The following is a 72,089-nucleotide window of genomic DNA, read 5'->3' on the forward strand; positions in this document are numbered from 1 at the left end:
CACCGGGTCTTGGTACACACATTAGTAGACTATTCTTTTGGAATGTAATCACTTAATTATGACATCATTTGGTCACTTCAGTTTCAAATTGCCTAAACTATTCATTATTATTGGAATGTTTTAAATTTAATCTAAGTAAATGTTGGAAATATTTTGGTAACATAAATGGAACCCACTAGTTGGTCAAGTTTGGCTTGCCTAACCTCGGTGTTGGGCTCCATTACGACCTAGATTCGAAATTGGGTCTTGACACCTTGTTCTCAAGGATTGAAAGTGGGAAATCTAAGTTGGAAGTCATGTTGATCCTCCCAAGTGTTGTCCTCTGGTACTGCGGTTGGCCATTTGACAAGGATCTGAGTAGTGGCACGCCCATGTTTTAGAGCTAGTCATCTATCCAAATAGCTTTAGGAGCCAGCAGAACATAGCCATGCGCAGTATGAATAGTAGGTAGAACTGGTGAAACAAGTTGGTTGCTAATCTTCCTCTTGAGCTGGGAGATATGGAAGGTTTGGTGAATCTTTGAATGGGCTAGTAAGGCTAGTGTGTAGGTAACAACTCCCGCTTTGTGAGTAATCCGGAAGGGCCCATAGAACTTAGCGGAGAGTTTTTGAAATGAGTGATCCTTCAAGAAAAGCTGCCGGTTGTTGATACCCAATTTTTCCCTATGTATTTTTATATACAAAATACTTTCCAAATAGCATGTACATACATATATAAGCATGCCCAAGAGTTTTGGTATTTTTTCCTAACTTTTTAGGATTTTAAAATCAATTTATTGTCTATTTTTAGCAGTACAAAATCCAATAATTATTCCCAAGATCATCATTTTGGTGAATAACTTATTTTATTCTCATATTTACACCAAAATATAATTAAGGTGATTTTTGTATATTTTTTACAAATCTATTTGGTATTTTTAAGCTAAATTGCATGTAATTACAATTATAGCTTATTTCACGATTAGTAGCATTTTATAATTATAAAATTATTTTCAGTATTTATAAATTAATATTTATATATAGTATTTGTTGGCTCAGTATTTTTAATTTATTTTTAAAATTATTATTACTATTTTTATAAAATAAAAAGGGAAAATATGCTATTTAACACTTAGCCCATTTCTATTTCAATTACAGCCCTTTCACCTTTCAATTTTGGCCCTCAATTTGACCCAATTCCGCCCCCAAATTAAACCAGTCCAATCCCTAAATTACCCGACCCCTGACCCGATTAAAAAAAACCACCCGGCTCCCCTTTGATCCAGGTCGTTGATCATTATGATCAACGGTCGTAATTCACCCTTTCCTTTTATCCCAAACCCCCTTTGACCTAATCCATTTAACCTGAGATGCCTCCTTTGAACCCCTTCATCTCTCAAATCCTCTCGAGCCTCTCCAAAACCCAAATCGTCTCCCACCTTATCTCACCATGTTTCCACCGGAATCCATGGCGTCTCCGGCCATGGATGGTCTGTACTCATCCTTTCTCACCATCAGACCTAAACGATTCAAGGTTTTGAAGCCCGACTTCAATGGTTCTCTTCATATCCTTCTTAGATCTGTAGATCTATGGTTTCTCCGGCCATTACCCCGGCATGTTCAAGCAATATGAGTCTTTTCGATGCAGGATCTGACTTTCCTCAAGACCTTTCTCATTTCTAGGGTTTTCTCTGCAACTCTAAGCCGTCTAAGGTTCTGTACTCACCTATTTTTTCTTAGATCTGTGTTATGTCTAGGCTTTACTTGACATTTTAAAAGGTTTTTCCCGAAATTTCTTTTTTAAAATCGCTCAATTTCAATTTTAGGGTTTCTGAAAAAGTTTCTTCAAATATCTTTCCGATTCTTTCTTTTCTTTCTTCATGTGTGTTTACCTATGTTATACTCGTATGCTTTCTTTTCTACTATGCTTGAGTTTGCTCTCTTGTTTCCTTTCTATTACGCAAGATTCTTCTACTTTTGTTGTTATTCCTGTACTCACATGTTAATTCGTGTTGTTAATCCTTATTCTTTGCTATACGTGTTTATGGTTGAGTTATTTGATTTTGTTCACTTTATTTAGCTCTGTTTGTGTTCTTGCTAAGCATATTTCACCTGCTTTTGTTTAAGCTCGTATCATCTCTTTCTTCTAAACTTGTTTAAACTCCGAGTTTTCTCAAACATGTTCTCATGACCTTGAATCAGTTCATTCTATCATGTATGTTTGTTTCTCATAAAGTCTTTGGAAGAGACTTCTGAGCCTCTTTCAATGACCTGCTTTCTCACCTCTATATCTGACTCAATTCGAAACCCTAGGATTTGGGGGTTTCATTGGCAAGTGATATTAGGGTTCCACTTTGGGACCCTAGGATTTCAGACTCACTATGAGTCTGTAACTGAACTCGATTCCCTTTTGTTTGTGACTCTAAGGCTTTCAATATTAGACTATTTTTTTGAGTAACCTGACGATTCCTTTCGTTTGATTGGTATGCTTTATATATGTGAAATTTCTCTTTCAAAAGGTTTTTACCAACTGATTGATTGATTCTGAAATCCTTTTAATAAGCCTGACGAATTGTCACTGATTTTTCTTCGACTGAACCCTCTTTACCTATTCCTGACTTGGTTCATTCGAACTAAGCCTGTAATGTTAATTTTACTGGTTGTCTGATTGATTCTCTTTCCTTTTTCTTTACAAACCAAGTACCAATGGACTTTTGCCTTAAATAAACTCTATGTATTTATCCTTTTTATGCTACTGTGAAAAGATTTTAATCAAATTTCTTTCCTCAATTGTATTCTACCCATTTGAAATCAATTCCCTTAACTGAAGGGAGATCATATGAGACTGATTTCAAAGTTATTTCCTTACCTTTCTTACTCGTTTTCTGCACTATAAAAAGGACTACCCTTCTGCACTTTTGACACCACTTCGAGTTCAATACACGACACCTTCACACTACCAATCTTTAAACTTTTAATTCAATACTTACAATACTGCTTTGAATTCAATACTTCTTTCAATACTCTGCTTTGCTTGAGATCTTTTGGAACTGCTTTGCTTACAACTTGGCTCTTTCAAGACTACTGTTTTTACTTGTTTTCCCTGAAACTGGTATGTTCTGGTTTAATTTTCTGTCTCACCCATATGTGTTTACTTCATAGCTTCAGCATTCCTGTCTACTTTACTATTGTTTTTCAGTGATTAAACTACGTATGTCCTTTCTTTGCATCTGTTTCTATTGTGAATCCCTACCCCTATTCCCTTCTATGTGTTTGAGTTAAGGTTCTTGGCCTGGCAGTATCCAAATTACTGCCCAGGTCATAACCTGATCCATAATGAATCCTAACTCCTAAGATTTGGCTAACAGGTTGGTCAGGGATGTGCCAGCATTCCCAATTGCTGGGCATGACCACCAGCCTGCCATGGCTTTCCCTGATCCCCCCTATGCACTTACACTTACTCTTAGACTCTTAAGTTCTGCCCCTCTCTTATGAGCCTTGCTTTGGGACCTTGAGTTCCTTCTGAACTTGGACATCTGAGGGCTGGCCCTTCCACCCTGCACTATATCTTAATTCTTCAATGTGCTTGGGGTGTAAGCACTGCCCAGAGCCCCTTTGAGACTCTTAGGAACATTGACACATACCAAGTATGAGAAAGGCTTTCGGAAATCCGATCCTGGAAGTTGGTTTATCTCATATTGTTGGACTTTGAGTCTGAATTAGGCTGTTTGGTTGTAGCTAGAACTTCTGATGTAATTTTTTTTTACCTTTTTGTCTGAGTCATTCGGGTCTGTAATAATTTGTAATAAATATTGGGGATGGCTAGTGGAAAGGGATGGGGTGAATGTATGCAAAGGGGTAGATAACTTGCCTATAGGATTTTCTGATTCCTGCATTCACATAAACAGTGTGCCTATAGGTTACTTATAAATTTCTGAATCTTAGAAATTATGCCTATAAGTTCTGCATTTCTGCATATAGAAATCCTGTATCTAGGTTTCTGCATTTTTGCATATAGAAATCCTGTCTTTAAGTTTCTGCATTTCTGCATATAGAAATCATGATCATAGGTTTTCTGCACTTCTGCATATACATGTCATTAGGCAAATAATCATAGGTTTAATAATAATCAACTTCATTCTAGATATCATGCCTATAGGACTCTTGCATTTTTGCAATCGTTTAAAAACCAATAACGCTTAGAAATCATGCCTATAGGAGTAACCAATTGAATCAGTTTCGCTATTCCATATCTGAGTTTAAAATCAGTAGTAATATCGTTTACAATCTGCAGAATTCTTGTTTATAAAACCAATAATCCTTTCTTTAAAATCAGTATTGTTAGATGTCATGCCTATAGGTCTCACCTAGGCAAACCATTAGGTGATTAATTAACTGTGTCAGTTTTGATAAACTACAATCAGACAAGGCTAATTCGGACTCCTCATCTGAGAAATATGTGATAAATCAGCTTGTCCTAATGCTTTAATTCAGACCATAACCAGTATTTGAAGTCATGCTATATATTTGCTCCTCTAATTGAGGAGGCTTGTTTGAGCCTTAATTGCTATTTGTTTTTCCCCTAATTGCTTATGTGTTTTGTTTGTCGCCTAGACTCTTTATCCTTTTAAAACTCTAAAAAGCCCCAACTCCCTCCCCTTTAGGATTAGTAGTCTCAAATGCCTCCGGGACTGACAGGATTGGGACGGGTAATAGCATGCCATAAGAAACGATACTATTTCGCGCTTTAATACCTTAACGGGGTGGGAAGGGTAGATATGGATATGATAACCGGTGCGCTAATACCACGTGTAGCCCCTCTTTTGAGGAGTGATTACCGGGTATTGCATTGATGTGATCCATATTATTTGTAAACCTAGGAGCCCCTTTCCTTAATTTGTTTATTTTATTCTCAAACTATTTCTTTAAAATTTCTGCTTTCTTTACTTTCGTCAAACTCTCAACTTGCTTGCAATATTATGTGAAAACCCCACTCTACTTGAGACTTCTATTTGCATACTTGTTATTCAAAGTCACAATTGTAACATGGTCGGGAACCACACTAGTGGATCTTGTGGGTGCCTAACACCTTCTCTTCGAGATAATTTCTAACCCTTACCCGAACTCTGGTTTTCCAACTCGAACTCTTCTTTAGTGTCCTAATGCACTTTAATCATTAGGTGGCGACTCTTCAACCCAAAAAACCCAATTCCCAAAAGGGAACGAGTTGTCCTCCCAAATGTCATGAACCCGATTTCGCCTTAGAAAAAGGGGGCGCGACAGCATGGCGACTCTGCTGGGGACTTCTTTAGGCTTTTACCATCTCATGTTACTTGTGACTTCATTGCTTCTTTATTACCTTCATTTAATGTCTTTACCTCTTTTCTGCTATAAAACTGACTTGGATCTTTGTTTCTTTTCTTTAATGCTTTCTTTTACCGCTTTCCTTCAATGTCGTTGTAATTATGAGCAATTATTGTAATCATTACTTTATGAACGTGCAAATACGTGACAACTTGTTTAATTCTTATAATTGCATATTCAACATCATATCCACTCGTGCCAAATAAAATACCATAGCAACGCTTACAATGAGTGGTTATGCCCTTCCAACATTATCACCCTTAAATTTGGTAAAGGCGTATTTGCGGTAAAACAAGTCGAGCGGCGGTGCAGTCGACGGTTCCGTGCCTTTCCCTCTTGAGTTGTCCACTCAAGGGTACCGGTATAATACCCATAGAAACCTTACTCTGTTCAATTGTGCATGCATCACTGTTAAACCTAGTCGAGTCAGTTATGTTGTCCGCATAATGACTCTTTAAGATAGCCTTGTCCAAAGTCCACTGGGTTTCCTTGAAACCCAAATGGACGCTACCATGTCTGTGCATTTATTTGGAGAACTAAATGCTGCTCATGCTAATTGTTGATATTTAATAGCCGAATCTGTCAGAAGTATGGCCTCGCCCTTTTGAGAAATGAATGACAAAGTTCCCGACTTTAGTATGGTCAACATACCCTCACTCTTGCTGACCTGGTGGAGGAACCTCCCATCAAGTAACCAAATCAACGAATGGAAAGAGAGAGTCACCAGGGCTAGTGAGAAGCTGGAATATCTAGAATACAGTCTGCTGGAGTTGGAAGGGAAAGTGAGGAGAAGAGTCATCGACTGTCAAAACGCTGATGAAGGCAAAGGAGAATGCCTGGCGAAGGCATTTTACTAGAAAATCTGTGCGGGCTGGAGGATCTGATCAACGAAAACATTCAACCTGAAGAAGGTCCTTCTGGGACCAAGTAGCTAGGAGTCTTTTCTTTTGCTTTAAGAATGTAATAAGGCCAATGGCCATTAGTGACATTTTATTTTCTGCTATGTTTAGTGTCGTTTTGGGATTCGTCTTATTTTTATCAATAAAATGAGGTGTTTAGCATTATTAGTTCTCCAAATCAATTTGTCGCTAGGCCTACCTCAGGCACAACGAGGCTCCCAAATTAGGACACGAATTATATTCTCGCACTATGTGTTTAAATATCGCAACTTCTATTTCTTACAACCTGCACTAACTAGTTACCTTTGTTTTTATTTTTTTTTGTTTTATTCCCCTCCCCAAAGGTTAGTTCGTGCACTCTAGCATCGTCATCATACTCCACAAGATCTAAGGGCCCTCTGCCTCCTCCTCCTCCGAGTCCTATCAGAAACAAGAACAAGGGAAAAATGGAAGATTTGAGCAACATCAGAAAGGAGAACTCAGTTGAAAGGGTAGACGTTCCTCAGGGTATTCAGGTTTCCAAGGAAAGTTCCTCCCAGCTCGAGCAAAAGTTGTTGAAATTTCAGGAAGAACTGGACCAAGTTCGGAACTTGGCAAGCTTGTCGTTTTCCCTCACCACCCCAGATGTCAACTTTCCCAACACTCAAAACCCCACACCTCCACAAAACATCCCGAAACCACAAAACCAACCTGCTCCCCATCACCACTGCAACACATGCCACACTTCAAACAACACCCCACTGCTCATCCCTAAACCACTAAACTCCACAAATGATCATCTCCACAACACCCCCATCTATGTGGAAACCATACCACACTATACTCAACCTATTTCAAGCACACATGAGTCTGATGACAAAGATTCTATTATCAAGAATCTGGTTGCGGAACTCAAGAAGCTGACTAGCAGAGTTCAGGGTGTTGAATCGAGGGATTGAATTACGAAGACCTTTGCATTCAGCCAGATGTCGAACTACCCAAGGGATACAAACCTCCCAAGTTCGAGATGTTCTGTGGAACCGGGGATCCCAAAGTTCATTTCAAGACATACTGCGACAAGCTGGTCGGAGTAGGAAAGAATGAAAAGATTCGCATGAAGCTCTTTATGAGAAGTCAGAAAGGGGATGCTCTATCTTGGTACATTAGCCAAGACCCGAAGAAGTGGTCGAATTGGGTGGGTATGGTGTCCGATTTCATGGACAGATTCAGATTCAACACGGAGAATGCACCAGATATATTCTACATCCACAATTTAAAGAAGAAACCTACGAAGACATTCCGCGAGTATGCTACTCGTTGGAGATCAGGAGCTACTAAGGTCAGGCCGGCTTTAGAAGAAGAACAAATGAATAGGTTTTTCGTCCAGGCTCAAGACCCATAATATTATGAGAGGTTGATGTTGATTGAAGGCCAGAAATTTTCCGACATCATTAAGCTAGGGGAAAGGATCGAGGAAGGTATTAAAAGTGGTATGGTCACAAACTTTGAAGCATTACAGGCCACCAACAAGGCTCTACAGTCTGGTGGCACGTCCAAGAAAAGGGATGTGAGTGTCGTGATGGTTGCACAGAGAACAAAGTCCCCAATCAAATACCAAACCTACCCATTACATCTACTCACATATCAGCCTACCCCAAATTACCAAGCACCCTGGCCCTCTTACCAAGCTCCACCGTCTACTTACCAATCATCTCCACCTCCCACATATTAGCCCACTTCGCCTAGATACTCTCAACCCGCACCTGTCTACCAAGCCTACAACACCCAACAAGCCCACTATCAATCATCTCCCCCTCGCCAAAATTTTCCTAGACCCCGACCAAACTTCGACCGCAGACCCCCCAAACAGTATACCGCCATTGTTGAACCTATCGACCAGCTGTATGAAAGGCTCAAAGCTGCTGGTTACGTCACCCCTATCCCTACCATAAACCCCGAAAACCCCTCCTAATAGATCAAGCCAAACAAAACCTGTGAATACCATTCCGGCATGAAGGGGCATACCATTGATGAGTGCCGCTCTCTGAAGGATAAGATCCAAGCTTTAATTGACAACAAGATCATTGTGGCAAAGGAGCCTACTCCGATTGTCCGTAACAACCCTCTACCAGACCACAAGGGTAGAGGTGTTCACATGATTGAGATAGAAGACGATTGGGACCCCAAAGGGTCAATTGGATTGATTGCTGAAGGTGACGAGCCAAAGAAACCAACAGTCACACTTAACCCGATTATGGTCCAGATGCAACCTTATGGAGACGCCGAAGTGAACATGTTCATACCACTTGAGTTCGAAGCACCTTCTTCTGCAAAGATGCCAAGGCCTATTGAGGTTGAGTTTGGGTCCCCAAAGGCACCTGTACCATTTGAGGTTGTTATATTACCTCCCAAAGCAAGGGTTCCCATTCCAGTGGCCATGACAACCTTAACACCATTCCACCCAAAGGCCATACCATGGGATTACACCGCCGAGGAAAGAAGGAAAGGGAAAACCAAATCTGGAGAAGCAATTGCAGCACAGGGTATGACAAGAACCGGCAGGGTTTATACTCCAGAACATCTAGCTGAGTCCAGTAAGCAGGACTCTGGATGACCAACCGCCACTGAAACTGGGCCTAATGATCTCTGGAGGAAGATACAAGCCAAAGAGTATTCAGTCATTGATCAGTTGAACAAAACGCCAGCCCAAATCTCTATCTTGGCTCTGCTACAAAGCTCTGACGCACATAAGAATGCCTTATTGAAGGAGCTGAGCGAGGCATATGTGCCCAACAACATAACTGGAGGTGAAATGGAAAACATGGTAGGGCAAGTATTGGAGAGTCACAAAATCACTTTCCACGAAGATGAGCTGCTACTTGAAGGGCTAAGCCACAAGAAGGCATTGCACATCACTGTGCAGTGCGAAGATTATTTCATCACCAGAATCCTGATTGACAGAGGGTCTAGCCTCAACATTTGTCCATTGGTGACTCTTAGAACATTGGAAAAGAGCCTACATGAGATCAAGGATGGAGCCATCACTGTCAAAGCTTTCGATGGATCCCAAAGGTCCACTATTGGGGAAATCCGTTTGTGTCTGAAAATGGGACCGACTTGGTTCGACGTTGATTTTCAAGTGATAGACGTCCCAGCATCTTACAACTTGCTATTGGGACGGCCCTGGATCCATGCCGCTAGGGCTGTAGCATCAACCCTACATCATGCATTGAAATCCGAGTGGAATCACCAAGAGGTAATTATTCACGGTGATGGTAGAAATCCCATATACAGTCGCCAGACCATCCCAGCAATCGGAGGAAGAAGGAAGATAGGCGGAGAAACCTACCATCACATTGAGCGAGTCAACGCTGTGGACAAGGATAAATGGTGGGATAACAAAATTGAAAGTATACTGAATTGGTGTGGATACGAACCTAGCAAGGGACTTGGCAAGAATCTCCAAGGAATCTCTAGCCTATCAAGGTGAAGAAACACGGTACCACTTTCGGTTTGGGGTATGAATACACTTGGGATGAGTTCAACCACTGTTTGCCACCATGGAGCAGTCCCTACTAGCCGCTGGAGCATCCGATACCTCGCTTAGATCAGACCTTCCAGCCAACCGATGTCATATATGGGTCAGAAGAAGAGGAAGCACTGGCGGCAATGAGGAATTTGTTTTTGGAAGATGATAATATGGATTGTTGTGTCATTTTTGAGGAGGAGGGGGAGGAAGGCCCTTCTATACAAGTTGTGAGCCGAGGAGCATGCCTCAACAATTGGTCCATCAGAACCACTAGGGCCTGGAAAGCTTCGGGGTAGCAAGGCTGAACAAAGCACCATGCATTATCTTTATTTTTCGCTAGTTGACTTTCTTTCCGCATTTTTAATATTGAAATAAGAGCTCCAATGTTCAAAACAATTATGAAATTTATCAAAGCATTTCAGTTTCTTATAAATCTTGCTCTTATTACTGTTTATCGTTTACTACACAGCATTACTATTACTTATCTTGATGAACCGATGATTGTGACATGCAACAAGACAATGCAAAAAATGGATATAGACTCAGAAGAAGATGATATACTAGAAGAGGTTGTTAAAGAGGTTAAGGATTTTGGGAACAGACCTAAGTCTAACCTGGACGAAACTGAGATTGTCAACCTGGGAGATGCAGAAAATGTCAAAAAAATGCGCATCAGTGTTCATCTATCACCATCAGAAAAGAAAGAGTACACGGACTTTCTAAAGGAATATGAGGACATATTCGTCTGGTCTTATGATGACATGACTGGTCTCAATACATCTATTGTGGCTCACAAACTGCCAACCGACCCGACATGTCCACCAGTAAAACAGAAGCCAAGGAAGTTCAAACCTGACATGAGTTTGAAAATCAAGGAAGAAGTCACCAAGCAAGTCAAAGCCAAGGTTCTCAGGGTAGTAGAGTATCCAACATGGTTAGCCAATATTGTTCCAGTACCAAAGAAGGACGGGAAGGTTAGAGTCTGTGTCGACTACCGAGATCTCAACCGGGCCAGTCCGAAAGACGACTTCCCCTTGACGAACATACACATTCTAATTGACAAATGCGCCAGCATGGACTACAGTCGTTCGTTGATTGTTTTGCTGGGTATCATCAGATATGGATTGATGAGGAAGACGCGGAGAAAATATCTTTCATTATGCCGTGGGGGATGTATTATTACAAGATGATGTCGTTTGGGTTAAAGAATGCTAGGGCCACCTACATGAGGGACATGACTACTATTTTCCATGACATGATACACAACGAGATCGAGGTGTATGTAAACGACGTCGTCATCAAATCCAAGAGAGCCACTGACCACATGGAAGATCTGAGGAAGTTCTTCAACAGACTAAGAAGGTACAACTTGAAGCTGAATCCTGCCAAGTGTGCATTCGAGGTTCCTGCCGGAAAACTACTTGGGTTCATTGTGAGTCGCCGAGGAATAGAACTGGATCCGTCAAAGGTCAATGCCATCCAAGAATTGCCACCACCGAAGAACAAGAAAGAGGTTATGAGTTTCTTGGGAAGACTTAACTACATCAGCCGGTTCATAGCTCAATCCACTGTTATTTGTGAGCCAATGTTTAAGATGTTGAAGAAGGAAGCCGCTACCAAATGGACTGATGATTGTCAGAAAGCCTTTAACAAAATCAAGGAATACCTGTCAACGCCGCCAGTTTTGGTCCCACCCGAGCTAGGTAGACCTCTATTACTCTACCTTGCAGTATTGGATGGAGCTTTCGGTTGTGTTCTGGGGCAGCATGATGAAACGGGAAGAAAGGAGCAGGCCATCTATTATTTTAGCAAGAAGTTCACCCCGTATGAGTCCCGGTATTCTCTATTGTAATGCACCTGTTGTGCTCTGACTTGGGTAGCTCAGAAGTTGAGGCACTATTTCTGTGCCTATACTACTTATCTCATATCAAGAATGGATCCTTTGAAGTACATCTTTCAGAAGCCCATGCCCACTAGCAAGCTAGCCAAGTGGCAAATCCTGCTGAGTGAATTCGACAATGTTTATGTGACTTAGAAGGCAATCAAAGGACAAGCACTGGCAGATCATCTTGCTGAAAATCCCGTGGATGGAGAATACGAGCCTCTAAAGACGTATTTTCCTGATGAAGAGGTATCTTTCATAGGGGGAAATATTGCAGAATCCTGTGATGGTTGGAGAATGTTTTTCGATGGAGCAGCAAACTTCAAAGGAGTTGGCATAGGAGCGGTCCTAGTATCAGAAACTGGCCAACATTATTCGGTGTCTGCCAAGCTCAGGTTCCCAGTCACCAACAACATGGACGAGTACGAAGCCTGCATCTTAGGGCTCAAGCTGGCCATTGACATAAACATTCAAGAATTTCTAGTAATCGGAGATTCAGACCTGCTTATACATTAGGTTCGAGAAAAATGGGCAACCAAGAACTCTAAGATACTCCCTTATCTGCATCATGTACAGGAGTTGAGGAAGAGGTTCACAAAGACAGAGTTCCAACATGTTCCCATAGTTCAGAATGAGTTTGTCGATGCATTGGCTACCTAATCGTCCATGATACAGCACCCAAACAAGAACTTGATTGATCCTATTCCCCGTAAAGATCTATGATCAGCCAGCTTACTGTGCTCATGTAGAAGAAGAAGCAGACGGAAAACCTTAGTTTCATGATATCAAGGAATATTTGACGAAGGGAGAATATCCAAAACTCGCAAATCCTACTCAGAAGCGCACACTTCGGAGATTATCTAACAACTTCTTTCATAGCGGAGGAATCCTGTATAGGAGGACTCCTAATTTGGGATTACTAAGGTGTGTCGACGCAAAGGAAGCATCCAGACTATTGGAGGAAATTCATGCAGGGACCTGCGGTTCACATATGAATGGCTTTGTCTTAGCCAAGAAAATACTCCGAGCTGGTTATTTTTGGATGACTATGGAAACGGACTGCATCCAGTATGTCCGAAAATGCCATCGCAGTCAGATACATGCAGACATGATAAAGGTGCCTCCAAACGAGCTTACTGCAGCAAGCTCGCCATGGCCGTTCGCAGCTTGGGGAATGGATGTTATCGGACCTATCGAGCCTGCCGCATCAAACGGGCACAGGTTCATTCTAGTGGCAATTGATTATTTTACCAAATGGGTTGAAGAAGCATCGTACAAAGTAGTGACTAAGAAAGTGGTAGCAGATTTTGTCTGCGACCGTATTGTTTGTCGGTTCGGAATTCCGGAGTCAATCATCACTGATAATGGTTCCAATCTCAACAGCGACCTAATGAAAGCCATATGTGAAACCTTCAAGATCAAACACAAGAATTCTATAGCTTACAGACCTCAGATGAACGGAGCTATAGAAGCCGTCAATAAGAATATCAAGAAGATACTAAGGAAAATGATAGAGAAGCATACGCGGTGGCATGAGAAGTTATCATTTGCTTTATTGGGATACCGCACCACAGTTCGCACATCAACCGGGGCAACTCCCTATATGTTGGTTTATGGTACAAAAGCAGTCATTCCTGCCGAGGTAGAAATTCCCTCCTTGAGAATCATACAGGAAGCAGAACTTGACGATGCAGAATGGGTAAGGAGTCGCTACGAGCAGTTAGCTCTTATAGATGGGAAAAGAATGAATACAGTTTGCCATGGTCAACTTTATCAGAACAAAATGTCCAGAGCCTTCAACAAAAGAGTCAAGCCGAGACAGTTTACACCGGGGCAGCTGGTGTTAAAGAAGATTTTCCCGCATCAAGATAAAGCCAAAGGGAAGTTCTCTCCCAACTGGCAGGGTCCATACATGGTTCATCGGGTTCTAACCAGAGGAGCCCTCATACTTGCAGAAATGGATGGTGAAGTTTGGCCGAAGCGGATCAATTCAGATGTAGTGAAGCGATACTATGTGTAACTCTTACGATTTCCTGTATGATGTAATTTGAACTACGCCTAACCTGATTCCCGTTTAAGAGGGGATACGTAGGCATCCCTATGGGTTTGGTCACAATTCAATAAAATTTTCATTCCCTTCCCCCGCTATTGGAAACTAGGGCAGAATTTTGAGGAAGACCCTCAAAATTCCGAAGTTGATTTCAGCCATTTATCGCACGCAGCCGTCAGAAGCACCAGCCCAGTAAACTGGGGCAGACCCTTAAAATTCCGGAGCGAGAGAGGTTGCAATGTCTTGAACCGCGTCGCATTCGTCGATTCATCAAAAAAAAACTATTTTAAATTATGTATTTATGTTACATTTTTTCTAAATCATGCATGTCTGGTATCAAAATTGCTTTGTTTAGCAACGCTACCCCAACGATACACAACGCCAAGCAGTACAACCGAAGCTCATGGGGAAACGAACTAACCTTCCCCCCCTTTACAAAACTCACGATTTTTCTTTGGATGCAGGCGCTCAAGTCGTAAAATCATCAGATATATCTATACACTCATACTTCCCGGGAATACAACTCTCAGAATCATCCGTACACGACATCCACAGCAGCCACAATATAGCAATCAGCTATCAGCTATCATCTATCAACTAAGAGATTTCATTACTATTCGCCTTTTATTTTCTGCGTTGTATAAGGCTACCTTTCTGCCTTCCGAGGTTTAGCTCTACCTCCATCTGCATTTCTCTGCATTGCATAAGGCTACCTTTCTGCCTTTCGAGGTTAAGCTCTACCTCCATCTGCATTTCTCTACATTGCATAAGGCTACATTTCTGCCTTCCGAGGCTAAGCTCTACCTTCATCTGCATCTTCTGCATTGCATAAGGCTACCTTTCTGCCTTCCGAGACTAAGCTCTATCTCCATCTGCATTTTATGCATTGCATAAGGCTACCTTTATGCCTTCCGAGGTTAAGCTCTACCTCAATCTGCATCTCCTGCATTGCATAAGACTACCTTTCTGCCTTCCGAGGTTAAGCTCTACCTCCATCTGCATGGCTGAAATACCGCCACCTTATTTCTCTTGCATGGCTAAAACATCGCCACTCTTTATTTACGTCTTACATCGGCTGAAAGATCGCCACCTTCTGTATTTTCATGGGCTGAAAGATCGCCAAATTGTCCAAAGGCATCATTGTTCGGAGGCACCATTTTCATAGCCCGAGAACGCCATGCCATGGCCTGAGGACCCCATTTTATCTTTTGCATATCATTATTCAAAGGCATCATCCTCATAGCCCGAGAACATCATTTCATAGCCTGCGAATACTTTATCATGCACATCATGGCCCAGGACATCATGGTCCGAGGACGTCATCCTAACCGTCCAAAGACACCATTCACGGTTCAATGGGAACTTGCATCACGTTTAAATTTATGCACAATATATATATATATGCTGGTATTGTTCATTCGCAGGTACACCGGCTAGCAACATCCGTCTCTGCAGGAGCAATCCCACTCCAGTTCTCGCAGCCTATCAGACTCTGACCATCCTTCTTCAACCTGAACATCGCATCCGCTTTTCAAAAATCTCCATCGGCATACTCCGACGATGGATCCCGAACTACATATGGCCTGATTCCTGTAATACCAGGGATATGTAGGCAGCTCAGAAACTATAGCTCGGTCAAAACTCTTCAAAATCATTTCATTCGGTCAAAATTGGTCATCATATCTTTACCCGACAACTCTTTCATCCTTCCGGGGTAAAGAGGGGCAGTTGTTGATACCCAGCTTTTTCCTATGTATATATATATAAAAAATACTTTCAAAATAGCATGTACATACATATATAAGCATGCCCAAAAGTTTTGGTATTTTTTCCTAATTTTTAAGATTTTAAAATCAATTTATTGTCTATTTTTAGTAGTACAAAATTCAATAATTATTCCCAAGATTATCATTTAGGTGAATAACTTATTTTATTCTCATATTTAAACCAAAATATAATTAAGGTGTTTTTTGTATATTTTTTACAAATCTATTTGGTATTTTTAAGCTAAATTGCATGTAATTGCAATTATAGCCTATATCACGATTAGTAGCATTTTATAATTATAAAATTATTTCCAGTATTTTTAAATTAATATTTATATATTATTTGTTGGCTCAGTGTTTTTAATTTATTTTTAAGATTATTATTACTATTTTTATAAAATAAAAAGGGAAAATTGGCTATTTAACACTTAGCCCATTTCTATTTCAATTACAGCCCTTTCACCTTTCAATTTTGGCCCTCAATTTGACCCAATTCTGCCCCCAAATTAAACCAGCCCAATCCCCAAATTACCTGACCCTTGACCCGATTAAAAAAACCCACCCGGCTCCTCTTTGATCCAGGCGGTTGATCATTTTGATCAACGTCCGTAATTCACCCTTTCCATTTTTTTTCCAAACCCCCTTTTGACCTAATCCATTTCATCTAAGACGCCTCCTTTGAACCCCTTCGTCTCTCAAATCCTCTCGAGCCTCTCCGAAACCCTAATCGTCTCCCACCTTATCTCACCATGTTTCCACCGGAATCCACGGTGTCTCCGGCCATGGATGGTCTGTACTCATCCTTTCTCACTATCAGACCTAAACTATTCAAGGTTTTGAAGCCCAACTTCAATGGCTCTCTTCATATACTTCTCAGATCTGTAGATCTATGGCTTCTCCAGCCATTACCCCGGCATGTTCAAGCAATATGAGTCTTTTTGACTCAGGATCTGACTTTCCTCAAGACCTTTCTCATTTCTAGGGTTTTCTCTGCAACTCTAAGCCATCTGAGGTTCTGTACTCGCCTATTTTTTCTTAGATCTGTGATATTTCTGGGCTTTACTTGACATTTTAAAAGGTTTTTCCCCAAATTTCTTTTTCAAAATCGCTCAATTTCAATTTTAGGGTTTCTGAAAAAGTTTCTTCAAATATCTTTCCGATTCTTTCTTCATGTGTGTTTACCTATGTTATACTCGTATGCTTTCTTTTCTACTATGCTTGAGTTTGCTCTCTTGTTTCCTTATTATGCAAGATTCTTCTACTTTTGTTGTTATTCATGTACTCTCATGTTAATCCGTGTTGTTAATCCTTATTCTTTGTTATACGTGTTAATGATTGAGTTCTTTGATTTTTTTTCACTTTATTTAGCTCTGTTTGTGTTCTTGCTAAGCATATTTCACCTGTTTCTGTTTAAGCTCGTATCATCTCTTTCTTTTGAACTTGTTTAAACTCCAAGTTTTCTCAAACATGTTCTCATGACCTTAAATCAGTTCTTTCTATCATTAATGTTTGTTTCTCATAAAGTCTTTGGAAGAGACTTCGGAGCCTCTTTCAATGACCTGCTCTCTCACCTCTATGTCTGACTCAATTCGAAACCCTAGGATTTGGGGGTTTCTTTGGCAAGTGATATTAGGATTCCACTTAGGGACCCTAGGCTTTCAGACTCACTATGAGTCTGTAACTGAACTCGATTCCCTTTTGTTTGTGACTCTAAGGCTTTCAATGTTAGACTCTTTTTTTTAGTAACCTGACGATTCCTTTCGTTTGATTGGTATGCTTTATATATGTGAAATTTCTCTTTCAAAAGGTTTTTACCAACTGATTGATTGATTCTGAAATCCTTTTAATAAGCCTGACGAATTGTCACTGATTTTTCTTCGACTGAACCCTCTTTACCTATTCCTGACTTGGTTCATTCGAACTAAGCCTGTAATGTTAATTTTACTGGTTGTCTGATTGATTCTCTTTCCTTTTTCTTTACAAACCAAGTACTAATGAACTTTTGCCTTAAATAAACTCTATGTATTTATCCTTTTTATGCTACTGTGAAAAGATTTTAATCAAATTTCTTTCCTCAATTGTATTCTACCCATTTGAAATCAATTCCCTTAACTGAAGGGAGATCATATGAGACTGATTTCAAAGTTATTTCCTTACCTTTCTTACTCGTTTTCTGCACTATAAAAAGGACTACCCTTCTGCACTTTTGACACCACTTCGAGTTCAATACACGACACCTTCACACTACCAATCTTTAAACTTTTAATTCAATACTTACAATACTGCTTTGAATTCAATACTTCTTTCAATACTCTGCTTTGCTTGAGATCTTTTGGAACTGCTTTGCTTACAACTTGGCTCTTTCAAGACTACTGTTTTTACTTGTTTTCCCTGAAACTGGTATGTTCTGGTTTAATTTTCTGTCTCACCCCTATGTGTTTACTTCATAGCTTCAGCATTCCTGTCTACTTTACTATTGTTGTTCAGTGATTAAACTACGTATGTCCTTTCTTTGCATCTGTTTCTATTGTGAATCCCTACCCCATATTCCCTTCTATGTGTTTGAGTTAAGGTTCTTGGCCTAGCAGTATCCAAATTATTGCCCAGGTCATAACCTGATCCATAATGAATCCTAACTCCTAAGATTTGGCTAACAGGCTGGTCAGGGATGTGCCAGCATTCCCAATTGCTGGGCATGACCACCAGCCTGCCATGGCTTTCCCTGATCCCCCCTATGCACTTACACTTACTCTTAGACTCTTAAGTTCTGCCCCTCTCTTATGAGCCTTGCTTTGGGACCTTGAGTTCCTTCTGAACTTGGACATCTGAGGGCTGGCCCTTCCACCCTGCACTATATTTTAATTCTTCAATGTGCTTGGGGTGTAAGCACTGCCCAGAGCCCCTTTGAGACTCTTAGGAACTTTGACACATCACAAGTATGTGAAAGGCTTTCGGAAATCTGATACTGGAAGTTGGTTTATCTCATATTGTTGGACTTTGAGTCTGAATTAGGCTGTTTGGTTGTAGCTGGAACTTCTGATGTAATTTTTTTTACCTTTTTGTCTGAGTCATTCGGGTCTGTAATAATTTGTAATAACTATTAGGGTTGGCTAGTGGAAAGTTATGGGGTGAATGTATGCAAAGGAGTAGATAACTTGCCTATAGGATTTTCTGATTCCTACATTCACATAAACAGCGTGTCTATAGGTTACTTATAAATTTCTGCATCTTAGAAATTATGCCTATAAGTTCTGCATTTCTGCATATAGAAATCCTGTATCTAGGTTTCTGCATTTTCGCATATAGAAATCCTGATCATAGGTTTTCTGCACTTCTGCATATACATGTCATTAGGCAAACAATCATAGGTTTAATAATAATCAACTTCATTCTAGATATCATGCCTATAGGACTCTTGCATTTTTGCAATCGTTTAAAAACCAATAACGCTTAGAAATTATGCCTATAACAGTAACCAATTGAATCAGTTTCGCTATTCCATCTCTGAGTTTAAAATCAGTAGTAATATCATTTACAATCTACAGAACTCTTGTTTATAAAATTAGTAATCCTTTCTTTAAAATCAGTATTGTTAGATGTCATGCCTATAGGTCTCACCTAGGCAAACCATTAGGTGATTAACTAACTGTGTCAGTTTTGATAAACTATAATCAGACAAGGCTAATTCGGACTCCTCATCTGAGAAATATATGATAAATCAGCCTGTCCTAATGCTTTAATTCAGACCATAACCAGTATTTGAAGTCATGCTATATATTTGCTCCTCTGAATGAGGAGGCTTGTTTGAGCCTTAACTGCTATTTGTTTTTCCCCTAATTGCTTATGTGTTTTGTTTGTCGCCTAGACTTTTTATCCTTTTAAAACTCTAAAAAGCCCCAACTCCCTCCCCTTTTGGATTAGTAGTCTCAAATGCCTCCGGGACTGATAGAATTGGGACGGGTAATAGCATGCAATAAGAAACGATATTATTCCGTGCTTTAATACCTTAACGGGGTGGGAAGGGTAGATATGGATATGATGACCGGTGCTCTAATACCACGTGTAGCCCCTCTTTTGAGGAGTGATTACCGGGTATTGCATTGATGTGATCCATATTATTTATAAACCTAGGACCCCCTTTCCTTTATTTGTTTATTTTATTCTCAAACTATTTCTTTAAAATTTCTGCTTTCTTTACTTTCGTCAAACTCTCAACTTGCTTGCAATATTATGTGAAAAATCCCCTATACTTGAGACTTCTATTTGCTTACTTGTTATTCAAAGTCACAACTGTAACATGGCCGGGAACCACACTAGTGGATCTTGGGGGGTGCCTAACACCTTCCCCTCGAGATAATTTCTAGCCCTTACCCGAACTCTGGTTTTCCAACTCGAACTCTTCTTTAGTGTCCTAAAGCAATTATTAGGTGGTGACTCTTCAACCCAAAAAACCCAATTCTAAGAGGGAACGAGTTGTCCTCCCAAATGTCATGAACCCGATTTCGCCTTAGAAAAAGGGGGCGCGACACCTGTAAGGTTGTAGTTTAACAGATACCAAATCTCCAACTACATAGGTTCTGTCAATTCTGCCTTTATCTGCATGAACTTTCATTCTATATTGAGCTCTGAGCAGGTAAGCCTTCACAGTTCTCAAAGTAGCCTCCCTTGGTTGCAGGCTTCTATCAACAGTTTCTAACTAAGAGTCGAAGGGTATGTGGGGAAGTAGAGGTGGAGGTGGCTGGCCATACACAATCTCATAAAGAGTCATTTTTGTGGTAAAATGATAGGAGGTATTGTACCACCATTCAACTAGTGATAACCATTGGGCCACTCTTTTAGTTTGTCAAATGCAATGCACCTGAGATAATACTTCAAACATTTGTTGATCACTTCTGTTTGACCATCTGTTTGGGGGTGATAGGCAGTAGAAATGAGTAGGTCAACCTTATGTAACTTGAACAGGTCCATCCAAAACTTAGATGTAAAAACCAAATCCATATCTGATACTATGGACTTGGGCATGCCATGTAATTTAAAGATGTTGTCCATAAAAGCTTGAGCCACTTCTAAGGTTGCGTGTGGGTACTTTAAAGGAATGAAATGTAAAGGCTTACTTAACCTATCCACAACCACATAAATTACATTATTGCCTCTAGCTTTCGGTAGACCTTCAATGAAATCCATAGAGATGTCCTGCCATACTTTTGATGGAATGGGGAGAGGTTGCAGCAGGCCTGGGTAAGCCACATTCTCATGCTTGCACCTCTGACAGGTGTCATATTCCTTGATGAAAGCATAAACAGTCTGCTTCATCTTCTTCTAATAGAAATCTTTCTTCAGCCTATGCAAGGTGGCTGAAATGCCTGAAGGACCACCAATAGAAATGTTATGATAGGAAGCTACTAGTTTCTTTCTCAGTTGTTCATCAGCACCTACCATTATTTTGCCCTTCCTGCTCAAAATGCCACTTTGCCACTTGTAGTGAGCGTTTAACAAGTGAACCAGACTGCAACTTAGCAATGAGAGTTTTTAATGTAGGATCCACCTCCCAAGAATTTTTGACCTCATCCAACAGATCTACCTGGGACCCAAAGATGCTATATAACTCGACTGAATCCTCTCTTCTAGAAAGAGCATCAGCAACAGTATTCTCCTTGCCTTTCTTGTAAGATATGGTATAGTCATATCCAAGTAATTTGACCAACCATTTTTGCTGACTTGGGGTGGTGATTCTCTTCTCTAATAGGTATTTAAGACTGTGATGATCAGTCTTGATAGTAAAGTGTCTTCCTAACAAGTAGGGTCTCCATTTCTGCACTGAGCTCACCAAAGCCAGTAGCTCTCTCTCATAGACAGATAGAGCTTTATTCTTAGAAGATAACCCCTTGCTGTGAAAAGCTATAGGCCTTCCCTCTTGTGTCAATATTGCTCCTATATCATCTGCTGAAGCATCAGTTTTAACTATAAATTCTTTTGTGTAGTCTGGTAGTGCCAAAATAGGTGTTGAAGTAATAAGTTTCTTCAGCTCCTCAATAGCTTGGGTAGCAACCTCATCCCAAATAAAATTCCCCTTTTTTATTAGATAGGTAAATGGCCTAGCAATGGTACCATATCCTTTCATGCGTCAAGGAAGCCTGGCATAGGCCAAGGGAGCACTGCACTCACCTTGTCTGGATCCATAGCAACACCAACTAAGAGATCAAGTGACATAAATAGTCAATTTGAATTTCACCAAATGCATACTTGCTTTTCTTAACAAATAGTGTGTTGGATTTTGCCAAGAGGTACAGTAAATTAAAATATCATCAAAGAATACAAGAATGAATTTCATGTGGTAGGGCTGAAAGACTTTGTTCATTAAACTCTAAAAAGTAGATCGGGAATTGGTAAGCCCAAATGGCATGCCTAAGAAATCAAAATGACCATGATGAGTTCTGAAAGCAGTTTTAGGAATGTCATACCCTGACCTAAGATCCAACATAAAAAAGAACTTAGCACCATGTAGCTCATCAAGTAACTCTTCAATAACTGGAATGAGGAATTTATCCTTAATAGTATGGCTATTAAGTTCCCTGTAATCCACACACATACTCTAGCTCCCATCCTTCTTTTTCACCATGACAATTGGTGAAGAATAAGGATTGGTACTATCCCTTATTATACCTGTAGTCATCATTTTATCAACCATCTTCTCAATTTCTTCCTTTTGAATATTAGGATACCTATATTGCCTAATATTGATATGAGATGTCCCCTCCTTCAATACTATTATGTGGTCATGATCCCTGTGTGGAAGCAAACCTTTGGGAATCTCAAACAAATCATTGTACTCCTCTAGTACCTCCTGTAACTTTATTTTGTCTTCCTCCACAGAGCAGTGTCCTTCTGAACTAGAGCTGGCATTTGGATCGGTTATCCAAAATCCGAACCGATCCGCTCAATTTCGGATTTCGGATATTTGGATCGAATTTGGATTTAGTTTATTAAAATTTTAGATATTCGGATCGAATTCGGATTGGTATAATTTTAACCTGATCTGATCCGAAATCCAAAATTATTAGGGCAAGTATAAATACCAACTTTAATTTTAGGGTTATGTCTATTTCATTTTCTCTTCTCTTTAGTCTTCTACACTTCTCTGTGTTACAACTCCGAGTGACCGAGACTGCTGCTTGCTTCCTCTGTCTTTTCTCTGTGTTCCGACTTTTGACTATCTCTTGATTTATAATTTATTTTCTTGGCGGCTTGGAGATGATTTCTGAATATCATCATCTTTGATGCTGGAAGTTATATATAAGTGCACAATACATTGGTGCCCTACTTCTAGCCCACAGATTCTGAGTTTAGCATTCCTCTCCTCATTTTAAATTCTTTTGAGAAGGAAAATATAAATATTAATTTGCTTGAAAATGCAAAAAAGGATAAAAGAAAAAGTTCTTAATAATACGTACAATCCGATCCGAAAATTCAAAATATTAACCGATCCGATCTGATATTAATTCGGATCGAATTCGAATTGCATTTTGCAGAATCCAAAATCCAAAATTTCAATCCGAAATATGCTAAATCCGATCCGATCCATGCACAGCCCTATTCTAAACCCCATAAGCAAGGCTCAGAATTAGGATCTACTATGAACATATAGATAGACATCATGGACAGTTCAGCAGGCTTAGCCAAGAGCTTATGTATCTTGCCTTTGCTCTACTAATTTCAAAGCTAGTGGTTGGATACCTCTCAAGGACACCTTGTGGCCTTTATGTTTGAACTCCATTCTCAATTTCTAGAAGTTCCAAAGGATATTCCCTAGAGTAGTAAGTCATTGTATTCCTAGGACCATGTTACACCCTCCCAAGGGGAGTGTTAACATGTCAGATATGAATTATACTCCTTGCATCCTCCACTCAAAACCTTTGTACATGGACCCACTGTACATCTTGTTACTATCTGCTACTGATACAGAGAAAGGTTGTATTTGAGTCAAGTAACATCTCATCCTCTTAGCTACCTCAAGGTCTATAAAATTGTGTGTTGCCTGTGTCAATAGGAATCTTAACAGTTTTGCCCTTCACAGACTCTGTGACCCTCATAGTTTTGAACACTGTCCTAAAATTGTACATACCAGTGATGGCAAGCACTGATACATAAGCCAAGTCAGCTCCATTAAAATCCATATGGCCTTTTATTCCTTCCAAACACAAGATGTCAGAAGGGTTAAACCTTATGTCTACTTCCCCATCCCTCGCTTCCTCTATTGTTCCTCTACCTTAACGAAAAATAATTGCTTGCTCTTAGAGCACACATGTCTAGGTGTGTACTTCTCATCACAATGGAAGCAAAGGCCATTAGCTCTCTTTTCCTACATCACTGCAGGACTCAGGAATTTGGGATTTTTATATATGGTTTTGGTTGGGCTTAGGATAGAGTAGGTAAGTTTGGTTACTGTTATGAGGATTATTTAGGAATTTTTGGACAGCTCTGGGTTATGAAAGAATTGGGGTCGTTCTCAGAGTATCTTTTTGGAGAAGTAATATTTATTCCTGGATTTTCGCAAGGCTACTGGCTTTTTGTAAGGATCTGGAATAAACATTTTCACTGATAGTCCAATTTCCTATTTAAGACCCATTAAGAAATAGCTAACAATATACTCCTCACTCAACTCTACTTGAGTTAGCAATTCATCAAACACATCTATGTAATCTTGCACACTGGAGGTTTGTTTCAAAACCTTCAAGTCCCCCATTGGATCATCAAAAAGTTCATATTCAAACCTAGAATATAGACTACACATATTCCCCCCAACTAGCCATTCTCTAGTAATTCTAGTCTTCATATAAGCTTGATGCCATTGAAGAGCCTCACCTTCAAGCCGACAAGAAGCCATCTTCACTCTTTGAGGATGTTGAAGTTTCAGTTACTCCAAAGTACTGCTCACATTGATACAGCCAATCACGCAAGCCTACTCCATCAAACCTAGGAAATAGCAGTCGATGCCCTCTGATAGGCAGCTAATTTCCATCATCCCTTCGAGCCCTAGCAACTTCAGGAGCAGCTTCATCTTCAACTCCTCTTGCCCTAGGTCGATTAGGAACAACTTCGTCTGTTGGTCTCTAATTACCAACAATTGTCACTAAGATACTCTTGAATTCCTCCATAAACGCTGCCAATTTCTCATCAACAGTGTTCCTCAACTCATCACTGATGCCATCAAAGGACCCACGAAGTCCATAGAGATCCCTTCGTAATTCCTGAATTTGTGTATTGTGCTCACCCAATTCCATTCACAAATCCAAGGAAAGGAAAGCTGTGATACCAATCATACAATCTCCAAAATCAAAGATTGAATCGAGAGATCTAAAGAACAAATTTGGAAGAAGTTCTCTTGAACAATCACTCGAATAACTAGGAAAGAATTGAGATAGATAGAGAGATATTATTGATAACAAAAGTAAAAATCACGTGTACAATTAAGGACAATTCTAACTGATATAGACGAGGGAATCTGGGGAGGGAAATTTAGTTATAACTAACTTTGGGAAGCCATGTGCCCCTCACGTGCCTGCGTCTAACTACTCAAACTAACTTCAGTTGTGACTGCTGCAATTTCAAGTGCGAAATGAAAATTACAAGGAAATGTAATCCTAATACAAATAAATCATAACATCCTCTGGTGCAAGACTTTAGTTGCACCTACAATTCATACGTGTAGATCACAAATAACTTCTTCCAATTAGCCTCGTGCCATAGCCGTACATAAAAAGGGAGAAAACTCATGGCATTGCTTTCATCCACACAGTGAGGTGCTCCTAAGAAACGTAAAGCTAGAATATTGGAATACAAGGATCTAAAACATTAAACACACAGACCATTATTCATCCTCCCACAAACATCAGATGCCAATATCCAATGCTTCAATGGAGCAAAGATCTGTAAATTCTCAATTATTTGCGGCACTTCGAACTCAACAAACACCTTTAAGGATGTTTTTCAATTTTTCATTAGCTGCAACAAGTTCTGCTGCAATTCCTGGTTCATTTGCAGAATGACCTGCATCCGGGACGACCTATAATTACACAGAGAAACTGTCAGTTACCAATAACTTAGAAGTCTACATAGATCAACAATCGAGATTCTTATGTCAATTACACATAAAAAGAAAATGTAACCACAAACCCCTAATGTACACCGACATCCCCCCTCCCCCCACCCCCACACTAAAAAAAGAGCATGTACACAAATTTAAGTAAAACATTAGCTCATTTGCGAAGAGTACAAAACTTCTTCCTTTTTTTCAATTTAGTTTTCATGTGGTAAAGAAGGCCTTGTTTCTTCGGCTATTATATTTCCTGGGCAAAGGCAGCCTTGTTTCTTCAGCTATTACTTTTCCTAGGTAAATATCGTGCTGACTAAGTCATCCAAGTTCCCAGGGGTTGGAGGATTCAAACCACTGCATCAGCTCATTACATATCTTGATTTTAGTGAGTTTTCATTTCCCACACCCAAATACACATCAGATTCGAGGTTTTTTTTAAATATGAAATTAATATTTATTTGGTCTCAACCACATCCCAACTCTTCATAGAAATCTCAAATCAATGACTATTGGTAAATCTACCATGTTTGTACTAGGGGGGTCCCTTCGCTATTTCTGGTCCCAATCGCCAGTTTAACACTACCTTTGGTTTTTCTCGTCTCAAGATCTCTTCCCTCCAGTTCCTCTTTAAGAAAAACAAAAAATATTTTTTTTAAAAGAACTACTCTTCCCTCCAGATTAGTTGTAGGCATTTCTTTGTCCTCCTCTCTCCATATCAAATGGTGGAAGGCCCTCTTTTATTTAAGTCAGACGCCCAAGGGTGCAACTTTAAGATATTGCACCGGAAACTATGCATCTAAATATATATTTCAAGTCTATAAGACTAAATATGAGCACTCGGATAAATTCCCTAAAGAATATCTAGACAAATGTACTTTCATACAAAACATTCAAGTACGAAAACAAACTATCATTCAAGGGGTAATAGCCCAAAAAGAGGCAAATTGAGAAACAGATGGACCAGCTTAGGTTTGATCAACTTGAGAAGATGTAAGATGTGATTCATAACCCCCTTCACATATGTTGAATTTCCGCAACTACTTAACTTAACAAATCACATATTACTTACTATGAACTCTGCCTCTGGCCAAGCTTTATGAAGATCCCATGCTGACATCATTGGACAGCAAACATCGTATCTTCCCTGAAAGTGCATTTAGAAAATATTTCTTGCCTTCAGATTGTCCAGGAATTCAATTCACCTCAGATGCATGCAGAATATATAAGATTCAAGTTTAGTGTAGGGTTTTAAAGGGACACATATATACATCTTAGATTGACAATACATAATGACAAGAAAACAGTCAAACATAGTGACACTGACAGCTTAAATATGCATGTTCAATGATTAATTTAAGCCAATATCTGGTGGACCATACAGTTGTCAACTACACTAAGTGGATGTTTTAGGTAAACTCACATGATTACATCAAGAAGCACTATGGAAAATTAATGCACTCCCATTTTGGCAACATACATTCGAAACTCGGCCAGCTCTTTACTCGTATCATTATTTAAACTGTATTGGCAAGTTATAGAAAAAATATGGCAATGGAAAATATACTTTCAAAGAAATATCGTAATACATATAAAATCGCATAACTAAACTCCAGAAATCTGTTGAAAGAAAAACCTCATCCAATATTTTATCCAGCAATCTCATTTCTATCATAATCTTGTACTTCTTGCCGCTGTTGGCATTGTCTTCATATCACAGAGCTACTCACCATCCTGATCCTCATTACAAATACATAAACTCCCATCCCATCCCCCTTTCCCCCAATCAATGCAGGAACCAATCATATTTTGCAATCACAGCAATAATGTTCAGTAGCAAGCAATAGCAGATTTCAGTAACTAAGTCTTCATGCATTAGACGGATGACTAATGACCAAATTTAAGGTGGTGATTTTGTGGTTCGAAACACTCATTCTTAAGGAATAAAGTTAATGCTGGTGGATGGAAGTCATAATGGTACTTTAGGTGTATCCGACAATTACAGGGGCTAGCTCCGGATCTCATTGGGACAACTGCAGCCACTATATTAATTGAATCGCTTAGGCTGTGATACTCAATAGCAGGTAGCAGAAAAAGTGGTCACTCAAGGAGCTGCAAGTTGTTAATCATCCACAACAATTCTAACTGTGAGAGTAATAGAAAGAGTCCAGTTAAAACACCTCACAGATATATTCATAGAGCTATTATACCCACTTGGAGATGGCAGTCAGTTAATAGAGAGCAGCATAATATACCTCAAGCTAATTGTGTTGCAGCTTTCAAGTATGAGATCTTTATAGGTGTTCAACAGTCAAGAAACAGACTTATGATATGAAGTACAGGAATATCTCTTTTTTTTTCTTTTTTTTTTTTTTTTTTTTGCAGCACATAGTCCTGGAAAAAGGATTTTTTCATGCAGGTAACCCAGCAGGATCCTGTAGGGCCATAAAATTCGATAAGCCCTCTTAGGAGTTTGCTTGAATTGTGGCCACTGCCAAAGCAACAATTGCACAGGAAATCAACAAATGGGCAACCACTAAAAAGAAAAAGACAGTGGATAAACACTTGAGTATTTATGATGGTAGCGGAGACCAAAAATTCTAATTGCCAGTAAAGGCATGCCAAGGAATCGAGTGGGTTAAGAATGGATGCAAAATTGATTGTTGATATATGGTGTCTCCTCGGTTATGAACACTCCCATGGAACCATAATAGCACAATTATTTCGGAGCACATGAAGCCATGAATGCAAAAGTAAAGACACCAGACCAAGAAATTTCCTTCAAAATTTATTTGGAAAATTCAGGTCTCAAAAGTATCCAAAAGCATCACTGGGAGAAAAGTAAACACCCCTGTGTCCCATTCAACAAGGCAGTCACCAACAACCAGAATTAACAACATTGGCAGCCATTGATCCCCTACCGGCTACCACTACGTCCTGTATGTATGTCCTTAATTCACATTTCTTTCCCAATATCATTCTTTCCATGGAAAATCTCATCCAAATATGGAAAGAAAGTACATCGTCGGGATGTTTTGTGTTTCCAGATTGGCCTTCACATAACAGGGGAGTTTTGAACTATGAGAAAGCAATGCAAAGCAGAAGGTAGAAATGAAAGCAGAATTTACCTGAACAATTGTTGTCTTTATATGCTTTATCTTTTCAACATTATCTAGAAGGAAAGAATCCGAAGAAAAGAAGCCCTTATTGGTAAAGTAGTGGTTCTCAATCCTTGCAAATGCCTGAACAACACATGATATATTGATATTATAATAAAGAATGATAAAAATCTCTGTGATTGAAAATAATTGTTCACATTGCATATTCTAGAATATCATAATTCTAGAATATCATAATTTCAAAGTTAAGAGTAGAAAGAGTTCAAGAATATAGATGCAAAAGAAAAATGCTTTAACGGGAAGGTCAACGGAATACCGAACACACTTCATAAACGTACTCACCAAGGAGAAATCATCAACATCTCCTCTCTTTATGTTCTCTTCATCTGGGAGAAGGTGAGCAGTCATCATTTCCCATTTAGTCCATGCCCTAGCTGCTGCATACTAAAACAAATTAAGAACTTGAGACGAGCAAATTAGTATGTTTACAGTCTTTAATAGTGCTCTAGAATTATGTGGAGTTGATGTCATAATGTGGAGGCAATAGGAAAAACTGCCGCTTACAATGTCTGCAGCAGACAAAATTGGTATGCCATATCATCTTTGCTTCCAATCGTATTCAAATCCTTTGTGCTTCCAATTTTCTCTTATATCTTTTCATGACAAACTGAAAAATGGTCTCTTGACTTCTTTAGTTCTTTTTGATAAGGTAATGTAGATTTTGAGAAGAAAAAAAGGCTTCTTATATTTCTGTGTGTGTTTACATCCCATCAGCAAGGGAATTTATATAAAACTCCTAATGCTAATTAAGGAAATAAAATAAATCTATACCATCAATCCAGCTATCAAATCAAATCAAATCTCCTAAATATAATCAAATCTCCTTGATTCAATCAACACTACCCCTCAAGCTGGTGCAAAAATATCACACATGCCCAACTTGCAACTCAAACTATGAAAAGCTCGCTTGTTGAGACCTTTGGTAAACACATCAGCTAGTTGTTTTTCAGATGGCACATGAAACAAACTCAAAACACCAGTTGTAACTTTTTCTTTGATGAGTATCGATCAATTTCCACATGCTTTGTTCAGTCATGTTGGACTGGATTATGAGCTATACTGATGGCAGCCTTATTGTCACAGTACAAGTAAAGTTTTCCTTTTTCAGAAAGTCTCAATTTTCCTCTAGTAGCTTTTGTAGCCAAAGCAGTTCGCAAACACCCTGGGCCATAGCTCTATATTCTGCCTTCGCACTTGATCTAGCAACTACACTTTGCTTCTTGCTTCTCCAAGTAACCACGTTTCCACCCACGAATGTACAATAACCCGATGTAGATCTTCTGTCATCTAGAGATCCAGCCCAATTTGCGTCCATAAAGGCTTCTATTTGGAGGTGATCATGTTCGGAGAAAAGTAGACCTTTCCCTGGAGCTGACTTCAAATACCGCAAAATGTGAAAGACGGATTGCATATGAGGATCTTGGGGATCATGCATGAACTGACTCACCAGGCTGACTAAATAGGACATGTCCGGCCTAGTGTGGGAGAAATAAATGAGTCTTCCAACCAACCTCTGATATCTCTCCTAATCAACCGACTCTCCAACTCCGCTTTGTAACTTGTGATTGCTTTTGGTGGGCGATTATGCGGGTCAACAACTGTCATACCATCTTCTTTCAAGAGATACAGAATATACTTCCTTTGAGAGATAAAGATTCCTCTTTTGGATCTAGCAACCTCAATTCTCAAGAAGTATTGCAATTTTCCTAGATCCTTGATCTCAAATTCATGTGCCAACAACTTCTTCAATCGGGTCATCTCCTCTTTGTCATCTCATGTTATTACTATGTCATCAACATAAACTATGACAAGAGTGAGTTTACCCGTTTGATGTCTTATGAAAAGGGAGTGATCGGCATTGCTTTGTTGGTAACCCAGAGAACACTACTTTGCTGAATCTACCAAACAAAGCTCTGGGGAATTGCTTCAGTCCATACAAGGCTTTTCTTCAATCTGCATATCTTTCCTTGATTCTGTGCAGTATCAAATCCAGGAGAAATCTTCATATACACCTCTTCTTCTAAGTCTCCATGAAGAAATGCATTCTTCACATCAAACTGTTGCAAATTCCAATCAAGATAAACTGCACAAGATAAAAGAATTCTAATAGTGTTCATCTAAGCAACAGAGGCAAATGTCTCTTGATAATCCACTCCATAAGTCTGAGTGAATCCTTCAGCCACAAATCTTGCTTTGAATCTTTCAATTGAGCCATCAGCTTTGTGCTTCACAATGAAGACCCATTTGCAGCCATCCAACTTCTTGTCTTGTGGTGAAGTGACAAGTTCCCAAGTCTCATTTTTTGACAAGGCCTTCATTTCTTCAATCATAGCTTGCTTCCACGTAGGATCTGCAAAAGCTTCCCTCCAATTCTGGGAAATAGACACAGAAGAAATAGACAATGCAAAAACTCTATAGGAGGGAGACAAAGAATTATAGGAGACAAAATTAGATAAAGGGTACTTGGTGGTGCAAAATCTGACTCCTTTTTTGTGAGCAATAGGCACATCTAACTCATTAGAAAATGTACATAACTCACTAGTAGAAGAAAGTTCAATTTCGGTAGATTGCATGATGGTTTCCTCTGCTCTATTTCTCCTTGAGTAAGTTTTCAAATCAGGCCTATCCAAACGCTCAATAGTCTCCCCCTGAATTCTTTCTCCAATTTCACTTTTCCCTGTGACAACGTCATCAAGAGGTCAAGTAACGGAACTAGGTAGAATCACTTCTTCCTCCTTACCGCTATCCCTCGAAAGAGGTGATGAGGTAATACTGAAATAGGGATTAGATTCTCGAAAAGTAACATCCATGATAACAAAAGATCTCCTAGAGGGAGGATGATAACATTTGTAACATTTCAGTGTCGAGGAATACCCAATGAAAATATACTTTATAGCTCTAGGATCAAGTTTTCCAAAATAGTGTGGACAAAGCACGCACACTCAAACACCTTTGGAAGAACAGTATATTCATTCTTATCCTTTAAAGCTTCCAGAGGACTTTGAAACTTGAGGAGTTTATAAGTGGCATTCTGTTGATAAGATAGGCAGCCGCTAGAATAGCATCCCCCAGTAAGGTTTTGGTAGATGCACGGTGAACATAAGAGACCTTGCTACTTCTAACATATGCCTATTTTTTCTTTCAGCGACCTCATTTTGTGCACTAGTGTAAGGACAACTAGTCTGACAGACTATCCCATTGGACTCCAAATAAGAACCAAATCTTTTATCCACGTATTCGATGTAGTTGTCAGTTCTCAAGATTTTTATTTTCGCATCAAATTGAGTACAAATCATCTTATGAAATGACTGAAAACAAGAGAAAACTTAACTTTTGTCCTTTAACAAATATACCAAAGTCATCCTAGTGCAGTAATGAATAGTCATAAACGGAGTTGTGCTTCTATTATCACTCATAGGATAAGAGTTTTTAGTATGCTTGGCATATCACACGCATCACAGAACAAAGATTCAAATCGAGTCCTTGAAAACAAATCGGGATATAACTTCTTCAAAACAAAGAATGATGGTTTTCCTAACCGTCTATGCTGTTGTATTATTTCTTTGTTGACATCCTTACTTTCCCCAAAAAAAGGCTTGACCAGAATTTTGAATTCCATCTAATATATAATACCACTGCCAATCTTTTTTCCTGTTTGAAGATCCTCAAAAATACAATGATCGGAAAAGAACTCGAATTTACAGTTTAGAGCTTTGGTGATGGCACTATCAGATAAAAGATTGACAGGGAACCCAGGGACATGAAGCACGGATGATAGTTTAATATTAGGAGTACAAACAACAGAACTTGTTCCAGAGATAGGTGTTAAAGAACCATTGGCTATTTTAACATTACCTCCTTTGAGACATAGAGAATAGTTTTGAATGCCTTTAGAAGAGCCTATCATGTGTCTATTGCACCAGAATCAACAATCCAAGAATTAAGGTAAGAAGCAAAGACAGTACCTGATTGCACATAATTGGATATGGCAACATTAACGGAGTCAAGTTTGGCTAGGAGACGATGGAGAAGCTGAATTTCATCCAAAGACAAGATTTCTCCATAAACCGCCTCCTTGAATGTCTCCATATTTTCTGCCCAATCAAAAGGAAATCTAAATAAAATTGCTAAAAAATAATCTGTCTCGCCGGAAACCAAATCCAGCTCGACGGAACTAGAAGAAGTTTGTATTGCGAACGGCCACCAAGAGAGAGAAAACTCGACCTCTTTGATAAAAACGAAACCCTAGTGATGCGAGGGAGATCACTCACCTCAAAAAGGGGGCAATGACTCTGATACCAAATTGAAATGTGTAACCATCTCATCTAAAAGCTTAAGCTGTTAGAGAGAACACATTGTTATTTACTTAATTATGTTGTCAACATGCCCCTGCACGTGCGGACTTGATTCTTTTTGATGAGTCAAGCACGTGAAAATTCTTTTTGATATTGGGTGGCGGTGAGACTCGAACCCAAGATCTGAGCCTGCTCTGATGCCATGTAGATTTTGAGAAGAAAAGAAAGGGCTTCTTGTATTTTTGTGTGTGTTTACATCCCATGAGCAAGAAAATTTATACAAAGCTCCTAATGTTAATTAAGGAAATAAAATAAATATATACAATTAGTCCAGGTATCAAATCAAATCAAATCTCCTTGAATCATACTAATCAACTGGTAAAAGTTTCATTAATAAGGTACCAAGATGGTACAAAAAGTGACAAAGAGCACCTTCAAAAACAACCATCTCCTGCTAGCCTCCTAGTAAATCCAGAAAATCAATAAATTGTTGTTGTTCCATTGGTACACTGCTTTTACACCAATAAAACAACTTGTGAATATATTTTTTTCTAATTCTAAAATGCGATCCTTGTGTCCTTCAAAACAAGCAGGGTTCCTTTACGGCCATAAAGTCAAGAATATGCACAGAGGAATGCTTTTCCATATTTGCTCGAGTCTTCTAGGTACTCTCTAATTTTGCCCTCTTCCAACAGAGTCTGTGGCATTACCTGAGAGATACCACAAATGTTTAAGAATAAATCTCAGCACTGTCTAGCAATTCTACAATGGAGAAGAATATGATTCGCTGATTCTTGATCTCTTCACACATATAGCATCTATTACTTAGATTAAACCCCCTGTTTTGCAAATTATCTTGTGTCAAACATGCTTCCCAAGTTGCTATCCAACCAAAGCATGCCAACTTGACCGGAGCTTTTGTCTTCCAAATCATCTTCCAAGGCCAATTGTTAACCCTGTGACTTAACTTCTTAATCAGCATATTATAACAGCTTCTGACTGCCCAGATCAGTGCATCCACCTTACTATGATTAATTGAGACTAAGTCAAGCTACTGAAGTAAAAGACAATAATCATCTACCTCCCGTTAAATCTGCAAGGTTCATGCAAATACATAGGCCCCTTCCCTTCTCTTTTGGATAAATGTGGTGGTTTAGAAGGCGTTTTCCAATCTCCGGTCCCTATGAGCGAAGGGTTAGGCAGGTAGTATGGGCCCCCGGTTGTTCAAGTTTCTTTGAGCTCCACCTGCCATCCTGCCTCTGTGTGAAAATCACCAATCATACCATCCTTATTAACAGAGTACTTGAATAGAATAGGATACTTAGATTTCAAGCATCTTCCCCTATCCATAAATCTGTCCAAAATTTAATTCTTTGCCCATTCCTAACTTCCAATTTAGTAAATTTCCAAAATTCTTCCTAAAGTTTACTAATACACTTACAAATACACTTACAGATGCCTCCTTTTGCATTCAAGTGTAAAGAGGAAGGTCTCCACTCAACCTTGTTACCAGAAATAGCATTGATCAGCTTCTTCCATACATAATCCCCGTCATGTGTGTATCTCCATAACCATTGGAAAAGTAGGCTCTTATTGTGAACTTTTAGAGTTCTTATACCCAAGCCACCCCCTTCTTAATCGTTCAACACCACTTGTCATTTGACTAAATGCATCTTCTTCTTTAGTAGCACTGTCATCCCGTAGAAACTTATTTCTCATGGTATTCATCTTTTTCTCGATTACAAAGGCACAGCAAAGAGGGACAGCAAGTAGTAGGTTGGCATTCCATCTAACACACTACTTATTAATGTAAGTCTGCCTCTCATAGAAAAAATATTGTTTCTTCGAGGGAACCAACTTATTAGCACATCTATCAAAGACCCGTTGCCAAATATTCTGATCATTTTTCTTTGCACCCGGAGGAAGCCCCTAGATATATTGTTGGAAATTTCTTAACCTTACAACCCAAAATAGCAGCCAACTCCTCAACTGTGTTATCAGCATCAATGCTAAATATGCTACTTTTGGCCATATTAGTTCTTAATCCAGTGACTACTTCAAAAATTACCAGAACTCCTTTGAGGTATAGTATTTGCGCTTTCTAAGCTTCACAAAAAAGGAGGGTGTCATCAGCACATAAGATATGAGAAATTATGACTCTATTATCACCAGTTCTGCCAAAGTGCATTCCCTTAATCCATCCCAACTTCTCTACCTTTATTAACATCCTACTAAGAACTTCCATCACTAGAGTAAACAATATGGGGACAGATTGTCCCCTTGTCTCAAACTCCTTTGAGATCTAAAACAGTCTTGGGGATTTCCATTTATCAATACAAAAAGCTGACAGTAGATATACAGCACTTGATCCACTTAATCCATCTGTCACAAAAATTCATTTGCTTTAGAATACTTAGCAAACAAGACCAATTTACATGATCATAAAATTTCTCAAGATCCAGTTTGCAAGCAACACCTCTTTTCTTCATTCTCAATAGATTGTCAACACTCTCATTGGCAACCGTAGCAGCATCAATTATTTGTCTACCCTTTAATTTAAGTCTTTCTGCCAGCAACTTTGCAATGATCTAATAAACACTTCCCAATAGACTTATATGTTTGAAATTTTTCACCTCTGCAACTCTTTTTTTCTTGGGGATCAATGCAATGAAAGAATTCATACTCCTGACAAAGGAACCTTTTTTATAAAATGCCTCCACAATTTGCCACATCATCTTTAACTGTATTCCAGCATTTTTGGAAAAAATAAAGGTTGAAGCCATCAGGTCCTAGTGCCTTATCACTTCTGAATGATTTAGTAACATTTTCAAACTCTTCCATGGAGAAAGGTCTCTGCAGCCATTCCTTATCCTCATCAGAAAGTGTCATCAAATTATCATCTTCCCAACTTGGCCTCCAGTCTTCAGTTTCACTAAACAACTTCTCATAGAAATCCTAAATATGTATTTTGATTATGTCATCATCCCCCAACTCTCCATTAATTTCTATCTTGTCAATACAATTGAATCTCTTATGGGCATCGGCTTGCCTATGAAAATATTTTGTGTTTCTATGCCCCTGCTCAAGTCAAATGCATCTGGACTTTTGTCTCCATGAGATCTCCTCAACTTTTGCCACTCCTCCGGCTCCATCATGATAGAGTTTCTTTTAGAGTCTAAATGTTCTTCATCCTGATTAAGTACCATACCATGATCAGTTTCTTCCAGCCTGGCCAAGGCCTTACTCTTCTTGTCCTCTAGCTTACCAAAAACCACTTTATTCCCTAATTTAAATCACCTTTCAAATGTATAAGTTTCTTTGGAAAAACAGCATCGGGATCACCTGGTAGATCATAGGATTTCCACCAATTGTCAATTAGTTCTAAGAAAGCCTTATGCTCCAACCACATATTTACAAACTTAAAGTACCTTTTTCCTACGCTGCAATCTCCACAATCTAATAGGATTGCACAATGATCTGAAGTAGTTCTAGGAAGGACCCTCTATTTCAAGAATTTAAATTGTTCATCCCAATCTTCTGATAAAAAAAACTATCTATGTTGGATGCACTTTGACTATTTCTCCCCCTAAACCAAGTATAAGAGCCTCCATGAAAAGGAAGATCAAACAAAGATTGTTCATGCATAAATTTTGATAACTCTCTCATAGCTCTAGTATTCTTGGCTCTTCCCCTCTTCTCCTCTTCAAACCTAAATACATTAAAATCTCCCCACACTACCCATGGTTGTGACATAATTCCGTTGATTGCTGCAAGTTCCTTCCATAAACCTTTTCTTTATTTTCCATCACAAGGACCATAAACTCTAGTGAAAGCATGTTGATATCCAGAATTTTCTCCTTCTAGCACGATCGTAGCTGAATGTTGACCCATAATGTTCTCCGAACAATTCCATCTTCTTTTATGCTAGAATATAATAATCTTACCACTACTACCCTGAGCTTCCAATTCAACTCACTCAGTCCACTAAAACCACCCAAGCTGTCTGATGATACAATCTAAATTCATCTTTTTTGTTTTTGTTTCTGTTAAGTGTGTCAGCCTTCCATTTACATAAAACTAATTTAACCAACTCCCTTTTGTCTGCCTTGTTAACACCCCTCACATTCGAACATATAATTTTCAACTTCATTGATCAACTGGCAATGCTGTCCTTCCCTTGCCTCTACCCCATTTACTTGCATCACCTTCGAAGCATATCCTAAACTCCAGTAATTTCAATTCTCTCACATTTTTTGCTTGGAGAAACAGTACTCGGTGAACCAGATGTAGAAGAGTTTTCGGATCTTTCACTATCAATCTGCATAAGTAACTCCATAAGTTATTCCCCAATATCTTCTGTCTTTTTCCCCAACTGCATGCTAATTTTTGTCATGTTTCATTTTACCCAAACTGAAGCTTGCAAGTGAATTAACTTCTGCTCGATATTGAGCGCTTGATTCTCATACCACGAAAGCATCAAAATACCCTAGGCTTCATCAACTTCTAGTCTTTCTTCAACTTCTAGTCTCTATTCATAGCTAAACAGTAACTATTCATCTTCTTGTTTGCTATTGGAATAGTTATTCATCGGATTCCCCACACCCTCTCCATTCATGCCTGGGTTATCTTCCTCAGGTAGAAGATTCTCCAACTCTTCTTATCTTCCCTCTTTGTGTTTCTTACCATTCAACTGCCCAAAATCTCTCATTTGGTTTTCTTGTTGTTGTATATCTTCCATGTCCTTCTCCTCCAAAGAAAAGGTTTTCGCTTTTATCGCCTCAACTTCAACAGCTAAAGGATCGAAAAGAGTTGGATAATTCTAGATCTCCAGTAGTAAAAGAAGACTTCTAGATATATGGGTCGACCACTTTTACTCTATAACAAACTTTCTGGCCCATCTTTCTCCGATTAAAACTCTCTTTTGGGCCTGTCTTCTGTTTTGGATTATTAATGCCCTTCAGCCCAGTATATTTACCTGTCTTGTTTGCGTTAGAGGTATTAAAGAGCCCAGATTTATTAAAGGACGCCTTTACTCTATAACGAACTTTCTGGCCCATGTTTCTCCGATTAAAACTCTCTTTTAGGCCTGCCTTCTGTTTTGGATTATTAGTGCCCTTCACCCGAGTATATTTACCCGTCTTGTTTGCGTTAGAGTTATTAAAGAGCCCAGATTTATTAAAGGACACCTGATCCTTTCCTTTAACCGACGCGTGTCCCATTCCCAAACGCAATTTTAAGTTTTTAAAAACTCGTGGCATGTGTCTCCGTTCCTTGTACTTCGGTTGTCTTGGAACTCGAGGGCGCCGACTGTCTCTCATTAATGCGACGCTTAGAGTTCTGAGATACTCTCTTATAATCATCCTCTCTTTTTCGGTCACCTTCTCGAAAAGCAATGATCGTCGAAAGCGAAAGCTATCGGAAAAGATGGTTAGGGAGAGAATTAGGAAAGGTTACACATCTCCCAAGAGAGGGCATTTTTTCCCATTACTAATCCATGCATAACTTATTTCTTGACTTCTTTAGTTAAGAGAATATAGTGGTTTATGTGCAGTAAGTATCATGAATACTTCAAACTTTTCTATCTCAATAACATTACCCGTAAGCCACTAACACATGAACAAAAAGAGCTTCAACCATTGTTGATTATTAAAAATTAAATCAAGTTATACAGAAAAGAAAAAAACACCTAGATTTATTCAAAAGTTTCTGATCTCAGGGGATATGTATGTTGTATTTCACCAATAGGCAAAAGTGAAACATCAAAGGATATCACAGGAAATAAGAAGACAGTTGCATCATTTTTATTTTTATTTATTTACTTTTTGTCTACCTTAAAAAGGCAGGAAACTTTTAAATACCTAGAATGTAACGACCCGATCGGTCGTTTTGAGAATTAGCATCCCGTTCGGCAGCTTAAGGTCTCGAGCAGCTTTGTATTATGTGTTATGACTTGCGTGTGTGGTCGAGTTCAGTTCACGGTTTTAGAAGCTTAAGCGGTAAGAGTTGACCGGAGTTTGATTTTTGTGTAAACGACTCCGAAATGGCATTTTGATGGTTCCAATAGCTTCGTATGGTGATTCTGGACTTGGGTGTGTGTCCGGATTTGGATTTGGAGGTCCGTAGGATAATTTGAAGCATTTTGGTGAAAATTGAAAAGTTGAAGTTTTGAATGGTTAAGAGGTTTGACCGAGAGTTGACTTTGTTAATATCGGGCTCGGATTGCGATTCTGAGAGTTGGATTAGATCCATTATGTCATTTGCAACTTGCATGCAAAATTTGACACCATTCCGGGCTGATTTGATATGATTCGGCCAGTTGTAGAAGTTGAAAGTTCATAAGTTCATTAAGTTCGATTTGAGGTGCGATTCATAGTTTTGATGTTGTTCGATATGATTTGAGGCCTCGAGCAGGTCCGCGTTATGCTATGGAATTTGTTGGTATGTTCGGACGGGGTCCCGGGGACCCTGGTTATCGGATGGGCTTCGAGCCATTCCGTCATGTTTTAGAGTTGCTGGTTTTCTGATGCTTTAGGTACTCTATGCGATCACGTATTCACTGTCGCGATCGCGATGTGTTGTGGGAGCTGGCCATGATTCCTCTTCGCGTTCGCATAGCTCTTTCCGCATTCGCGATGCTTGACTTGGTTGTAAGTCGCGTTCGTGTTTCTTCTTTTGCGATCGCGTAGTGCATTTTTGGGGACGTCATTGTTTCTTCTTCGCAATCGCATATGTATTTCTGCGATCTATATCTGGGCAGAATATAAAAGTACTCAATTTCAAGGGTTAGCCATTTTTATCATATTTTGAGTTGTAGACTTCGGATTTGGGCGATTTTTGAAGGTCTCTTCGCGTGTTGGTTTGGGATAAGTGTTCTCTACCCGGATTTGATTTTATTTCATGATTCCATCTTTATTTTTATCATTAAATTAGTGAATTGAATGGAAGAAAATGGGAAATTTTGTAAAAATCTTTCAAAATGTAAAATGAGAATTTGAAGGGCGAGTCGTTATCGGAATTTGATAATTTTGGTATGGTTGGACTCGTATCGGAATGGCTGTTCAGATTTTATGAATTTTGTCAAGTTCCGAGGTGTGGACCCGGGGTTGACTTTTTGGGTTGAATTTTTAGTTTTAATTAAAGATTGAAGCTTTATTATCCGGAATTGTTTCCTATGAGTTTTATTTATGATTTGAAGTTATTTTGGCTAGATTTGAGCCGTCCAGAGGTTGTTTCACTCGAGAAGGTTATTTTAGAGTATTGGTCTAGCTTCTTTGAGATAAGTATCTTGCCTAACTTCGTATGGGAGAACTACCCCTTAGGATTTGAGTCATTTGTGCTAATTGTGTCATGTGAAGGCCGTGTACGCGAGGTGACGAGTACGTACTCGGGCTTAATCGTGGAAATTTGACTGTTTAGAGCCCTTAGGTTCTTATGTTCATTAGATATGAAGTTGTTTTATCATGTTAAATCCTCCATTTATTAAATTTACCCTATCGTGTCTTATTTGGAATTAATTGATTCATGTTTTACCCTTGTTGCCAATTGAACTCTTATGTCTTAATTGAAGTTGTTGCCTCTTTTATTGTCATGCTATCTTTTCCGAAATTGCTTATCCTTAATTGAAGTTATTATTATCTTTTCCGTAACTGTTTATCCTTAATTGAAATTATTATCTTTTCTGTATCTGCTTGTCCTTAATTGAAATTGTTGTTATCTCTTCCGTAATTGCTCAACCTTAAATGAAGTTTTGTTATCCCTTTTCATTGTTGATTTATCCTTATTTGGAATCATTGATTCATGATATCTCTTTTATCGTCGAATTGTACTTTTGTGGAATCATTGTTACACATTATCTCTCCCTTGTTGAGCTATTCTTGTTGAGACCATTATTCCCTGTTGTGTCTTTCGTTGTGAGCTCGTTCTTCCGTTTCTTTGTGTTCTGAAGTTCTTGTGTTGATTTAATTGCCGTATTCTCGTGTTATTATTGGTGTTGCTGTTGTACTTAGTGTTGTTGAGCCGAGGGCTATGCATGGTTGTGGTATTGAAACTGTTTTGAGGAAATGTTGTGGCATATGGGCACATGTTGTGAAATTCATTTTATTGTGTTGTTATGTTTTGGCACACATGGTATTGTTGAGAAGATTGTCGGGGTGTTCGCACGTGAGTTGTCCGTGCTGATGTTATTATTAATATTTGCACATGCGGCATGACAAGGCGGCTATATATGTGGGTTTGCGCATGTGGCGAGACAAGGTGGGAATATTATTATACGCGTGCGTCAAGACAAAGCGAGCATTTACTTTATTATAGCGCACGTGGCGAGACAAGGTAGGTTATGCCGAGGAATGATTTGTGATGACTTGTGATGGCATGGGGGCTTTGTTGTTGCTGATATTTGTGTAGTGGCGTGCCCACCTTGTGCGAGTTATACCTTGTACATTTTGGGGTGATCGTTTCTTATGTGCCATTCATTGTCTCTACTCTTACTTGTTGACTTGAATTGTGATAGAATACTGGCACAAGCATACGAGTAATTAATCACCCATATCGGTTTAAGAAGATGAATCATGATGTTATTGACCATTTACATGTACTCTCGTTTACTTGCCTTCTGTGGGAGAGTTGTTTTATTGGCACATGAGCTGTCTATGCGGTCATGAGTCATTGTTATTGTTGGCACGTGAGTAGTCCGTGCGGATATTAGATATTGTCACTCTCTTGACACGTGAGTCATCCGTACGGTTATGAAGTGTAATGTGGCCACAAAATGCCAAGTGATTAGGGTTCATGAATCGGGACCCATGATTTGTGATTATGAGGTTTGGTACCTCGTGGAAATTCTTGAATAAATCTGGTGTGAAAACGGTTGTTCTTATAGGGTTGTTACTTGTTTTCCTTTATTTTGTTTCGTCGGGCTTAAACTGTGCTCAGCTTACTCGATAGCGTTGTTGCATGTTTGTTCCCTGTTGCTAATTGTTGCTCTTAGTTTCCTATTACAAGCATTGTTTTGTTATTGTTATCATGCTTAGCTCTATATTGATATTGTCCCCTGATAGTCCACATTTATACTTGTTCAGGTTGCTTAGTCCAGTAGGTATCTCGACTATTCCTCGTCACTAATCTATCGAGGTTAGTCTTGATACTTACTGGGTACCGCTGTGGTGTACACATGCTATGCTTTCTGCACATTTTTGTGCAGATCCAGGTACCTCGGATGTTGTTGATCATTAGCTAGTTGGTCGAGCATTGCTGTGGAGACTCAAGGTAAACCTGCTGTTGCGTTCACATGCCTTGGAGTCACCTTCTGAAATTTTACTTCGTACTGTTTATTGCTATTCCGGAACAGTTGTAATTAGGGATTTTCTAGTAAACTCGTTAGAGCTTATGACTTGTACTACCGGTTTTGGGATATTATTTCATGTTGGAAATGTTGGTTTCATTTAGAAATATTTGGTTTCTGCTTATTAGATTTTGTTGGTTAATTTCTATTAATTAATTCAGTAAGTGTTAGGCTTACCTAGTCGTAGAGACTAGGTGCCGTCACGACATACTACAGAGGAAAATTGGGGTCGTGACATAGAAGTTCCCAGGTGCATAAGAGGAATTGCTAAAACATATTCAAAATTCAAAAATCCGGAATGGTAAAGAAACAGGCCGTACACAACGAAACATCATCTTCTTACCTGTGTTTCTAGGTCATCAGAATTTAATCTCTTGTGGTAGGCCTCAACAAAACACTTCCTTTCATTCTCTGGAATCATATCTCTGAATGGCTCCCAAGCTGCAACAGATCACAAAATAAAGAGGCATTAACTTCCAAAGCTACATCTTCAGTCCCCTTATACATTATCCCAAATGAAAACAACACCTTAATGATCAGACCTATAAACGTCATCCCAAATGAAAACAACACCTTAATGATGATTAGACCTAGACACTTGTCAATTTCCCAGTTTTGAGTAAGCAATTACTACTTAATACAATGTGCTTGTAAGCAGCTTTAGTAAGACAACTGCTTAGTTAAAATTTGAAAAGATTCATTAAAAGGAGTGACTCGCATAGACCTATCACAAGCTCGTCAGAGTTCACAAAATTAGAAATACACTCTGGAGAATGCATTTCATTCATGGACTAGAGATAAAGAACTACTTAAAACTTTGGCTTAGAAGTGAGTTTTCAAAGATCCACAAGTGAATGGAAAAGTTGTTCCTTATCTTCATACGGAAAAATCACATAGGAACTCCCACGCCAAATTAGTGTACATTTATACCCTACATATAATTCAAGTTCATCCACAACAAAACTAATACATTCAAGTATCGGATGAAATAGTTTACAGATTCTAGAACATCTCGATACAGCTGCTCACTAGTTACAGTTAGTTGATTTTTCTTCAGCCATTATGTACTCAATCAAATGAACGCATGATATTCAGAAGCTTACCATCAGGGAATATTGCAGCAGCTCCACCCTCATAAAACCAATCAATTTCTTTCTTCCGCAACAAAAATATTCCTCTGAGAATGATACCAGTAACCTTAACAGAAAGGAAATTTAAAATATTTAGCAATAACATCGATTTAACATGATTTTGAAAACAGAATCTATAATTTCCCCCTAATAAGTTCTAAAAACCCTGAACTTAAAGAATAATTAGTCATGTATTAAACCTTGTCAGGATGTGATATGCTGTATGCAAGAGCGAGAGTGCTTCCCCATGAGCCACCAAATACCTGCACAAAAATCACGCTTATGAGAGGCTTATGAAGTACCATCCACCAAGCAGTCACAAATGGAGAGCTTATTTGCACCTGCCATTCTGGAATCTCTAAGTGCTCTCTTAATCTTTCAATATCCCCAACAAGATCCCATGTTGTATTCTCCTCCAAGCAAGCATGAGGCTTGCTTTTACCTGCACCTCTCTGGAAGATAGCAATGTCTTCATTAGAAAAAGCAGAGTGCATGGACTAGCTCTTAAATAAGAATATCTACCTGATCTAACAGAATGATTCGGTAGAAGCCAGGATCAAAGAACCTCCTGTTATTTGGTGAAGTCCCACCTCCAGGGCCTCCATGGAGAAAAACTACTGGCTGCAAATATGGAACTAATTTTCAAAATGACTATATACACCAACACATCATTGCTAAAAGCAGATTTCACCATCTTGGAAGGTGACAGAACCAACAACAACAACCCAGTAGAATCCTACTAGTGGGGTCTGCAACAATTATTTCAACAACCCAGTGACAGAACCATTATTTCAAAATCCAAAAAGCGTAAAAAAGCAACAAGGTCCTTGGGGCTTGAAGTGAACCGACAAGTGAAGCGCACAATTTAGGAAAATAAAAAGAGTACCATATGATTATGAATTTAGTACTACAATAATCAATTTCAAACTAATTTCAACATCAACGTACAATAAAGCCGATATCAATCCAACTCCTCAAAGATGAGAATCAAAGATTCGATTGTTTCTCGACAGATCATTTGCGAGAGCATGCATGAATGGCTTCACCCATGAAGCGATGGCCCCTCACTTTGCATCACTTCATCGCTTTAATTGTCGAAGCGATGGCTCTAATAAAATTGGACAGAACAACTCTACTTCTGCATCATGTGAAGACATCAGAGAGTAGGAACATGAGAACATGTGGCCTAACTTGGAATAGGCATATATATCACTTTCCGATAAAATAATGTTGTCCGCCAAAAAGAGGGAAACTGATCAATCACTTATGGAGTCACAAGAAAAATGCACTCTTCATATGCTTGCTCCCTCACCTTCCACAATTTCTCCTAGTAAGGAAAAGAGAGTTGGGACTCCTTTGAGAAAGTGGAACACATGTAAGGTTGAAATCTGATACTGCCTTTGCAATTTGCAAAAGGTTATCGTAAGGTAGGCAAGCAAACTTAGAACTTTAAGTGGCCACGTACTAGGAATACTTGGATCTTTCCAAAAACGTTGTAAAACTCAAACTTGTTTAATTTTCTGACTCAGGATGCCAAATTAACATTTATTACCAATCAAGCCTGGATTTCAGAAGAAATAAAACAAGGATAAATTACCAAAGAACAGAAAATGGAAGGGGCCATACTTGATTAAATTCAACACTACCTTCCTAGAGGTACCAAATAGCTCTTCATTTCAGCAACTTTTCTAAGCCCCTTATCTGCCCCATTTTCCTTTCTAGAAGTAGTAAAATCAGTGTCCCCTTTCCCAAAGTAGATCTTGTATTCCAAAAAAAGTCCTTCATTATAACATGATTGAGTTTGATACAAGGGAAAAGGGTCAAATTTACCCCTTTACTCTGGGATAATATCAACATTTAACCTTCGTTATACTATCCAGCCGAATTTACCCCTACTATTATACTATCCGGCAAAATTTACCCCTAATGTTAGTAAACTTTTAAAACTTACCCCAACCCTAAAGGCAATCCACAATCTCCTAAAAATTACTCACAATCTTGTAACCCCTCTATAGAGCTAGCACCCTCTTGGTGCTATCAGGGAGTTATACAGGCTTTTTTTCCCCTTTCCTGACTGCAACCATAAGATCAAGATCAAAAGTTACAGGGTTAGTTTCACTCTCTTCATCTTGAGATCTGCCTACTAAGGTTTCCTTCGCTGTTGTTGCTTAGGTAAGTTTGGTATAACTGTCTAAGCCATAAAAGGGACGGAAGATAAGAAGAAGAGTGTGAATCATCAAAAATAAAGTCAAATTAAATCCACCAAGAAATATGTGATTCATTTTGACAAGTAAAAGAATTTCATTAGATTGACATCAAGAGTGTGCTAGCTCTACAAAAGGATTACAAGATTGTGGGTAATTTTAAGGAGATTTTGGGTTGCCTTTAGGGTTGGGGGTAATTTTTAAAAGTTTGCTAACGATAGGGGTAAATTTTCGCCAGTAGGGGTAAATTTGGCCGAATAGTATAACGAAGGTTAAATACAGACAACATTTGAAAGTAAAAAGGTAAATTTGGCCCTTTTCCCATGATAAATCGGGCAGCAGAGAAACAATAGAGCACTTTCAGGAAGAGGCGGAAGTAATCGCATATAATGACTTCTAGAGTTGATTTGTGAAGTTTGAGAAGCTTGTCCCAAAATATCTAAGAGAATAAAGCGGGCGTTTGTGCAACGAAAATGTCACACTGAAATAAAAACATAGAGTAATATTAGTTCACATTAAAGTGATTGTTTTTGAAGAACAGTTTCAATTATGGAAATTGATCAAACCATCAAGGTAATAGAATAGACGCCAACAACTACGCCTCCACGTAACTGAACAGACTAAAAAGAAAAACTGAGTCGAGCAATAACAGACAAAGAGCATCTTAGCTCTTAACTCACCTTATCTTCAAGGGAAGATTTAAATAAATAAAGATCCATTATGTATATTTAACAGCAATTCTCAGATTTTTAAGTAATTGCTTTCTCTTTTAATCTTTCTCCTCGACACTGGCATAAAAATCAGTTTGATTTGTTCAAGAAGCATGAATAGATTCTGTTCCAATGCCAACATAACAAGAGAGTGGAAAGAGAAAATAGGGGGAAAAAAACTCACATGGCCATTAGGATTTCCTGACTGCTCCCAGTATATAGTATGAAGGTCTGAAACTTTCAAAAACCCAGTACTATATGGCTCTATAGAAGGGTATAGATTCTTGTTCAATTCAGGAAATTCTTTCTTCAAATCCATTTGATCCACTATTAATTGTTCCTCACTTTCACAATCAAGATTCTGAGCTCGTAACAATAACTTCTTCCTCCCTGCAAAGTTAGCACCAACCACGAAACACATGATCCATCTCAGATATACCAAAGCAGATTAAGTGACAAAACTAAATGAAAAAAATCTATTTTAAAAACACTCATTTAAGCAAAATCCAAAGAAAAACAAACAGAATGAAATATATGATATGCTCATCTTGTCATTCTCCAGTAGTTTCACAGTTAAATCAAGTGATAAGAAAATGAAAAACACTGTCTTTGACACCGATATGAGCAAATTCCAGAGCAAACACAAATGGAACAAAAAAGTACGAAAATACCCATCTAATCATTTTCCTCAATTGTCATCTAAAGGCAACAAGAAAAAAAACCACCCAACTTTAACATCTGGATTATAATTCTGCAAGAAATACTTTGATTTTGACGGGTCAATCAAGCAGAAAATTCACCTATAACAAAAAAGTATTGCTAATACCAAACCAATAATTTTCCTTTACTTTCACATTTCAGTCACTTATAGTTGTCATCTAAAGATGAAAAAAGCCTCAGCTTTACCCTCAGAATTGTATTTCTGCAAAAATCTTGGCAAATAAATTTTGATATTTAAGGGTCCATCAAGCAGTACTTTTGCACACAAACAAATAGAGAGAAAGAGATAGAAACCTGAGATGGGGGTGATGGGAAGCGAAAAGATGCAAGTAGTTGGGGGTGGTGAAGTAGAAGAGACCGGCAAATATGCCAAAGTACTACTCCTAGTAGTAGTGTAGGGAGGAAATAACGAGGGAGTCCCAATTGTTGTTGTTGATGCTGCTGCTGCTGCTGCTAGCCTCATTGGTGATGTCGAATATCACATTCACTGTGCTACTACAACCGAGGATATCAGCATTATGAGAGCTATTGACATAAAACACATTAATTCCAACTTATGTGTTACTATTAACTATTAATACTAATATCAGTTGAACAATTACTTTAAACGATTATAAATGCTTAGAAATGACAAAAGGTGAAGTATATAATAGTATGCTTAAAAATGACAAAATGTATAGTATATAATAGTATGCTTAAAAATGACAAAAATTACCCTCCTCGTTTTAATTTATGTGAATCTATTTCATTTTAAATCCGTGCCAAAAAAAATGTCCACTTTTCGTATTTGAAATAATTTAATGCCCACTTTTCGTATTTAAAACAATTTACTTTTATGCAATATTTATGGTCACACAAAATATATGTGTCTCATTTTACACCACAAGTTTAAAAGTCATTCTTTTTTTCTCAAACTCCATGTCCGGTCAAATAGGTTCATATAAATTGAAACGGATGAAGTATATGTTATTGGTTTGGCCTAATATTATATTTGGTATTAACTAACAAAACTCATAGCCATATTACCCAACTTACCCAATAAAAAACTCTTTAATTGAAAATCAATAAATGGCATGACCCCAAAATCCCACATTAAGAATCGTGGTTGCACCTAGTCTCTAATGCTATGTCAGAATAGCACATGATGAGAATAACAGATTAAATCCAATTAACTAAAAAGCGTAAACGGATAAGTGACATAGCATCGACAAAATGACCAAACAGTAACACACCCCAAAACCGGTAGTACATAGTCTTAAGCTGTCATATTAGCAAGTTATGCAATAGAATGTGAGAAAGCATGGGAGAAAATATTATTATTCACATGTCTTAACAATGATACAATGAGCCCTATATATATATATATAATACATGTCTTACTCCTAATACATATGAGATTAAGGTTATTTAATACTATTTAACTACCAAACTCTAACATTTTCCCCTCAAACTGGTGCATATAAATCATATGTACCGAGCTTGTTACATATGTAGTTAATACAAGGACCAGTGAGGGACTTGGTGAAAATATCTACAAGCTAATCATTCGACTTCACAAACTTTGTAGCAATATCTCCCGAGAGTATCTTTTCTCTAACAAAGTGACAGTCAATCTCAATGTGTTTAGTTCTCTCATGGAACAGTGGATTTGAGACAATATGAAAAGCAACTTGATTATCACACACAAGTCTCATCTGACTAATATCACAAAATTTCAACTCCTTGAGCAACTGTTTGATCCAAATTAGCTAACATGTCGCCATAGCCATTGCTCGATATTCTGCTTCTGCACTAGATCGAGCAACCACATTCTGTTTTTTGCTCTTCCAAGACACCAAATTTCCTCCTACTAAGACACAATATCTAGATGTAGAACGTCTATCAGAAGGTGATCTTGCCTAATCAGTATCTGAGTATCAAACGATCTGCTCATGGCCTCGATCCTCAAATAATAAACTTTTGTCTGGAGCTGATTTTATATACCGAAGAATGCGGACAACTGCATCCCAATGACTATCACACGGAGAATCCACAAACTGACTCACAACACTCACCGGAAAGGAAATGTCAGGTCTTGTCACTGTAACGTAATTTAATTTACCAACGAACCGCCTATATCTTGCAGGATCGTCAAGAGGCTCCCCATGTCCTGGAAGAAGATTAGAATTCGGATCCATCAGAGTGTCAACAGGTCTACAACCTGTCATTCTTGTCTCCTCAAGAATATCTAAGGCATACTTCCGTTGTGAGATCACAATACCTGAGCTAGACTGAGCAACCTTAATACCCAGACAATACTTTAGTTTGCCCAGATCCTTAGTCTGAAAGCGTTGAAAGAGATGTTGCTTCAATTCAATAATACCATCCTGGTCATTGCCGGTAATAACAATGTCGTCAACATAGACCACCAGATAAATACAGAGACTCGAAGCAGAATGCCGATAAAACATAGAGTGTTTAGTTTCACTCTGAGTCATGCCAAACTCCTGGATAACTGTGCTGAACTTACCAAACCAGACTCGAGGAGACTGCTTTAGACCATAAAGTGACCGGTGCAAGCGACATACAAGGCCACGAGACTCCTTCTGAGCAACAACTCAGGTGGTTGCTCCATATAAACTTCATCCTCAAGGTCACCGTATAAAAAAACATTCTTAATATCCAGCTGATAGAGAGGCCAATGGCGAACAACAACCATGGATAGAAAAAGGCGGACTAATGTTATCTTAGCTACGGGGGAGAAGGTATCACTGTAATCGAGCCCAAATATCTGAGTATATCTCTTGGCAATAAGAGGGCCTTAAGATGATCAACCTTGCATCTGGACCAACCTTGACTGCATACACCCAACGACCTCCAACAGTAGATTTACCTGAAGGAAGAGGAATGAGCTCCCAAGTACCACTCGTATGTAAAGACATCTCGTCAATTATAGCATGTAGCCATCCTGGATGAGATAATGCTTTACCTGTAGACTTAGGGATGGAAACAGAGGACAAAGAAGATATAAAAGCATAATAGGGTGATGACAGGCGATGATAACTTAAACCGACATAATGGGAATTAGGATTAAGTGTGGTCTGTATATCTTTTCAAAGTGCAATGGGTGTGCTAGGAAGAGACAAGTCCGCAGTAGGAGCAAGGTCAGGTGCAGGACGTGAATCAGCTGGGCCTGATGCTGGGCACGGACGACGATGATAAGTCAAGAGTGGTGTTCATGTGGATGGGGATCTAGGAGGAGCCACATTAGACTCCGCAACGGTTGGAATGGGTATGACTTTTATGGCGGAAGGTGAAGGAGGAGCTATAGTGAACTCTTCAAAGGTCGATATAGGTAACACCTCAAATATATCGAGGTGGTCAAAATAGGTAAAGAAAGGTTTAGACTCAAAAAATATGACGTCAGCTGACATAAAGTACCTATGAAGATCAGGTGAGCAACAACGATATCCCTTATGAATATGAGAATAACCAAGGAAGATACACTTGAGAACACGATGAGCTAACTTATCTTTCCCAGGGGCTAACTTATGAACGAAACAAGTGCTCCCAAAAACACGAGGGAGAAGAAAGTATAAGGGTGACTGGGGAAACAATACTGAATACGGAATCTGATTCTGGATGGGAGATGAAGGCATTTGATTAACCAAATAACAAGCTGCAAGAATTGCATCACTCCAAAAACGCAACGGAACATGAGATTCAATGAGAAGGGTGCGATCAGTCTCAATGAGGTGCCTATTCTTTCTCTCTGCAACCCCATTTTGCTGAGGGGTATAAGGACAAGAGGTCTGATGAATAATTCCTTGAGAATTCATAAACTGCTGAAATTGAGAGGATAAATATTCTAAGGCATTATCACTGCAAAAAGTGCGAATAAAAACACCAAATTGATTTTTGATTTCAGAACAAAAATTCTGAAATATAGAAAACAACTCAGAATGATCTTTCATTAAGAAAAGCCAAGTACATCTTGAATAATCATCAATGAAATTAACAAAATAACGAAATCCCAAGGTTGAACTGACTCTACTAGGACCTCATATATCAGAATGAACTAAAGAAAAAATAGACTCTGCATGACTCTCAATACTACGAGGAAAGGAGGCGCATGTATGGTTCCCTCGCTGACGCGACTCACAATCTAAAGTAGATAAACTAGACAAACTAGGCACCATCTTCTGAAGCTTGGATAAACTTGGATGTCCTAAAAGTCTGTGAATTAGGTCTGGAGGATCTGTAATTAGACATGCCTTGGAGGAATTGAGTGAGTTAAGGTAGTAAAGGCCTTCTGATTCAAGCCTCATTACAATCGTTTGTCCCGTACTGCAGTCCTTCATAATAAAAGAATCATCAATAAAATATATACCACAATGGAGGGCACGAGTCAAATGGCTAACAGATGCAAGACTAAAAGGACAGCCAGAGACATAAAGAACGGAATCTAGATTGACAAAGAGTAGGGGATTAGCTTGTCCAACTCCTTTTGCTTTAGTTTGAAACCCATTGGCTAAAGTAACAGTGGGAAGAGATTGTGAATACACAATATTTGACAAAAGGGATTTATTACCAGAAATATGATCAGAAGCGCCTGAGTCCACAACCCATGGTCCAAGAGTACTAGACTGGGCAATACAAGCAAAAGAATTACTAGCAACAGAAGTATCAGTTTGAGAAACAGAGGCTACTTGTGGAGATGTCTGCTCACTTGCTCGATACTAAAGGAACTCATTATATTCCCCTTCAGACAAAGAAAATCCATAGTTACCTATAGTCTCGATCTGAGCAACTTAAGCATTTTTTGGTGGACGACCATGTAAAGAATAGTACATGTCACGAGTGTGTCCAAGTTTATGACAATAAGAGCACTTGGGTCTAGATCTTCCAAAACAACCTCTTCCTCATCTATTCTCCATAGTATGAGATGCCCGATTGTCCACTATCTGGGATGCGAGAACAGACGAGTCAAGTGTTTGTGATGAGATCACTGGGTGACTTGGTGTTGCAGCAAGGCAAAGTAATCGAGGGAATAATTCATCAATTGTGGGGACAGTCGGACTAGCCAAAATCTGATCGCGTACTGAGTCAAGATAATTAGGAAGTCCAGCAAGAGTAAGAACTAGAAACATTTTTTGTTGCTGCTCTTGTTGCTTTTCAACACTAGCAGAAACTAGCATCAACTTCTCAAATTCCTCCATGATTGCATGTACTTGTCCCAAGTAAGTTGACATATCTAATTCATGTTTCTTTAAATTTGCCATTTGCGATATCACATCATAGAAACGAGATATCTCATTAGTGTATAAAGTGCGAGCCTTTTCCCAAACCAAATAACATGTCTAGAATGGACGAAACAAAGGCATCAACTTGGAATCAATAGATCGCCACAAAATACTACATAATTGAGCATCGATCTTCTCCCAAAGTACTTTGGCCTTTTCATCTCCTTCGCTAGATTTCGTGATTAAATGATCTTGAACACCTTGACTTTTACACAACTCAATAGACGAAGCCCAGGCTAAGTATTGAACTTCCCATTAAAGGTTCTGAGGTAATCATAACACCGGAACTGCCAAAGCCCGGGTTTTTAGACCCGAAAGTATCGACTCCCGAAGACATCGTTGGATTGAAGAGAGATCAATAGAATTATCACAAAATAATATAATCAATTGAAAATTGCTAAAACGGACGAAAGAGACATTGTTTTGCCGAAAAATTACTGTAGTTACCGAAAAAATCAGTGTAGTCGCCAAAAAAACTCAAAGTGATCAGAATCAACTGAAAAAAGTATGGGTGGGGTCGTAATTGGTAGACGACCCAACTGTTCTGAAGAAACTTTTCCAAAAAATGGCTGGAAGTGGTTGTACATGCCAGCGAGTGAGCTCACGCGTGTGAGCTTCTGAGTGGTGCGTGAGGGCAAGTAGGGAGGCTATTGCCAGAGATTTTTACTGGGGTTTGGTCACCGGACAGTACTCTTGTGGTATTGTTGGATTTTGCACAATATTGACAGAGATAACGTAGATGCAAACAACCTTGAAAAAGTCGCCGGAAAAAGGCTTTCGGTGACTGATTTCTCTTCCCAGAATCGCTGGAGTTTATGCACAGCGATAAATCTCTCACGATTTCTCTAATTCTATGCGAGAATGCAGAGGGGAAAATATGATATTATTCACATATGTTGATACATGATACAATGAGCCATATATATATATATATATATATATATATATATATATATATATATATATATATATAATACATGTCTTACTCCTAATACATATGGGATTAGGGTTATTTACTACTATTTACATGAGTATTCTAACAACAATAATGTTCGGAAACAAAAGAAATAGTAGCATTTGATCACTAGAAGGTGACTCCGAGGCATGCGAGCATCAAACAGGTATACCTTGAAGTCTCTGTGATATCTGAATCAACTCACTAGTATCTGGCGCGGGAGTACCTGATCTGCACAAAAGTATGCAGAAGCATAGTATGAGTACACCACAACTGTCACGACCCTAACCCCGAATCCGGTCGTGATGGCGCCTCTCGTGAAGACAAGGCCAGTCAGTCTAACCCAAATCATCTTTTAAAGCAGTTAATTAATATAAATATAGTCTAAACATGGTTTAATAATACTAAATAGCGGAAAATATAGAAAAAAATATGCAGAAATCCAGCCCGACACAGCCCTAACCGGGGTGTCACAAGTCATGAGCATCTATGAGTCATAATACAAGTCTGCTAATCCAATAACTAGTACTATGTCCGTAAGGAATATAAAAGACGAGATAATAGAGACACAGCGCTGCAGACGTCAACAACTACCTCGTAATCCCTGAAAGCCGCTTGAAATTGGAGGAATCAGCACTCAGGAGCGGAACTAGCAACGCTTGAATTTGCACACATGGTGCAGGGAGTAATGTGAGTACTCTGACCCAGTGAGTAATAAATATAAATAATGACTGAAGATAAGAAATCACGTAAAAATACAAGGCATTCCATACTGAAGCAGAAAAATCACTATAAATAGTAAAACAGTGAAAAGTCAAGTAAAAATCCTTTTTCCAACAAGTAAAACAAGTAGTTTACAAGTGAGTAACAAAATGGAAATTCGCCCCTCGGGCATGGTATCAACAAATCCGCCCCTCGAGCAACATCTCAGAACAGTACCAGCCCCTCGGGCTCAATATCAGAACAATAACAGCCCCTCGGGCTCAATATCAGAATAGCGCCAGCCCCTCGGGCTCAATATCAGAACGTAACAGCCCCTCGGGCTCAATATCAGAACAGTAACAGTCCCTCGGGCTCAATATCAGATCACAATGGGTACCCGCGCTCACTGGGGGTGTACAGACTCCGGGAGGGGCCCCTTACGACCCAAGCGCAATATCAAGCCATCTCGTGGCATCAAATCTAGGCCCTCGGCCTCATATCAATCAAGCCACCTCATGGCGTATATAAGTATCTTAGGCCCTTTGCCTCATATCAGTACTAGTGTATCCTCACAACTAGGCCCTCGGCCTTTAATCAGTCCAAAATCATCACAAGCCCCTCGGGCAACAGTAAAACAATATTTCTCCGCCCAAAACATCATTTAGAATAACATTTAAATCTCAAAACTAAGTAAAATGGTTGAGTAGTAAAACAGTGGAAAAATAACAGGACTGAGTTCAAGCAATAAGTCAAAACAGTGAGGAAATGGTAGTAAAAAACCCCGAAGGATTCAAATAGTTGGCACGAAGCCCAAATATGGCAATTAGCCCAAAGCATAATGAAAACAAAAAAGTCTCAGTCAAATACGCGGTAAAATCATCAATGCGGGATGGACCAAGTCACAATCCGCAATAGTATACGACCACACGCTCGTCATCAAACGTGTGTCTCACATCAATATAGCACTATGATGTGCAATCCGGGGTTTCAAACCCTCAGAGTATCATTTACAATCATTACTCACCTCGAACCGGCTAATTCTTTAGCTCGCGACGCCTTTGCCCCTCGAATTGGCCTCCACGCGCGTCGAATCTATCCAAAATCAGAACGAATACGTCACAATATGCTAAGGGAATAAAGCCCAAGAAAAAACAATCGAAAAACATCAAAAATCCCAAAATTAGCAAAACCCGAGCCCCGGGCCCACTTCTCAAAATTCTGAAATTTTTACATCAACGGGTTCCTTATCTCCCCACGAGTTCATACATACCAAAAGTTCTCAAATCCAACCCCAAATGGTCCTCCAAATCCCCAATTAGAATCTCAAAATCCCAAGCCCTATTTCTTCCATTTTTAGCAAGAATTCAATGATTTTATAGGTGGATTTCACAATATAAACGAGTTTTAGGTCCAAATTTCTTACCTCCAAACGTTTCTCCTTGAATCCCTCTTCAATCTCCTTCAAAAAGCTCTCAAAATGATCAACTATGGCTGAAAATGAACCCAAATCGCGGACAAGAGGACTTAAAAACAATCTGCCCAAGCTTCATCGAGTGGTACCTTGCGTTGTGCAGGTTGTACATCCTCTTACCATTTCCCCTGCTATACACCTTCTGTTAAAACGCCTATAAATCCTTGAGGAAATATCCAAATGACAAACGGTTTGAATATTTAAAAACTAGACTCGAAGATATTTTATTTGATAGGTTGTACACTATATAACTCTTTATATATTCCGAGATATGAGCTTCTAAAGTGCATCAGAAAATTCTGTCAAAACTGATCCACCAGCCATATTCGATCAATCATAACTTTCTGATAGAATATCCAAATCCTTAATGGTTTAACATTCTGAAAACTAAAATGCAAGGGCTACAACTTTTATGTTTTCCAATTTTTCTTATTCCTTATAGATTTCAAGATATGAGCTTCCAAACTGGACTCCTCGCACCAGAAATTTTCTGGTGCACAGCTGAAGCTCAAAAAAATCTGCAACTTTTCCAAAGATGAAATAGTCCGTTTAACCACCCGAAACTCACCCGAGGCCACTGGGACCTCAACCAAACATGCCAACATATCCCATAACATCATTCAAACTTGTTCCAACCTTCGGAACGCTCAAAACAACATCACAACACCAAATTCGCATCAGATTCAAGCCTAATAATTTCAAAATCTTCTAAATCACTCTTTTGATCAAAAACTCAACCAAACCACGTCTGAATGACATGAAATTTTGCACACACATCCCAAATGACACAACAGAACTACTGTAACTCTTGAAATTCCATTCCGACCCCTATATCAAAATCTCACCTATCAACCGGAAAACGCCAAAATATCAACTTCCCCAACTCAAGCCTAAATCTACTATAAACCTCCAAAACTCCTTTCACTCACGCTCCTAAGTCATAAATCACCTCCCGGAGTTAACCGGACCATCGTAACTCACATCCGAGCCCTCTAACACATAAGTCAACATCCGATTGACTTTTCCAACTTAAGCTACCTTAAAAGAGACTAATTGTCTCAAACCTTACCAAAATCATTCTGGAATGACTTCAAATTTTGCACACAAGTCACATTCGATATTACGTACCTACTCCAACTTCCTGAATCGGAATCCGACCCCGATATCAAAAAGTCAACTCTCGGTCAAACTTCTCAAAAACCTTCAGATTTCTAACTTTCGCCAAAATGCGTCAAATTGTCCTACGGACATCCAAATCCAAATCCGAACATGCTCCTAAGTCCAAAACACCATACGAAACTATTGAAATCATCAAAATTTCATTCCGGGTCATTTGCTCAAAAGTCAAATCTCCGATCAAACTTAAGAAATCTTTAGCCTTAGATTTCTAGATTTCGTTAAATGGAGATAATTTGAGCTAGGGACCTTCGAATTTGATTTCGGGCGTATGAACAAGTCCCAAATCACGATAAGGAACTACCGGAATTGTCATAACTTGGATCCGGGTTCGTTTACTCAAAATGTTGACCGAAGTCAACTCAGTTAAGTTTTAAAGCTATAATTCACAATTTAATCCATTTTTTCATAACAACCTTCCGGAAAATTATATGGACTGCGCACGCAAGTCGAGAAATTATTGATACCGCTTTTCAAGATCTTAAAATACCGAGATAGTTATTTAATTTAAAGGTGACATTTTGGGTCATCACAACAACGGTACTCAGTAAGTATCAAGACTAACCTCGGTGGAGTAGTGACGAGGTCAAGTCAAGATACTTATTAGACATAGAAACATGTGCAGAATATTAATATAATCTAACAATGGGAAGTAAAAGCAATAAATGACAATAAAGCAGAATTTTATTATAAGGCTAACAACGGAAGTAAAAGCAATAAATGACAATAAAGAGTGAACATATGGTAAAAACAACAAATAATCATATATAGTTGAAATACAAGTGAAATGAATTAAGAAAAAACAATAGCCGTTCAACACAACAAGTCGTTCCCACATAGAATGTACAACAAGAATCATCCCAAGGTACCATACCTCATATTCACATTTCACAAGTCGCAATCACAATCTTCCTTATATCGCTGCATGAGCCTTGCATTTATTTTAAAAATATTTTAGCCGAAATAGCTTCACGCGCTTTAAGCCCCTTATCTCGCCACGTGTGCTGCAAATAAAGTAATTTTTCTTACTAGCAACACGCGCATAAATGCCCCTTATCTCGCAAGTGGAGTGCACCAACACCTTCCGCTGAGCTAATAGCCTACTAATAGGACTATCAACCTGTCTATCGGGACCTGCAGACATGAAATGCAACGTCCCTAGGAAAAAGGGACAGTAATATAAGTAAAGTACCGAGTATGTAAGACATGAAAAGTAGTTTATAAAAACATGAAAGAAACATGGAGTAAAGGACTCAACATGTATATCACGACCCAAAACTTAGCCTGTCGTGATGGCGCCTAACATGGTACTAGGCAAGCCGACATTTCGAAATGATTCCAACACTTTTAAATGAAAAGTAAAAAACACAGGTTTAAATTCATCAAACTCTCAAAAATTGGATAGAAAGTCAAAACCAATACAGAAATTCCTAACATCAGGGTGACACTGAGTACATGAGCGTCTATACATCACAAATCTGCGAGTATTGTCTATAATAGTCTGAAACTAAATACATAAAGTGGAAAGATAGGGAAGGAGAGACAAGGTCTGCGAAACGCCAGGCATCTACCTTGAAATCTCCAAACGATCAACTGTGCAAATGAATCAACACTCGTCGTGTTCGGAAACACCTAGATTTGCACTCGAAGTGCAGGGTGTAGCGTGAGTACAACCAACTCAGTAAGTAACAAGACTAAATAAAGGACTGAAAGTAGTGACGAGCCTCACAGTTATAGTTCAATTACAGTAATTTCAACATAGGAAGGTAGGCATGCTTTCAAGTTCGACAATTTAGGCCAAAGTAGTTAATTCATGTCAAGTTCAAGCGAAAAAGAATATAATATCTCTCAGAAATTACAAGTCGGTGATATATGATAGCTGAAGTGCAACAGTAATGAAGTCAATTGCATCCTCTCAAAGCAACAGTCACTCAGTCTTCCCATTCACTCAAACCTCACAATCACTCATTCCTCACAGTCACTCATTCCTCTCAGTCACTCAGCACTCGGCACTCGGCACCGCACTCAGTAGGTACCGGCACTCACTGGGGTGTGTATAAACTCCGGAGGGGCTCTTTCAGCCCAAGTGCTATAACAAGCCAATCCTGGCATAAATCATTGAAACATGTTGCGGCGTGCAGCCCGATCCCATAAATATCCTCACAATCAGGCCCTCGGCATCAGTCAGTCATCAATCTCTCCAGTCTCTCGGGCTCTCAGCAATCATGAAAATCATCCCAAACATAAATGATATGATGTATCAACAAAGAACAATAGAGACTGAGATATGATATGTAAGTAAAACTATGACTGAGTACAAAACAACAATTTAGTAGATAATTCAACATGTAACACGACCACTGCGGTCCCCACAGCACCAACATATGGCCTAAACATGATTTCTAACATGGTTTGCAGCTTAATTTCTATATCATATGAAGAATTTACGGATAACAATAGATTATTCATCTATAAAATTCCATGGAATGGGCCAAGTCACAATTCCTACAGTGCACGCCCACATGTCCGTCACCTAGAATATGTTTCACCTCAACACCAATCACAATACACATAGTACAAGGTCTCATACCCTCAGAACCAAATTTAGAACTGTTACTTACCTCAAGCCGTGCAAATCTCTACTCCAACACACCCTTGCCTCGCGAAACGTCCTCTATATGCCTCGAATCTAGACACAAACAGTTCGATATAATCAACATGTATGCCTCGAATATAGACACCAATATTTTGATACAATCAACATGAGCTAAAGGAATTATTAAACTCTTAATTAAAAGTCAAAAAGTCAACTCAAAAGTTGGCCCCTGGGCCCACATCTTGAAATCCGAACATCAGAAAAACAAAAGATCATTCAACCACGAGTTTAACTATACCAAATTTACCAAAATCTGACACCAAATCATCACTCAAATCCCCAAATCAAACTCTCCAAATCCCTAACCTCAAACTCCCAATTTACACTTCAAAACCACACAATCTAGGTGGGAAGATCAATGGGGAAACAAGATTATTAAATAAAAATGAGCACAAGTGACTTACCTCAAGGAACCCCTCAAAAATCCTCCCAAAATTTGCCCAATCCCGAGTTTGAAATGTAGCAAATGAAACAAAATCGCTAAACCTTGAATTTAAATGTTCTGCCTAGGGGTTTCGCACATGCACTCCATTTGACAGCATCTGCGATCTCGCTTCTATGGATAATCCTCCGTTTCTATGGAAATCACTAAAGTCCCCAAGGCTCGCACCTGTGCTCTAGGTTGCGCACCTGCGGATGCGCTTCTGCGGCCCCTGATCTGCCTCTGCGGAACCAGCCTACGCCTCTCCAGTTCGTATCTACGGAGCCTTGCTCATACCTGCAGGCTCGCAGATGCGGTTACCCCTTCGCACCTGCGTCCGGCCCTAAGCCAGGCCAGGTCCGCACCTACGCAATCCCAGTCACACCTACGGTCAATCCCTCGTAGATGCGATCACACCAGAAGAGTCCCAGCTTTAGCAATGCACTAAGTCCCATTTTCGATCCGCTAATCATCCGAAATTAACCTGAGGCCTCCAGGACCTCAACCAAACATACCAACAAGTACTAAAACATGATACGAACTTAGTCGAGCCCTCAAATCACCTCAAACAACATCAAAAACATGACTCGCACCTTGATTCAAGCCTATCAAAACTAAGAAATTCCAACTTTTACAAACGACTCTGAAACCTATCAAATCCCGTCCGATTGACCCCAAATTTTGCACACAAGTCACAAATGACACCACAGACCTAGTCCAATTCCCGAAACTCCAATACGATCCTATCCACAAAGTCCACTCTGGGTCAAACTTCCACATTTCACCATTCTAAGCCTAATTTTACTACAGACCTCCAAATCACAATCTGGACATGCTCATAAGTCCAAAATCACCCAACGGAGCCAACAAAACCATCAAAACTCCATTCCATAGTCGTTTGCACACAAGTCAACATCCAGTCAACTATCTCAACTTAAGCTTTCAATCTTGAGACTAAGTGTCTCAATTCATTCTGAAATTCCTCCGGACCCGAACCGACTAACCCGGCAAGTCACATTAAAGCTATAAAGCAAAAAATGAGCAGGACATGAAAGAAACATGGAGTAAAGAACTCAACCTGTAATTCTGAATAGCTTTGTGAATCATGAAAAATTTATAATGTCATGCATGTGCTTATAAATTCCATACCATGCATAGGTATATGCGTACATAACATCATCAAGCCTCTAAGGGCATCCCATCATATCATATCAGCCACTGTGGGCAAAATCATTAACGTATTCTAGCTGATTATATGGTGGTGCGTATATAATATCGTAACCTTTCCCCATACCCCATATACATATAATATATGCGTATAGAATGTCATCTAGCTATAGGTAAATGTACATGTATAAATGAATGCAATGCATAAGGAAGTAAGTCGATAACATCTCTCAGAATGTCATAAGATCAATATGCCTTCGGTTAATATCATGAAATAAACTTTATCAACTTACGTATTTTCTGAGACCCATGAACAAACGATATAATAATAGGACACATGGGGAATCATAAACATAGGCACCCCCAGTACTTCTAAGAATATAGTTATTTGTGAAAGTTACGTGTTTGTTCGTTTCGTTTGTATCATATAGATCATGCCAAAAAGAAAGAAAAGATAGCCTTAACATACCTTAACCCCATTGATTCCTTAATACCTTCCAAAAAACTCTTCAAACAACTCAACTCAATCTACCATAGCAGAAGGAGATTCAAAATCAGTACTGAGTAAAGGCTAAGTCCGTAATTTAAGCTAGTAGTTCATTGACGTAAATTCGGCAGCATCTCCCTTGTAACAAGGGCCTCCTCCAATACCATATACCAACAACAACAACCAGATCAATCCACTAACATATAAATATCAATAACAAGACACCATATAACAACAACAAGTCGCAGCTACTTCACAAAGAATGGCAAGCTCCGATTGGAACCCACATACCCCATATTACCCCTTATAGACTTCTTGCTTTAACTTAAACAGTATCATTAACATGATAATGAAGTCATTTATCAATGGTTCCAGCCTTATACTATATATCTATAACAAAGAAGACAATCCACAATTCCAACTATCCTTAGTTAGCAACTTTATTCACTAGTTCATGTCTAGTCCATCCATTTAACTTAGTCAACATCAAGATAACCTTAAGCACATGCAAAAACACAATATAACTACCTCCTACAGTATCTTCAAGTCCAAAACCAAGCTATATTTAGCTTACAACATCCCTCAATGGCAATACAACCCCATAAAAGTGACTTAAGCTAATCTTCACTTCCAATCTCAAGTTTCATATGTTTCTTTCATCAATTCACGTGATAGCATATAGACATGCATAACAACAAAAACCATATCATAATCAAGATATTTGTCCCCAATTTCCAGCCATAACAACATCCCTTCCCCTTTCAAGTGCTATCTTGTAATCTTTCACTCCAACATTACAACCAACAAGTAATTAACCTTAAAAACCATCAAAAAGATGTTAAACATACCTTAGGCAGTAGATAAAATTCTAAAACTAAGCTTAACTTAGCTCACCATCATCCTTATTCACATCACAATACCATAGATGGGTTATTCTTCACCTTTGGCTAACTTTGATATCGGATTATGGTGTATTTTTTTGAAATTTGTTTGGAGCCTTGGGGGAACTGTTTGGGAGGGTCTTTGGAGAGTGTGAGGATGGAAGGAGGTCGAAAAATGAGCAAAGCTCATCCCAAACATGAGATAAGAATAGGTGAGGGTCGGCCATCGACCAAGTGGGTCCCATATATGCTACTTGCACGGTCTTGCGAAGATGCAAATATCTCTCTACTTCGATATCATATTGACAAACGGTTTAATGCGTTAGAAACTAGACTCATAAATCTTCCATTAGGTAGGTAGATCATCACGTAATTTTAATTATATTTGTAGAAAAACTCAGCTACATTTGACCTAATTTTCAGCATATTATGAATGTGACTTGTGATGACCTTTGCCAACTTTTGTTCTACAACTCGCTTGACTTCACAACGTAACATATGACTATTATACGACTAAAATAACTCATAACATAACCTTCTTATCATGTTAAGCACACTAGTCTCACCCCAAAAATACATGTGATAACATTTCCAACTTTCGACGAGACTTATTTTCTTCAATTCATTTAGCTTCTAAGCCTTCCAACCCTCTTAGTACTTGTTATCCATGATCGTAAATATTTGTAACCTTCAAGGTAACTTGATTAACTTACTTTGTGAACTTTCATAGATGATCTCATTTATGAGATTATATCAATTGACTTACGATGTACTCACGTACTAAAACTTGGGGTCTAACAGAATCAAAGAAGTGGAATTTCCTAATAGTTCTGTAGCCTCTTGAAGATAAGTACAGATGTCTATATACCAATCCGCAAGAATCTACTAAACTTGCTTATGACTCGTAGCACCTATGAACCTAGAGCTCTAATACCAACTTGTCACGACCACAAAATCCCACCTTAGGAATCATGATTGCACCTAGTCTCGAAGACTAGGTAAGCCTAGCACATGATGAGAATAATAGGTTAAATCCAATTAACTAAAAAAAACATAAATAGATAAGTGACATAGCACCGACAAAATGACAAAATAGTAATACATCCCCAAAATCGGTAGTACAGACTCTTAAACTTTAATAAAATACACTAGGAATCTCTATTACAATACTGTTCAGAAACAAAAGAAATAGTAGCATGTGATCACTATAAGGTGACTCCGAGGCCTGCGAGTTTCAAGCAAGTATACCTTAAAGTCTCTCCGATGTCTGAATCAACTCACTAGTGTTCGACACGAGCAAAAGTACCTGGATCTGAATAAAAATATGCAGAAGCGTAGTATGAGTACACCACAACGGTACCCAATAATTATCAAGACTAACCTCAGTAGAATATTGACGTGGTCAAGCCAAGACACTTACTAGACATATAAATATGTGCAGAATATTAATATAATCTAACAATAAGAAGTAAAAGCAATAAATTACAACAAATCAGTATTTTATTATAAAGCTAACAACGGAAGTAAAAGCAATAAATGACAACAAAGAGCGAACATATGGTAAAAACAAAAAATAATCAAATACAATTGAAATACAAGTGAAATGAATTAAGGAAAAAACAATAATCATTCAAAACAACGAGGCGTTCCCACATAGAATGTACAACAAGAATCACCTCGAGGTACCATACCTCATATTCACATTTCACAAGTCACAATTACAATATTTCTTATATCGTTGCGTGAGCCTTGCATTTATTTTAAAAATATTTTTTCCGAAATAGCTTCACGCGCTTTAGCCCCTTATCTCACTGCGTGTGCTTCAAATGAAATAATTTTTCCTACTATCAATACGCACATAAATCCCCCTTATCTCGCATCATGCATTTCAATATCACAACCCTTATACTGCCGCATGAGCTTCTCATTACAATACAATAATCAACTTGTATCACACTTGTGCCCATATACCACGATATTGCCAACACAACAATATCAATTTTATAACGGCGCATAGCCCACGACTCAACAATAATGTATACAAGAGTCTCAACAACAACATAATGAAATGAGAGGTTAAACTCAACAATGAAAGATGTGATAATAACTTCAATTAAAAGCATAAAATAAATCAACAATAAAAAAGATAGCATGTGATGCCAACTACGACTAAATACATAAGGATAACTCTATAATAAAAGAGGTAACATGTAATATCAGCTACAAGTAAATGCCTAAGAGTGAACTTCAACAATGAAAGAGGTAACATGTAATATCAACTATAATCGAATGCTTGTAAGTAACCTAAGAGTCTAAACGGGTCAATTATCATATATAAGCCTGTGTACACGTTCGTCACCTCATGTACATGACTTTCACATAATTCAAATAATGCAATTAAGCTCAATCCTACAGGGTAATTCTCTCACACGAAGTTATGCAAGATACTTACCTAAACTAGGCCAAATCAACAATCAAAAATAGCTTTTCCTTTAAAACTCGCCTCCGCACGCCTCAAATCTAACCAAAAATGACTTAATATCATCACATAATGCAAGAGAAACCAATTTCGATTAATAAAGTTAAGATCTTTACACAATTTTCAAAAGTCAACCCCGGGCTTGCCCGGTCAAAATACGAGTCCAAGGGTAGATTTCGACTACGTATAATCCTACGAGTCCATATATGTGTTTTGTTTTCAAATTCGAGTCCATTTCAACTCTCAGATCTCAAATTTTTATTTTTTCAAAATATAGACAAACTTTTCCAAATATTCTCTTCAAATTCCATGGATTAGAGGTTAAATCTCATAAATAATTATGTAATATAATTGAAATTAATCAAAATTACTTACTCAACAGTTGTATCTGAAAATCACTTCTCAAAATCGCCTCCTAACGAGTCTAGGGTTCAAAATATAATAAAATAAAGGTAAGTCCCATTTTCCAACCCTTTCACTCAGGTGCAGAAGTCACAAATGCGACCATAGGTTTCCAATTGCAAACCCTCACAAATGCGGATAGCACCTCGCAAATACGGCGCCTGACAACCCAAGAAAATGTCACAAATGCGACACTGACTTCGCAAATGTGAAGTTTGTCCCTTTTACAAATGCGACCAAATGGTTGCAATTGCGACATGCCCAGCCCAAGACTAATCTTTGCAATTGCGAGTAAGGCATAGTATTTGCTATACCCGAGCCATCCATGCCTACTTTACGATTGCGATAACCGAAGCAGCAACACACCAGCAACTTGGAATGAGTTCAAACCAATCCAAAACTCACCTGAACCCTCGGGGCTCCACACCAAACATCCACATAAATCTAAAAATATCATACGAACTCGTTCGTGTGATCAAATTACCAAAATAACATCCGGAACCATGAATTATACATCAAAACACATGAAATTTCATAATGAACTCAAGAATCACTAGAATCACATCCAAGCGTCTGATTCCTATCAAACCAACTCGGAATGAAACCAAGTTTTGCAGACAAGTTTCAAATAGAAAAACGACCCTCCAAATCTCAAAACCAAAATCCGAACTCGATAGCATAAAGTCGACCTATGGCCAAACCTAAAGAATTTCTAAACCTTCAAATTGCCAACTTTCGGCAAAATAAGCTAAATCAATCTAGGGACCTCCGAATTCAATTCTGGGGATAATCCCAAGTACAAAATCACAATACAAACCTATTGTAACCCTCAAAAGTACTATTTCAGGATCGTTTTCACAAAAGTCAAACCTCGGTCAACATTTCCAACATAAGTTTTTAAACCAAGAACCAATAGATCCAAATCATTTCAAAACCTCTCCGAAACTAAACCAACCATCCCCATAAGTTATAAATCCATAACTACACATACGGAAAGCATTAAAAGGGGAAACGGGGCTTAAATACACAAAAAGGTCGGTCTGGTTGTTACAATAAAGTACCACGTATAAGGCAAATGTACATATCATAAACGGATGTCGTAAAAGATAAATTATTTGTGAAGAGTGATCTCTATAATTTTAAAAATTATGGATTGATAAGCTTAATCTATTTTGTTTGTGAGAAACTTTGGAACGAAAAGAGAATGTGTAAATATTGTTCATCACCAAATAGCTCAAAAAACAAAACAAAGAAATGTGAGCTTCTAATTAGTGTAACAAAAGATTTTTGTAAGCCACGAATAGGAGTGGCAAACAGATGAGTAGGATCGGATATGGTTCGGGTCGAAAACGGGTAATGAAAAAAATGGATAAATTATCCGACCCGACCTATATTTAATACGAATAATAAATGGGTTAGCCGGTGGGTAATATGGGTAACATGACTTCTTGAATATGATCATTTTTGGGAGAATTCCTAATCTCCCAAACTTGAGGAACCCCCAATTTGAGACTTTACAAATATAAAAGTTAAACTCATTAGTTATCCATTTTCTAAATGGATAATATGGTTCTTATCCATAGTTGACCCGTTTTTAAAAAGTTCATTATCCAACCCATTTTTAGTGGATAATATGAATGATTAACTGTTTTATTTTAACCATTTGTCACCACTAGCCACGAATAAAAGACTCACAAAAGAATGAGAAAAGCAACCCCACACTTCCAATATATTTCATCATTCACCTTATAGTATCCACATAAATAATCTTTCAAATTTGTAGCAGAGCAGGCCCTCATTTGCAAAAGGGTAAGAGGATACAACCATCAACATCAAGTGCAGATGTTCATCACCATTTTATTACTAGTATATCAACTCATCTCTAACATACAAACCTTCAGGTGGTATTTAACCTAAAATTTGAAAGGATAAAATAAGTAAATTTATAAAAAGCAGACTGCAAGCAATTGATTCAATCCAAAGAATATTAACTCTTGTTAATATAAAATAGTTGAGAAAAGGAAATGAATTCAATAACAGAAAATATAATGAAAAGAAATCAGAAAAGAAATAATTCTTATTCAACAATTCTTGATCGAACCGAGAGCAAGAGCTAAATGCAGCTGATGAACATGGCTGATGAAAGCAAGAAAGCAATTTTCTAAGAATAATCATTTAAGTACTGTTTAACTTAAAATTTAGTTATTAGGATAAATCAATAAAATTTATAAAAGCAGGCCACAAGTAATTGATTCAATCTGAAAATGGATAAACGATTGAGATAAATATAAGATAGAACAATAAATTGACAATGAAAAGGGAAAGAGATGTGTTGTATAAAATAATCCGTGAATAAGTTGATGACAGCAGCTTGATTGCTCAAAGCTTTAATTATGCAATTATTGGAGAGAAAGGGAGTATGACGCTTAGAATAATATATATTTCTTAAGTTGACAATCAATTGAATACAGTCCTATTGGTAGTACATATAGCTTCATTGAACTGTATTCTTGGCACATATGTATAGGTTTCTATTGGCAGAATACAGGCCCTTATAGGAACTTCATACTTAGGGAGTACAATACTTCAGTTTCATATAGTGTTCTGAAGGATCATAACTGGTATTCAGAGTTACTTGTAGGTGCAATTTATCAAATTAGTATGATCTGCAGTGTCATCACACTATCCAATGGTATTGACATAGATACATGTCCAATCTGGAGGTGTTGTGGCAGTGCAAGCATAAGGCTTATGTTGCAGGATATGGCAGCTATTACAGGTTATATAGATGCTTCCTGGACTGGATTTCTTTCAAGATATGCAGGGAGCACAGAATTGATGACTACATTGATCATGCAATTGGAAACCTTCGTGGAGATTTGCTCATTCCTAATAGATGGTATTAGTTGGAGATTCATACTTGCCTTGTCCGTTGGAATGCAAAACTTGCGCCTGGTGAGAGCATTGGCGGTGCTACATTGAGGTTTTGCACTTGACTTGTGGATACACACACCATCTCAGTGGGGAGTCGACTGAGACACTTGTTGTAATAGTTAGCATGTCTTATTTCATTAGATTTAGCTATAGTTTAGCAAATTTGAGATTTTATTTGTCAATTTGTGAACATTGGATCTTTGCTTTTGATTATTTATACATTAACCACTAGGCAGCCTGCCTAGTGGTATATTTGCTTAAAAAAATAAAAATTGAACACGCTCCCTAAGTTACCAAAAATGTGAATTTATAGTGTCTAGTCATAGTAGTGTTTCCTTGAATCACGTTGTCACTACGCTTATTTATTCTGGCTATTTGAATTGTTGGTAACAGGTTACTTAATATTGGATCATATAACTGCCGAGCAAATTCTAAATCCCAGATATTCTGGAACTTCATGATTTGCTATTCTCCTTGTCCGTATATTTATGAGCTATTCGGATGCTTGTAAGCTTACCAGACATGTGTTCTCCTTTCTAAGTACTTGAGATGAACTTCCAAAGAGTCTTTTGTTCGTACACGATTTTAAACTACTCAAGGAGTATTGTTCGGACTTCCCGTTTTACATACCTGAAATGCACTAGCTTACGTGAAATCTGACTAAGCAACACTTGCCACATGTCTTATGCTGAATGGTTCATATGTTAAGTCTGTTTTTACCAATACAAATAGTTTCACGATCCAAACCGATGGGCCGCCAGTGTCATACAGGCTGCATGACAGGAGGTAGTAGTAGTTGCGAGATTAGAAAGATTTCGACCACAAGTCATGATATGAGCAAAAAGACTAAAGGGGGAATACCCTAGACTTTGGATTTATTCACAGAGCAACTACTTAAATGGCAAGGAGAGTATTAAGGTATTCACAAGAGCTATAAGTTATGAAAACGATAAGAGCATCAGTCAACATTCGAGGACGAATGTTCCAAAGGGGGGAATGATGTTACACCCCGCAATATTACGATGTTGTTACGCTTCACAGTATTAAGTTACGACAATATTGCACCCTGCAGTATTACATTACGGTGATGTTATGCTTCGCAGTATTAAGTTACGATGATGTTGCACCCTGTAGTATTGTACGTTGAATTTGTCGTAAGGTAATTGACACCAATCCAAGTAAAAGATTATTTGAAGATTATAAGGATTATGCTATTTCACAAATGATAAGTAAATTCGTGAGAGTGAAAGGGTAAGCAAATCAAAGAAAATGAATTTCGTCGAAGTTTGACATTTTGGGATAAAATATGGCCTGAGCTAAAATACTCGGTATTTATGGACTAGTACAATACAAGGTACCACATGGACATGATAGTAAGGTGTATAGGGTATGTGAAAAGTGAGTAGTATTTTAAGTAAGTGGAAATAATTTTTAATTATGCGGGTAATTGGTTAATTACCGGGTAACGAAACATTACCTAATTAACTAATAAGTGGATAAAAATTAATAATATCTCACCCCCTAAAAATGTGGCAACTAGCCACATTATAAAGAAATGAATAAGGGTCACTCGTTGATTAGGTATCATAAAGTTACATATTTTTTTCAATTCCAAGAATTTTCATTAACCCTTCACCTTTATGATTTCATTTCTTAAGAACATTAGCCATTTTCACTAAAGCTTTCAACAGAATTTCATTTTCATGTCTTGAATACAAAGACACTTCACTTTCTTTATACTTTGTAAACAATCAAGACAGTTAGCCACTCCTACAAATCTGCCATTCTCACAAATTAGAAACATTAGCCATAAGTTGATAGTTAAGAAGAAGTACAGAACGTTAGCCATTCTTATGATTTTCAACAAAAACGTGAATCATTGCAACTAAAGGAGTACAGTACAACCTTTTCCAAGAACATCATACGGATTTTTTCCTACTCCACATGCAAGAAGTTGTGTTGAGCTTGGTTGAGTAATAAGGAAGAGATCATATAGGTATGTTAAGGCTAAGTCCCTTCCTTCATTTTGGCATGATCTCGTAATTACACAAGTTTGATAATGAGTCATAAAGAGAAATTCATATTCCTAAATTTATGTACATTTTTCTAGTCTCATAAGTTACAACATTCTCCCTTATTATATTCAATTGAGTGTTGTCTTCTTCCAGTCAAGAGAGCAGAGAGCCTATATATACAATATTACATTATTTTCATTACCATCGAGCTATAATCGATGGGCAGGCCTCTATTGAGCAACCTCTGATCAGATAGTAAGTTATATGTCGAGCCTACTGTGGCCGAGAGCCTATGAGAGAGCCCAGCATGGCCGAGATACAGAGCCTAGTATGGCCGAGCGCCTATGAGCGAGCCTACTACGCTTAAAATATTGGAACTGCTGGTTTTTGTGAGCGGGAAGCTTTGGGGATGACCTGGGGATGGTTGTGGTCTTCATCGCGAACACAAATATGGGGATGCAAACGCAAAGGCAGACTGGAGAATAAGCCTTCCCAAACGCGATGCAGACCTCACGAACGTGTCAGGTGCTTCACGAATGCGAAGAACACTTGATGCCCAGTTATTTAAAGTGTTGAAAGCTTGAGCTCGGACTAGAGAGGATTTTGAGGAGATTTGCATCCCAACTTCATTGGTTAGTAAATTTTAATTAGTTTGATGTATTTCCATAATCACCCATTGATTTTTAACATTAATCTATGAATTTCATGGCAGAAATTAGGGATTTTGTAAAATTGAGATTACTGAGGTCGTATTTCGAAACAATCATATAACTAGGTTAGGGGGTGAATGGGTAATTGGATTTTGGTCCGAATCTCGGATTTTGACCTAGCGGTCCCGGAGTTGACTTTTTTTTTTAATTTCATTAAAGATTGAATCTTTTTCACTTGTGGGTAGTTTCTAAAGCATATTTTGAATTGTTTGAACTATATTTGGTTAGATTTGATTGGTTTGGAGGCTAATTCTAAAGGAAATATTGTGATTGAGCATTGATTTGGTTGCAGGAAGAGGTAAGCGTTATGGTTAACTTTGACTTGAGGGTATTAAGACTTGAATGGATTATTTTCTATTTGATTTGTATGTGAGAACGACGTATATACAAGGTGAAGAGTGTATATACGTAGTCACGAGTTAAGCATGCGGGTTGGGATATTTATTTATTTATTTATTCAATTATTTCATGCCTTCATTTAATTCATGTTATTACTTATTAAATGCTTTAACTGTTACTTGCCGTTACTTGTTAAATTCATGCCTTTATTCGTTACCTTCCCTCATCCGTTTCTTTATTTATTGACTGTCATTACTTGCCCTTTTTCTTTGTATTTTATTAGATAGCTATTTTTACCCATTTTATGTCTTTAATTATGTAATACCTTTATTGTGTTTTAGTTGAATTACGCCGTAGTTGGTTGTGTATGTTCATTTATATTATTTATATGTGAGATCAGATTGCAAGCTGCAACGATTATTGGTATTATTATGTGGGATCAGGTTGCACGCTGTAATGGTATTTATATATACATTTGTGGATTGGGTTGCGTGCCGCAAAGGAGAAGACTTGTTATATATATATATGGATCGAATTGCACGTTGCAATGGAGAAGACATATTTTACTGTGTTTAACTGTTGTTACCGTATCCGTGTTGGATTGAGAAGTTGAGCATAAGTGTTATTCTTGGGCCCTCTATTATGTGTTTTAAGTTCCGGTTTATGTCAAATTCTTGTTTTTCTCTATATCTGCTATTATTTGTTTACACTCGCACATGTTTATACTAAATGCCTTGTTATAGCCTCGTCACTACTTCGTCGAGGTTAGACTCGGTACAATAGAGTACATGAGGTTGGTTATACTCATGCACCACATCTGCATTTCTTGTGTAGATTTTGGTGTTGGTCCCAATAACAGCTAGCGAAGGATTGCTCGGATTAGCTTATCACGGAGAC

At 38.5% G+C, this 72,089-nt stretch overlaps 1 protein-coding gene across 1 annotated transcript; it reads right to left on the reverse strand.

Annotated features, from left to right (window-relative positions):
• Positions 1-25,030: 25,030 nt before the first annotated feature.
• LOC107817684 (proline iminopeptidase) lies at positions 25,031-47,656 on the reverse strand. The gene is made up of 11 exons (XM_016643548.2): positions 47,410-47,656; positions 46,580-46,785; positions 44,004-44,102; positions 43,823-43,933; positions 43,682-43,744; positions 43,455-43,548; positions 42,695-42,792; positions 28,999-29,100; positions 28,666-28,779; positions 26,610-26,684; positions 25,031-25,510 (listed from the first exon to the last, which is right to left on the reverse strand). Exons 1-11 carry the CDS (start codon positions 47,576-47,578, stop codon positions 25,409-25,411), a joined length of 1,233 nt encoding a protein of 410 aa, XP_016499034.1. The 5' UTR covers positions 47,579-47,656; the 3' UTR covers positions 25,031-25,408.
• Between the last annotated feature and the right edge of the window lie 24,433 nt (positions 47,657-72,089).

Source organism: Nicotiana tabacum, chromosome 6 (assembly GCF_000715075.1).
Source record: "Nicotiana tabacum cultivar K326 chromosome 6, ASM71507v2, whole genome shotgun sequence".
Lineage (NCBI taxonomy): Eukaryota > Viridiplantae > Streptophyta > Magnoliopsida > Solanales > Solanaceae > Nicotiana > Nicotiana tabacum.

Bases quoted from the DNA above. Each gene is read 5' to 3' on its own strand.
- LOC107817684 (XM_016643548.2), bottom strand. From the start codon at position 47,578: ATGAGGCTAGCAGCAGCAGCAGCAGCATCAACAACAACAATTGGGACT. The intron at 46,786-47,409 runs GTTTCTATCTCT...CTAACTTTGCAG, and splicing joins TCCCATCACCCCCATCTCAG to GGAGGAAGAAGTTATTGTTA. The intron at 26,685-28,665 runs GTAAATTCTGCT...ATGCACTTTCAG, and splicing joins TAAAGACAACAATTGTTCAG to GGAAGATACGATGTTTGCTG.